This window comes from Lithobates pipiens, unplaced genomic scaffold (genome assembly GCF_037356315.1).
Source record: "Lithobates pipiens isolate NorthernLeopardFrog02 unplaced genomic scaffold, aLitPip1_a1.2 Scaffold_1, whole genome shotgun sequence".
NCBI classification, from domain to species: Eukaryota; Metazoa; Chordata; class Amphibia; order Anura; family Ranidae; genus Lithobates; species Lithobates pipiens.
The window spans coordinates 208,472,558-208,544,646 of NW_027507685.1; the positions used below are offsets into that span (position 1 = coordinate 208,472,558).

At 41.7% G+C, this 72,089-nt stretch overlaps 3 long non-coding RNA genes across 3 annotated transcripts; 1 reads left to right on the top strand and 2 right to left on the bottom strand.

Annotated features, from left to right (window-relative positions):
- Positions 1 to 10,968: 10,968 nt before the first annotated feature.
- Positions 10,969 to 12,021, bottom strand: LOC143982463 (uncharacterized). Its single transcript, XR_013274458.1, has 4 exons — positions 11,919 to 12,021; positions 11,687 to 11,831; positions 11,299 to 11,408; positions 10,969 to 11,140 (listed from the first exon to the last, which is right to left on the bottom strand). It is a non-coding gene; the product is annotated as an uncharacterized LOC143982463 (long non-coding RNA).
- A 4,677-nt stretch (positions 12,022 to 16,698) lies between these two features.
- LOC143988831 (uncharacterized) lies at positions 16,699 to 17,753 on the bottom strand. The gene is made up of 4 exons (XR_013276922.1): positions 17,651 to 17,753; positions 17,418 to 17,562; positions 17,029 to 17,138; positions 16,699 to 16,870 (listed from the first exon to the last, which is right to left on the bottom strand). It is a non-coding gene; the product is annotated as an uncharacterized LOC143988831 (long non-coding RNA).
- Positions 17,754 to 24,206: 6,453 nt separating this feature from the next.
- Positions 24,207 to 24,907, top strand: LOC143988833 (uncharacterized). Its single transcript, XR_013276923.1, has 3 exons — positions 24,207 to 24,309; positions 24,397 to 24,541; positions 24,819 to 24,907. It is a non-coding gene; the product is annotated as an uncharacterized LOC143988833 (long non-coding RNA).
- The last annotated feature ends 47,182 nt before the right edge of the window (positions 24,908 to 72,089 follow it).

Consider the following 72,089-nt stretch of genomic DNA (forward strand, 5'->3'; position numbering starts at 1 on the left):
AGTGTTGGGTGGAAAAAGTCGTAACAAAAGGGACAACAAGCTTCTCCCTTTCCTTACCAGAACTGGCCCTCAAAAGAGCAGCTCTGTCACCCTCAGCAATCTGTTCAATCATTGTATTCATGGATTCGGCATCGTACCCCTTTTCCTCCAGTCTCCCTTTCAAAATATTAGCCTGCGACCTAAAGTCGCTAACGTCAGAGCAATTCCTCCTCATCCTTATAAACTGACCTTTAGGGATTGATCTTAGCCATGAGTTATGGTGGCAGCTCTCTGTGGGGATAAAAGAGTTCCTATCGGTTTTCTTAAAATAGGATATCGTTTTAAAACCCCCTTCAGCCTTACTAATGGTCAAATCCAGAAAATGAACTCTCTCTGGACTGGCCTCCACTGAAAATCTGATGCCCCTATCGTTGTTATTAATATTAAGAAAAAAATCTTCCAATTGGGGTCTAGTCCCCTCCCACGAGACAATGGAACTGGACACATGTGCATGGAGTCGCAGGCATTCCGGAAGAACCTGGGACCATTGCAACCCCCGCAGCCCGAGCCAGTGGACCCTGGCGAGATCAGAGGCAAAACCCAAGTTCTTCCCGTAGGTCCGGACTTCCGCATGACGAGCAGCCCAATAGATGAAGGAGTTACCGAGCATCCGTATCAAGGCCGGACGGCAACCTGAAATATTAACACAGAAGATGTGGACGGACATACAACAAAAAACGGGATGATTGCCATCTACCCAGGCGCTGAAGTTCCATATCGGAAAAACCCATGCCAGAAGCAGCGGTCGCCACACTGATGCGAAACTAATGCGTCGAAAAATCACGTGAGAGAAGGCCCAAAATCTCGAGACAACGACGGAAAACTTTTAAAAATTGAAACCTACTCAAAGAAGAGGAGTCAGTGTGAATGAAAAAAGAGAGAGAAGGAGGGCGCTCAGACATGAAGAGGGAAGCCAAAGATACCGGGCAAAAGGGGGCCGCCGCAAGGGTACAAAACTACCATCCGGCCCATGCCAAGACTATCGGTCTTAGAAGTCCTCAACAGAACCGACACACAGTGCTCCGCAAAAGCAATATTTGCTGACAGGATGCCACCCGTTGACGACATGGATCTCAAAACTAGTTCGCTGATGTGAAAACCGCCGAAGAACGCCCAGGAGAATGCAACTCGAAACAGCAGGGTCTTAAACACCAAAAGAGCATACGGACGGCAACACTGAGAGAATACCCGAGAGAATCTGGAGGGAAACCGGGTGCCTCGAGTTGGGGGAATGGGTAAAGCCTTGGTGATATCCTCCCAACCAAGGAGCTGGAACCAAAAGGACAGCGCAGACAAGGAAGAGGAGACGGTGGAACCCGCAACGCCCTTCTGCAACAAGTGAACTAAATAAGCAAACAGTGCTATACGTCTGTCAGAAGATGAAGAAACGTAAAACTCACCACCCGAAACTTGAATCTACTCATGCCAAACCCTGCAGTATGATGCCCACGTCCGCGCAGACAACGACGACCGAAGGAGATTCAGCAAGCATCGGAAACGAGGTTCCATAAGTGGGCTGGACAAGGGAGGCCCTCCAGGGAAGCCGATGGAGCCAAGGAGCGAAAAACGATCGGGAGAGAGCATCAGCAATATCATTAGCTGCCCCAGGCACATGCTTAGCCTTAACACAAATGTTAAACTGTAAACACTTCAACACCATAAACCGCAGCCAAGAAACGACTGGGGGGGAACTAGCTGAACGCTTGTTCACAACCTGGACCACACTCATTTTATCAGACCAAAAAAAAAAACACTTGACGATCATGCAGCCGTTCACCCCAAAGCTCAATCGCAAGAATGATCGGAAAGAGCTTCAGGAGGGTGAGATTATGCAAAAGATCCATGCGGGCCCATGAGTCCGGCCAACGCTCAGCAGACCATGTCCCCTGAAAGAAAGCGCTGAAGCCAGAGGAGCCTGCTGCATCAGTGTATAGCTCCAGCTGTGAGTTCGGCACTTCCTCCCTTAGCCAATAAGAATGGCCATTGTAGGATTGAAAGAAGGATAACCAGATCTCCAAGTCGGCCCGCATGGGCCTGGTGATCCGAACATAGTGGTGGGGGGCTGTCACCCCTTTCATGGCCCACGCCAGGTGCCTGCAGAAGACTCTATGCATCCGTATAACTCTGTAGGCAAAAACTATATGACCTATCAGAGATTGCAGTTGTTTCAACTGCAATTTTTTGGCACTTTTGGCCAAGCGGACCAAGGAAAGGAGCCTGGCTAGCTTGTCTTTTGGTAACCGAAGAACCATCGCCACCATGTCGACTTCTATGCCCAGAAATGACAAAACAGTCACAGGACCTTCAGTTTTGTCAGCGGACAGTGGAACGGCAAAACGCCGGCAGGAGTCTTGAAAAACAGCAAGTAGCCGCTGACATCGATCACTGTCTGCTGGACCCATAAAGAGAAAATCATCCAAGTAGTGCAGCAAAGACTGGCAACCTGTCTCCTGGGCAATCACCCACTCAAGGAAGCTGCTGAAAAGCTCAAAGAAATAACAGGATATGGCGCAACCCATGGATAGTGTTAGAAGTTTTTGAGTTAATTAATATTTTACATGATAAAAGTTTCTGAAAATATATGTAAGTTATATGTACGGTAATAAGTTATGGTTTCTGAAGGTCACAGAACAACAGAGTATAGGGAGGAGTAGTTTTGCTGAATAGGTATATCTATTTTTGAGTTACTATGTCAGGACAATGGGTGGAGTTATGCTACTTATCTTTAGACTGAACCATATTAGGTATATATGCAAATATGGGAGTTATTAGGATATGCTGACATAACATCATGAAACAGTATAAGAATGGAGTAAGATTATGAGAGTGAGGGTAGATCGGTGGGACGAGAAGGAACTCTGTACTATACTTTGAAAATGTAACACCAGAAGTACCTACCACCTTAGAAGCCAAAACCATGCCATATGTTACCAGATGTCAATCTTGTCTTTGCTTATCTTTCTGAACAATAAACCAACTATTGAATGAACGAAGGATTCTTCAATTTCTACTCCTGAAAGTACATTGGAAATGCCTTGGATGAAGACATACAGGGATACTGATTCACATATTACACAAAGACTTTAGTATTCTACTATACTCACAGGGGAGTTTCATAATGAATAGCAGAATAATATTTATTTTACTGGGAAGTGTAGAGTATGTAGAGTTTCTACTACATTTACACTACATTTACTACTCTCTTCTACACTTTTTTACATTGGCGATAGCCAGCCAGAGTGTTTTTATTCCCTGTTCCTCGACAAAGGGGGGAGACTCAACGCATTTTCATGATTGATCAAGTCTCGGGAAAAAACGATCAAAGAACCTAGAAGGAGGCGTTTGCGTCAGATGTGGACAACGGTTCAGTAAAAAGGCGAGGGTGAGTTTTTTTTCTCTCATTGTTTTCTCACCTCTCTGTACACAGAAAAAAAAAAAAGATAGAGCCTACTAAGTTGATTGACAAGGCCAGTTGGATGGTATACTTCAAGTTTTGGAAAATCCAGGACTTTGTGAAGATGTAATTTAGTTACATACGTGAAGATATCTGCCAAGGTTAGTTCCTAAGAAGGTGAGAGAGTCTCACATAAGAAAATATTTGATTGTTACCCAAGAAGAAAGAGTGTTGAAACAGGAAAAAAGACTTCACGTTATTTGAAAAAGTCACCATTGTAGGTACAGAAGCAAATGTACACTTTGGGTGAGCTAATATAGAAGTCGGATTTTGATGTTTGAAGATGGAAGGTCCAAGCACAAAGGCAAAGAATAGATTAACAGGCAAGAAACTACAGCACACTACAGCACACAATTCAAGGAACAAGGCAAAAAGCTACAAGAAAAGGAGAAAAAGAAAGAAAAAGTAACAAACAACTAAGTTAAAAGGACACTATTCATCTCTTGTTTTATTTTAAGTACACACAGGACTATTATACTAACAAGGGGTGAGTGTGAGTGTGAGTGTAAATGAAAGAGTAACATGGGAATGGTTAACATCTCTAGGCTCAGAAGTAAGTCTCAGCATGATCGGTAAATTTATATATTTCATATGTATGGAATATAGGAATACATGCAGTAGTAAGGTAATTAATTATGCCAGAGTGTAAAGAAGTTATTTTAACCACTTGCCGACCGCCGCACCACGATGTACGTCCTATTTTTGAACAGGGATATCTCGGTAACGGCAGCAGCTACTGTCACAACCGAGATATCCATCTCTTCAGGCGGCGGTCGGCTGTAGGATAATGGTGGTCTCCGTGGCGGATTTTCCGTGAGATCACCGCTATCGGTGGCGGGAGAGGTACCACCCCCCTCCCGCCGCCCTCCCGCACCTTCCGCCGCTTACCGGAGCCGTCGGTAGCGGCTAAGATGGCCCCCACTCGTCTCTATACCATAGGAGGGCGGAAGCGACGTCAAAACGTCACTTCCGCCCATACCTCTTAAAGGTATATTTTTTTTAAATGTCATTTTTTTTTTTTTTTTTATTTGTTGCATTTTAGCCCAAATATGAGATCTGAGGACTTTTTGACCCCAGATCTCATATTTAAGAGGACCTGTCATGCTTTTTTCTATTACAAGGGATGTTTACATTCCTTGTAATAGGAATAAAAGTGATCCATTTTTTTTTAAAAACAGTGTAAAAATAAATAAAATCAATTAAAATAAATAAGAAAAAAAAAAGTTTTTTAAAAACACCCCATCACGACGAGCTTGCGCACAGAAGCGAGCGCATACGTGAGTAGCGCCTGCATATGAAAACGGTGGTCAAACCACACATGTGAGGTATCGCCGCGATCGGTAGAGCGAGAGCAATAATTCTAGCCCTAGACCTCTGTAACGCAAAAAATGCCACCTGTAGAATTTTTTAAATGTCGCTTATGGAGATTTTTGAGGCTAAAAGTTTGACGCCATTCCACGAGCGGGCGCAATTTTGAAGTGTGACATGTTGGGTATCAATTTACTCGGCGTACCATTATCTTTCACAATATAAAAATTGGGCTAATTTTACTGCTGTCTTATTTTTTTATTCAAAAAAGTGATTTTTTCCCAAAAAAGTGCACTTGTAAGACCGCTGCGCAAATACGGTGTGAAAAAAAGTATTTCAATGACCGCCATTTTATTCTCTAGGGTGTTAGAAAAAAAACTATATAAAATGTTTGGGGGTTCTAAGTAATTTTCTAGCAAAAAAAACAGTTTTAAACATGTAAACACCAAGTCTGAAAAAGAGGCCTGGTCCTTAAGTGGTTAAGGAAATTAAGTTTAATGCTGCATGTATATGTTTATGAATATTTAAGCCCTGAACAAAGTTTTCATAGAAAAATATTGATTAAGATTGTGGAAAAAACTGTATGAAATTGAGATAATGGAAAAAACACGTTGTTTAGTGTTTTGCAAAAATCCTACAGATTTGGTTGCAGGAAATAATAAGTTAAGAATTGAGCAATATTTACAAAAAATTCCAAACTTGGATTTGGTTATTAAATTAAAAGTAGTAAATTGTTCTAATTTATTTAACCACTTTCATACCGGACCATTTTGCTGGTCAATGACCAGAGGTCTTTTTACAATTTGGCACTGCGCTGCTTTAACTGGTAATTGCGCGGTCATGCAATCTTGTACCCAAACAAAATTTGCGTCCTTTTCTTCCCACAAATAGAGCTTTCTTTTGATGGTATTTGATTGCCTCTGCGATTTTTATTTTTTGCGATATAAACGTAAAAAGACCGCAAATTTTGAAAAAAAATGATATTTTCTACTTTTTATTATTAGAAAAATCCAATAAACTCAATTTTAGTCATACATTTAGGCCAAAATGTATTCAGCCACATGTCTTTGGTAAAAAAAAGTCAATAACTGTATATTTATTGGTTTGCGCAAAAGTTGTCACATATACAAACTAAGGTATGTTTTCTGGAATTTACGCAGCTTTTAGTTTACGACTGCCTATCTCATTTCTTGAGGTGCTAAAATGGCAGGGCAGTACAAACCCCCCCCCCAAATGACCCCATTTTGGAAAGTAGACCCCCTAAGGAAATTGATAAGTGGCATGTTGAGCCCATTGAATATTTTATTTTTTTGCCTCAAGCGATTGAATAATGACAAAAAAAAAAAAATTTTTTTTTTTTACACAAAGTTGTCACTAAATGATATATTGCTCACACATGCTATGGGCATATGTGAAATGACACCCCAAAATAAATTCTGCTGCTTCTCCTGAGTACGGGGATACCACATATGTGGGACTTTTTGGGAGCCTAGCCACGTACGGGGCCCCGAAAACCAAGCACCGCCTTCAGGCTTTCTAAGGGCGTAAATTTTTGATTTCACTTCTCACTACCTATTACAGTTTTGAAGGCCATAAAATGCCAAGATGGCACAAAACCCCCACAAATGACCCCATTTTAGAAAGTAGACACCCCAAGCTATTTGCTGAGAGGCATGTTGAGTCCATGGAATATTTTATATTTTGCCACAAGTTGCGGGAAAATTACAAACTTTAATTTTTTTTAATTTTTTTTTCACAAAGTTGTCACTAAATGATATATTGCTCACACATGCCATGGGCATATGTGAAATGACACCCCAAAATAAATTCTGCTGCTTCTCCTGAGTACGGGGATACCACATGTGTGGGATTTTTTGGGAGCCTAGCCGCGTACGGGGCCCCGAAAGCCAAGAACCGCCTTCAGGTTTTCTAAGGGCGTAAATATTTGACTTCACTCCTCACTACCTATTACAGTTTTGAAGGCCATAAAATGCCAAGATGGCACAAAACCCCCACAAATGACCCCATTTTAGAAAGTAGACACCCCAAGCTATTTGCTGAGAGGCATGTTGAGTCCATGGAATATTTTATATTTTGCCACAAGTTGCGGGAAAATTACAAACTTTTTTTTTTTATTTATTTTTTTCACAAAGGCTTTCTAAGGGCGTTACAGTTTTGAAGGCCATAAAATGCCAAGAGGGCACAAACCCCCCCCAAATGACCCCATTTTGGAAAGTAGACACCCCTAAATTTAGGGGTACACTAGTGAGACTAGGTAATAAATGGCGGGTGCCCTGAAACTATAAAAAAATAACTAACCAACCAGCGTCACCTGTAACAGTTATATGGTGATCACTGGTGAAAGAGTTAACTAGGGGGCAATCAGGGGGCTTTATGCGGAAGTATATGGGGGTCCCTGGCGCTATAAAAAGCTGCGGCGAACCTAAATACCTACCTGCCTAACTAGCGTCACCTGTGACACTAATACAGCGATCAGAAAAACGATCGCTTATTAGGCTGGGTTCACACTGGAGCGATGCAGGAACGCCACGAATCCGCGGCGGGTTCCCGCATCGCATGCCTCCCGCATCGCATGCCTCCCGGCGGCAGTTCACACTGCCCTATGCGAACTGCTGGGAGTGTCAGTGAAATGTTAATGACACCCCCAGATCAGTTCGCATATCGCAGTGGGATCTGCAAACTCGGATCGCATGGTGTGAACACCCATGCGATCCGATTCTGCTGCGGACCAAAAAAAGGGTCCCGTGCGAGTTTGCGGCGGGTGCGACACAAATTCAGTCATACTATCTGTATGGCTGAACTCGAATCGCACAGAGATCGGATGTAATTTGCACTGCAGTGCGGTGCGAATCACATCCGTTCTCATAAACCGCTGCAATGTGAACCCAGCCTTAGTGACACTGGCGACGGGGGGTGATCACGGGGTTAAACCTTTATTGGGGGGTTAGGGGGGTACATTAGAACTAAAGGGGGCTAACCCTAACTGCCCTAACAGTTATTACAGTCACAAATGACACCAATGCAAAAAAAAAAAAATGCAATTGGTGTCACTGTGACTGGGTGGGCAGGGGTAATTGGGGGGGTGATCGGGGGGTAAAGGGGGGGTGTGAGTGTGCCTGGCATGTTCTACTGTGTAGTGTCGTGTTGGTGCAACTCACCGATCCTCTCTCCTCGGTGCCGGAACGAAAAATACCGACACGGAGGAGAGAATACATCACTTCCTCTCCTGTGTTTACATTACAGGAGAGGAAGTGATGTCACGGAGCATTTCTATTCGTCAGGAGCGATCGCGAGGGGGTGGCCATGAATGAATGGCCGCCCCCTCATCCCGGATCGCTCCCGAACGAATACCGACCGCCGCAGGCACCGGGGGGGCCCGATCGGGCCCCCCACCCGTGGGAAGGCAGGGACGTATATATACGCCCATATGCCTGCCCGTGCCATTCTGTCGACATTATATATATTTTTTTAGCAGAGACTCTAGAGAATAAAACGGCGATTGTTGCAATGTTTTATGTCACACGGTATTTGCGCAGTGGTGTTTTAAACGCAACTTTTTTGGGAAAAGGGACAATTTCATAGATACCAAACATGTCACACTTTATAATTGCGCTCACTTGTAGATTGATTTACGGTACCTAAAAATCTCAATAGGCGACGCTTTAAAAATTTTTTATGGTTACCAGGTTAGCGTTGCAGAGGAAGTCTAGTGCTAGAATTATTGCTCTCGCTCTGACGATCGCGGCGATACCTCACATGTGTAATTTAAACACCGTTTACATACGCGGGCGCGACTTCCGTATGCGTTTTCTGTGCTTCGCGAGCTCGCGGGGACGGCGGGCGCTTTAAAATTTTTTTTTTTAATTTATTTTATTTATTTTAAAATGACTAAATTGTTTTAAAAAAAAAATTGATCACTTTTATTGCTGTCACAAGGAATGCAAACATCCCTTGTGACAGTAATAGGTGGTGACAGGTCCTCTTTATGGAGGGATCGGGGGTCTAAAAGACCCCCCACCCCTCCTTTACACTTCAATGTATTCAGATCGCCGAAAACGGCGATTCTGAATACCGGATATTTTTTTAAAACCGGCGCCATTGGCAGCCGAGTAAACGGGAAGTGACGTCATGACGTCGCTTCCGTGTTTACAATGAGGAGACTGGAACGAAGCCGATTACGGTTTCGTTCCAGTTCCTCCGCAGCAGCCGGAGGCGTCGGATCTCTGATCGGTGCTCCCGATCGAGTGGGAGCACCGGTAACAGCGGCGAGAGGCGGCGGGAGGGGGGGATGTCCCCTCCCGCTCCTCCGGCATAACAGCCGAGCGGCTTTTAGCCGCATCAGTTGTTATGCCTGGATAGCCAATCGCCTGCTGCAAAAAACGGTACCGGGATGATGCCTGCAGGTGCGGGCATCATACCGGTATAACCCCCGGAAGCCGAGTACGCATATCTGCGTACGCTCGGCAGGAAAGGGTTAAGATTGGCATACTTAGTTATTTATATAATCTGTTGTATAGAAAGTAGTGTGGTTGCAAATTTTGCAAACAGGTATAGGTATTTCAGAAGTTTGTTCACAAAACATGGCTAGGCCTTTGCTAAATTTAAAAAGAAATGATGTCTTGAATGAGATTTCTACTTCTAATGAGTATGTTTAGTAATTTATTCCAGTAGCTAAAGTTATGGTTAAGAATTATAGATCTGAAGGTACCAAGGAATGCCAACAGAGATGTCAACTGGGATATCAATTGGGAAGATTATTTTGTTATTTTTAAGGTACACTGGGATTATAGTTTTTTGTTTCAAAAGTATTGGTAAAAATAAAAATAATTGGTAAAAATAAGAATAAAATGGGTAAACACAGAAAGTATTATCATTCTAAAATGGTTTAACTTGATTAATGAAAATTATTTAGGAAATCATCATTTTTTAAAAGAATTTGATACTTGTTTTCATTTTCTTTCATAGATATGACTTTTGTTTCTAAATTTAAAGAAAACTATTTTTTTTTTTTTTTAATTCTTCCATGACAATGCAACAAGCACAACTACATTTCTATTTGTTATTATTTCTTGTTTTTTCAAAAAATTATTTTTTTTTGATTATGTTATCAAGGACTATCATTTTGTGGTGAACTTGCATCAAAAGTGACATATTGATCGGTCGATCATTATGTGAGGGGGAGTTAGGATGTGATTCTCATATAAGAATTTTTTTATGAATTATCTGAATAATGATGATAGTGATAATATAATAGGAAAGACAAAAAGGTATAATTAGAGTATAGGAAGAAGAGGATTTCAATGTGTCTAAACAAAGTTATTGTTAAATTAAATAATTCTGGAATGTTTAAAAAAAAAAATAGAAAAAGTTGCTTGCTGTTCATGGATAGATGGATCAATAAATTGAAAAATAAATAGAATGATAGAATATATAAAATATGACAATCAAATAATGGGAAAGTTTTTATGTATTTTGTTTCAAATCTGTATTATGGTTAGAATGAAACGATTTTATAAATTGATTAAGGAAGAAATGAAAAAAGGTGAAAAAATTATGACAAGCATTTTTAGTCGGAAAATTACTTCTGGTTTATCTGATCCAGTGATTAGCTGTGGTACATCTGGAGAAACTGATTCCAAATGTGTATGAAAGGGCTATAAATTGAGTGTGAGTGATTTAGGTAATATCTAAGTTGTGTGAATGTCATTTTGGTACCAGTTGTTCTCCATGTCCAGAGTTTATGATTAAAGGTCAGTAGGTCAGTGGTTTCACAGATAAGAATACACATAGAGAATGTGTCATATAATAGAACAATATACTTGAAAAGAAAATCATTTTAAAGTAAAATCCATAAAATAGTTATATGATATGGTTAAAGTTATAAGAGTTTCACAAGAAGTTAAATAAATTTATAAAGTTGAAAGAAGAAAATATTTAATATTACATGATTTAGATGGAGAATTAATTTTATACTTTCTCAATGGAATGAAATATTTAAATAAAGAACTGACTCAAACCTCCATCAACACCCCATTGGTTAGCACCTCATCCCGGTTAAAAAATCTGAGAATTTTTTGGAAAAAAACAAAACAGGGAAATGGGACATTAATGGTGCAATACTCAAAAAAGAAATATATATATATAAAAAGGTTTATAAATATTTTATTACAACAATCCCATAAAAACAAGAGTCATCTTTTATAGTCATACAAAATACTTTCTATATAACTTGCGATCCGAAAGGAGGTATGATTGAGGTAGTTGTGATTGGTTTATCCCGACATGTTTCGCTTATTGCTTCATCAGGGGATATGCCAACTACCAAGACAACAAAATCAAACAATAAAGAAAAACATAAGTTAATTTCGCCAGGTCCGATACTTTAGACAATTTTACATAACTTTGTATACACAATAAAACATAAACATAATTAATACAAGGCATGAGTAGGGCTGCAGATGGATAGACATGCTCACCCCTATTTCGCCAACCCATTCACCGCCAAAAAATCGTCAAGATGACATAGAAGATGCAGGGCTGCATACTCAATGGTCAAATGGTCTAGCAAGGAGGGCATAGACAACGGCTAATCGGGACAGAAGAGAATATATTTTGTAATTCTACATATTACTTTACAAAAAAAAAAAAAGTTTTAAATGTATTAATTATTTTGCAAGGTATTCATATACCCTACCCTAATTTTACTTTATTTATTAACCATGTAGGCATACAAAGTAAAGAGAAAAGAACAATATACATTTAATTAATATTAGATCAATTCATTTTGTCCAATCAATATTTTAGTTTAATGATTTTAATTCTTGTAAACTAGAAGGAAAGATTAATTATAGTTCATCCACTTACATAGTCAATGAAGAGTAAAGATTTCTTTATTCAAATCCAGCAATTTATCATTGGCCCACTAGGGGTGTCCAGAAGTCCCTTCAGGGTAGATTAGACTACAGAAGACAGCACACCCACCAGGCTTCACTGCCTGTTCACAGGGTGTCTAGAATATAAGAAAGGGTATTATAGATTAATTATTGCATAAGGATAGAAATCCCAAGGAATGTATCTTAGAAAAATTTCCTCTAACCGTTTGAAAGCATAACCTCCTCCTAGCACGGCTCCTCCGCAACTGAGCCGGGTACGTTCGTGTCCCGCTATAAAGCCGCCATCCATCGAGCCGGCGTCTGACGTCACCGGCTCGATGCGGACGTTCAGGGCAGCAATGCGCATGCGCGAGGGAAGGAGATAGAACGGGAAACTACATTTCCCAAAATGCAGCAGTGCGATCACCGGCATTTAATGTTACGCTGAGAGGAAGCAGCGAACGTAAGGGGAGTGTAGCATAAAACAAATAATGCTTGCACTACCCTATGATGGAAAGCTCCCCAGGCTAATACGCAGGCATTGCTGCCAACGATCGGACAGCTCGCTCGGAAAGACATTGTCGATCGGAGCTAAGGTGTCCTCGGGCGTCCGTATGTTCCTCCCTATTGCCACAGTGACACAGGCCACAGGTTAGCGTCGATGCATCTAAAATCAAAAAAATAAAAAAATACCAAAAACTCCATGTGATATTCCAGAAGGAAAATCACATAGTAATTGGGCGGTGAAGGGGGAAGTATAGAAAAGAGGGAAAATAAGGGGGAGAGAGAATACCCCCACAAATCAATGCATCCATTTGCGATCATAGATCAAACTGATCGTTAAAAGTGGGATACATAATTAGAGCCCGCCTCATGCTTGTGAATAAAGAAAACATTAATACATACAAAAATGTATAAAAATATATAGAATTCATTCTGACAATGTGTATTTATACATCAAACATCTCTTTAATTCTTTTTATACACATTATTTAATAGAAAAAAAAAAAAAAAAAAGGAGATATATACCCACACCCAAAACCCAAATCACCCAGCCCCCCCACACACCCCCACACCCCACCCCCCTCGAGTACTATAAATCATCCGAATCATCACATGATATCTAAAGTATGGGGGGTGTGTCATATAATAACATCCCCCAGACTAAAGGAATGACCGATAGCTTAAATTTTCGTTAAATCCAGGAAATATTGTTGCCTTTAAATTGAAAATCCACTTTGCCTCAATCTGTAATAATTTTTTGTCAACACTCCCCCCCCTCGAAGAGAGTGGAATGTGATCCAATGCCTGGAATTTAATGTAATTCGGGTCAAACGCATGGTGCATGCCTATATGTCGGCTAATCGCAGTAGTCATTTTTTTTATTTAAGATAGGTTTTATATGGTCGCGCATGCGTATCGAAAAAGCTCTTTTCGTCTTCCCTACATAGAATCCTCCACATTGGTATAGTGCCAAATATACTATGCCTAACGTTGAACACGTCACATACACTTTAGGCTGATGCCAATTTCCATTGGGCAATTTAAATCTTTTACAGTTAGCCATATATCTACACATGTCACAATGTCCACATGAATATGAACCATATTTTCTTATTTCAGTTCTATCAACAGGATCAACAAAATGACTATGCACCAAACGATCCCTTAGGGAGGGGGCGCGTTTATAAGTTATCTCAGGATATTCATTGACATATTTATTCACCACAGGGTCAGCTAATAATAAAGGCCAAAATGTTTGTATAATCTCTCTGAATTTTTTGTTTTGATCTGAGTATCTAGTAATTAGTCTTACTGTATTTGTTTCTTTTGCAGATTTTTTAGAGAAGATGAGGGTACTCCTATCTTTGTGCTTGACTAGATTATATGCTTTTTTCAAGCTATTATGACTATATCCCCGTTTTCTAAGTCTATCATAAAGGGCCTTTGCTGCTTCTTTGAAATCAGATTCCTGGCTACAGTTTCTCTTTAATCTGAGATATTGACTATATGGTATAGACCGTACCAATGACGGTGGGTGTGAGCTATTGGCATGTAGAATAGTGTTTCCGGCCGCTGGCTTCCTAAAAAGTGAGGAAGCCAACAGACCATCGGAATTAACACTAATCTTAAGATCCAAGAACTCAACTTCCTTACTAAAATATTTCAAAGTAAAATGAAGATTGTAATTATTAATCGAAATTAATTGAAAGAAATAGTTTAATTCAACTTCAGTTCCAGACCAAAAAATGAGAATATCATCCAAGTACCTATACCAGGCAACAACGTTCCCAATCATAGGTTCAACATCATCCCGTGAGAATAGGTCTTTTTCCCATCCCCCCAGGTACAGGTTGGCATACGATGGGGCACATTTAGTCCCCATCGCAACCCCCTGCACCTGGAGGTAATGGGTTTGACCAAACTGAAAAACATTATGCCTAAGCACGAAGTTCAACAATTCGAGCACAAAACTACTATACCCAGCACTCAAAGGGCCTCTCTCATTCAGGAATGTCTGTACAACCTCCACCCCTCTATCATGAGGGATGGCGTTGTAGAGACATTCCACATCAATGGTGACAAGCCAACAATTTGGTGGTAAGGAAATTCCTTCAATTGTCTTAAGTAAATCGATAGTGTCTTTGATATAGGAGAATAAAGATGTAACATGTGGGCGTAGATAGTTATCTATTAATGAACTAGTGTTTTCAGTAAGACATTGGCAACTAGATATTATAGGTCTACCTGGCGGTTCTGATAAGGATTTGTGTACTTTTGGGAGCGCGTAAAAAGTAGGTATCTTGGGATCTTTTGTATTTAAGAATTCCCAAGTATTTTTATCAATGATTCCTGTTCTATAAGCTTTGAATATTATTTGACGAAATTGCATCTCATAGTTGGAAATTATTGTAGTCGAAATAGGGCGGTACCATTCTTTATTTTTCAATGTATTATCACACATATGGACATATTGTTCTTTATTCATAATAACTAAATTGCCCCCTTTATCTGCTGGTTTAATTATCAAATCAGAGTTAGATTGCAGAGAATGTAGCGCTTGTAATTGTTGCTTATTAAGATTAGGATTCCCAGTGGTTGTAAAGGAACTTTTTTCAATTTTTTGGCAAACCTGTTGAGTAAAAGCCCAAATATTTGGATTTGAACTTAGCTGGGGAAAGGTATTTGATTTAAGCTTAAAAGACTGTGGGGGGGGAGGACATACCCTCAATGGATAGACTAACAGGTTCCAATGTTCCCGGTTCATCCACCGTGGTGTGTCCCTCCTCCCATAAATCCATCAAATTTTGAATCGCCTGATGCTCAATTATATTGTCTATTGACCTATCATCACATGTATTTTGAGAAGGTACAATCTCATTTCTATCAAAAATAGTTCTATAGAGAAGTCTACGAGAAAATAAATGAACATCTTTTATCAATTCAAATGTATCAATGTTATTGTTGGGACAAAAAGTAAGGCCAAATTTCAAGACCTCTTTTTCATATTTAGTTAATACATGAGAGGATAGGTTAATGATAGAAAATTCTGAACCACCTGTTTTCTCTAGCCTGTCAAAGGTATTATCTATTTCATTACAGTTGGGGGTGATTCCTTCCCCAAAAAAATCGGTGCCACCCGAAGATCAGCCGGAAGGGGTATACCAGAAGGAGAGATAATGATATTCTGATTAGGATTACTCACCGTGCAGGAATTCATAGTAGAGGTGTTATTGGTAGAAATAGAAGTGGCAGTGGGAATAGTGGAGACAGATGATCTACGAGAAGGGAGTGCCTGTAGTGATTGAAACATAGTGATTGGACATGCTGGTGCTTGCTTAGAAGAAGTTGAGTGTGCTGGAGGTGGTAGAGGAGTGCTCGGATGAGAGTGCATAGATTCCAAGGGGATTGTATCTGTGTTTCCCTTTCTCCTCTTTGGTAGTCGGTCTCTGGTTAGGTCTCTGTAGCTGGTTGACTGGCTAGATGAGGCAGAGGGAGATAAAGAAGAAGGAGATAAATTCGACATGTTGTTATCAGCTCTGTTGTCTCTAGTTCTATAGGATTGTGGGTTTCTATAACCCTTATTACGGTCATTATTAGGCCATTTATAGGCATACCCACTATTGTACGCATTATAATCCCGTAGGTATTTATTTTCTTTAGATCGAATGATGTCCAATGTATATGATTCAATATGTTTTTGAATCTCCTGTTCCCTTTTCTTAAATCTAGGTGTAGAAGTAACTGCAATATAGTCCTCACACCACTGGTCAATAGCTTTGTCCAGCTGTGTGAGGTCATGATCAAACTGTATATTTAACAATGTCATCATTTGAAATGAACAATTTTGCAGGTTTTCTTCCCATTTAGTTTTTATTAATTCATCTATTTTGTTTAGATTTGGAAAGATTTGAATCCTGAGACCCCAAGGTGCTATCTGGTTTTCAATGTATTTAAAAAAAAACTTTTTATTCCAAAAAATTCGTACTTTACGTTCTAGTAATCGTTGTAAAACATGAAAGGCATGTTCCAAGTCTTTATCAGTTATTTCACTAGTTTTTTGGGATTCATGAACTTTATTCATTAATCCTTCCCATGCTTCTCCACTAAAAGCCGCCATCGTTAATGGTATAGGAGGGTTGAGGGAGGGGGAAGAAAAGGGGGAAGAAAATGGAAAGGAAAAAAAAAAAGAAAACACACAATTTAACCTACAACTTTTAACAATAACACATATTTTTCAAACAATCTAAATATTTAATATAATATCACTGTAGTATCAATTGTTTGTTGTGTTGACTGAGGTTGAGTCAAAGGGAGAACAAGGATGCGTATTGAAACGCTGATTATCGACTCAAATAAAGAACTGACTCAAACCTCCATCAACACCCCATTGGTTAGCACCTCATCCCAGTTAAAAAATCAGAGAATTTTTTGGAAAAAACCAAAACAGGGAAATGGGACATTAATGGTGCAATACTCAAAAAAGAAATATATATATATAAAAAGGTTTATAAATATTTTATTACAACAATCCCATAAAAACAAGAGTCATCTTTTATAGTCATACAAAATACTTTCTATATAACTTGCGATCCGAAAGGAGGTATGATTGAGGTAGTTGTGATTGGTTTATCCCGACATGTTTCGCTTATTGCTTCATCAGGGGATATGCCAACTACCAAGACAACAAAATCAAACAATAAAGAAAAACATAAGTTAATTTCGCCAGGTCCGATACTTTAGACAATTTTACATAACTTTGTATACACAATAAAACATAAACATAATTAATACAAGGCATGAGTAGGGCTCCAGATGGATAGACATGCTCACCCCTATTTCGCCAACCCATTCACCGCCAAAAAATCGTCAAGATGACATAGAAGATGCAGGGCTGCATACTCAATGGTCAAATGGTCTAGCAAGGAGGGCATAGACAACGGCTAATCGGGACAGAAGAGAATATATTTTGTAATTCTACATATTACTTTACAAAAAAAAAAAAAAGTTTTAAATTTATTAATTATTTTGCAAGGTATTCATATACCCTACCCTAATTTTACTTTATTTATTAACCATGTAGGCATACAAAGTAAAGAGAAAAGAACAATATACATTTAATTAATATTAGATCAATTCATTTTGTCCAATCAATATTTTAGTTTAATGATTTTAATTCTTGTAAACTAGAATGAAAGATTAATTATAGTTCATCCACTTACATAGTCAATGAAGAGTAAAGATTTCTTTATTCAAATCCAGCAATTTATCATTGGCCCACTAGGGGTGTCCAGAAGTCCCTTCAGGGTAGATTAGACTACAGAAGACAGCACACCCACCAGGCTTCACTGCCTGTTCACAGGGTGTCTAGAATATAAGAAAGGGTATTATAGATTAATTATTGCATAAGGATAGAAATCCCAAGGAATGTATCTTAGAAAAATTTTCCACTAACCGTTTGAAAGCATAACCTCCTCCTAGCACGGCTCCTCCGCAACTGAGCCGGGTACGTTCGTGTCCCGCTATAAAGCCGCCATCCATCGAGCCGGCGTCTGACGTCACCGGCTCGATGCGGACGTTCAGGGCAGCAATGCGCATGCGCGAGGGAAGGAGATAGAACGGGAAACTACATTTCCCAAAATGCAGCAGTGCGATCACCGGCATTTAATGTTACGCTGAGAGGAAGCAACGAACGTAAGGGGAGTGTAGCATAAAACAAATAATGCTTGCACTACCCTATGATGGAAAGCTCCCCAGGCTAATACGCAGGCATTGCTGCCAACGATCGGACAACTCGCTCGGAAAGACATTGTCGATCGGAGCTAAGGTGTCCTCCGGCGTCCGTATATTCCTCCCTATTGCCACAGTGACACAGGCCACAGGTTAGCGTCGATGCATCTAAAATCAAAAAAATAAAAAAATACCAAAAACTCCATGTGATATTCCAGAAGGAAAATCACATAGTAATTGGGCGGTGAAGGGGGAAGTATTGAAAAGAGGGAAAATAAGGGGGAGAGAGAATACCCCCACAAATCAATGCATCCATTTGCGATCATAGATCAAACTGATCGTTAAAAGTGGGATACATAATTAGAGCCCGCCTCATGCTTGTGAATAAAGAAAATATTAATACATACAAAAATGTATAAAAATATATAGAATTCATTCTGACAATGTGTATTTATACATCAAACATCTCTTTAATTCTTTTTATACACATTATTTAATAGAAAACAAAAAAAAAAAAACAAAAAAAAAAAGGAGATATATACCCACACCCAAAACCCAAATCACCCAGCCCCCCCACACACCCCCACACCCCACCCCCCTCGAGTACTATAAATCATCCGAATCATCACATGATATCTAAAGTATGGGGGGTGTGTCATATAATAACATCCCCCAGACTAAAGGAATGACCGATAGCTTAAATTTTCGTTAAATCCAGGAAATATTGTTGCCTTTAAATTGAAAATCCACTTTGCCTCAATCTGTAATAATTTTTTGTCAACACTCCCCCCCCTCGAAGAGAGTGGAATGTGATCCAATGCCTGGAATTTAATGTAATTCGGGTCAAACGCATGGTGCATGCCTATATGTCGGCTAATCGCAGTAGTCATTATGGAGGTTATGGAGGTTATGCTTTCAAACGGTTAGTGGAAAATTTTTCTAAGATACATTCCTTGGGATTTCTATCCTTATGCAATAATTAATCTATAATACCCTTTCTTATATTCTAGACACCCTGTGAACAGGCAGTGAAGCCTGGTGGGTGTGCTGTCTTCTGTAGTCTAATCTACCCTGAAGGGACTTCTGGACACCCCTAGTGGGCCAATGATAAATTGCTGGATTTGAATAAAGAAATCTTTACTCTTCATTGACTATGTAAGTGGATGAACTATAATTAATCTTTCCTTCTAGTTTACAAGAATTAAAATCATTAAACTAAAATATTGATTGGACAAAATGAATTGATCTAGGGAAATAGGGGTGAGCATGTCTATCCATCTGGAGCCCTACTCATGCCTTGTATTAATTATGTTTATGTTTTATTGTGTATACAAAGTTATGTAAAATTGTCTAAAGTATCGGACCTGGCGAAATTAACTTATGTTTTTCTTTATTGTTTGATTTTGTTGTCTTGGTAGTTGGCATATCCCCTGATGAAGCAATAAGCGAAACATGTCGGGATAAACCAATCACAACTACCTCAATCATACCTCCTTTCGGATCGCAAGTTATATAGAAAGTATTTTGTATGACTATAAAAGATGACTCTTGTTTTTATGGGATTGTTGTAATAAAATATTTATAAACCTTTTTATATATATATATATTTCTTTTTTGAGTATTGCACCATTAATGTCCCATTTCCCTGTTTTGGTTTTTTCCAAAAAATTCTCTGATTTTTTAACCGGGATGAGGTGCTAACCAATGGGGTGTTGATGGAGGTTTGAGTCAGTTCTTTATTTGAGTCGATAATCAGCGTTTCAATACGCATCCTTGTTCTCCCTTTGACTCAACCTCAGTCAACACAACAAAAAATTGATACTACAGTGATATTATATTAAATATTTAGATTGTTTGAAAAATATGTGTTATTGTTAAAAGTTGTAGGTTAAATTGTGTGTTTTCTTTTTTTTTTTCCTTTCCATTTTCTTCCCCCTTTTCTTCCCCCTCCCTCAACCCTCCTGTACCATTAACGATGGCGGCTTTTAGTGGAGAAGCATGGGAAGGATTAATGAATAAAATTCATGAATCCCAAAAAACTAGTGAAATAACTGATAAAGACTTGGAACATGCCTTTCATCTTTTACAACGATTACTAGAACGTAAAGTACAAATTTTTTGGAATAAAAAGTTTTTTTTGAAATACATTGAAAACCAGATAGCACCTTGGGGTCTCAGGATTCAAATCTTTCCAAATCTAAACAAAATAGATGAATTAATAAAAACTAAATGGGAAGAAAACCTGCAAAATTGTTCATTTCAAATGATGACATTGTTAAATATACAGTTTGATCATGACCTCACACAGCTGGACAAAGCTATTGACCAGTGGTGTGAGGACTATATTGCAGTTACTTCTACACCTAGATTTAAGAAAAGGGAACAGGAGATTCAAAAACATATTGAATCATATACATTGGACATCATTCGATCTAAAGAAAATAAATACCTACGGGATTATAATGCGTACAATAGTGGGTATGCCTATAAATGGCCTAATAATGACCGTAATAAGGGTTATAGAAACCCACAATCCTATAGAACTAGAGACAACAGAGCTGATAACAACATGTCGAATTTATCTCCTTCTTCTTTATCTCCCTCTGCCTCATCTAGCCAGTCAACCAGCTACAGAGACCTAACCAGAGACCGACTACCAAAGAGGAGAAAGGGAAACACAGATACAATCCCCTTGGAATCTATGCACTCTCATCCGAGCACTCCTCTACCACCTCCAGCACACTCAACTTCTTCTAAGCAAGCACCAGCACGTCCAATCACTATGTTTCAATCACTACAGGCACTCCCTTCTCGTAGATCATCTGTCTCCACTATTCCCACTGCCACTTCTATTTCTACCAATAACACCTCTACTATGAATTCCTGCACGGTGAGTAATCCTAATCAGAATATCATTATCTCTCCTTCTGGTATACCCCTTCCGGCTGATCTTCGGGTGGCACCGATTTTTTTTGGGAAGGAATCACCCCCAACTGTAATGAAATAGATAATACCTTTGACAGGCTAGAGAAAACAGGTGGTTCAGAATTTTCTATCATTAACCTATCCTCTCATGTATTAACTAAATATGAAAAAGAGGTCTTGAAATTTGGCCTTACTTTTTGTCCCAACAATAACATTGATACATTTGAATTGATAAAAGATGTTCATTTATTTTCTCGTAGACTTCTCTATAGAACTATTTTTGATAGAAATGAGATTGTACCTTCTCAAAATACATGTGATGATAGGTCAATAGACAATATAATTGAGCATCAGGCGATTCAAAATTTGATGGATTTATGGGAGGAGGGACACACCACGGTGGATGAACCGGGAACATTGGAACCTGTTAGTCTATCCATTGAGGGTATGTCCTTCCCCCCCCCCCCACAGTCTTTTAAGCTTAAATCAAATACCTTTCCCCAGCTAAGTTCAAATCCAAATATTTGGGCTTTTACTCAACAGGTTTGCCAAAAAATTGAAAAAAGTTCCTTTACAACCACTGGGAATCCTAATCTTAATAAGCAACAATTACAAGCGCTACATTCTCTGCAATCTAACTCTGATTTGATAATTAAACCAGCAGATAAAGGGGGCAATTTAGTTATTATGAATAAAGAACAATATGTCCATATGTGTAATAATACATTGAAAAATAAAGAATGGTACCGCCCTATTTCGACTACAATAATTTCCAACTATGAGATGCAATTTCGTCAAATAATATTCAAAGCTTATAGAACAGGAATCATTGATAAAAATACTTGGGAATTCTTAAATACAAAAGATCCCAAGATACCTACTTTTTACGCGCTCCCAAAAGTACACAAATCCTTATCAGAACCGCCAGGTAGACCTATAATATCTAGTTGCCAATGTCTTACTGAAAACACTAGTTCATTAATAGATAACTATCTACGCCCACATGTTACATCTTTATTCTCCTATATCAAAGACACTATCGACTTACTTAAGACGATTGAAGGAATTTCCTTACCACCAAATTGTTGGCTTGTCACCATTGATGTGGAATGTCTCTACAACGCCATCCCTCATGATAGAGGGGTGGAGGTTGTACAGACATTCCTGAATGAGAGAGGCCCTTTGAGTGCTGGGTATAGTAGTTTTGTGCTCGAATTGTTGAACTTCGTGCTTAGGCATAATGTTTTTCAGTTTGGTCAAACCCATTACCTCCAGGTGCAGGGGGTTGCGATGGGGACTAAATGTGCCCCATCGTATGCCAACCTGTACCTGGGGGGATGGGAAAAAGACCTATTCTCACGGGATGATGTTGAACCTATGATTGGGAACGTTGTTGCCTGGTATAGGTACTTGGATGATATTCTCATTTTTTGGTCTGGAACTGAAGTTGAATTAAACTATTTCTTTCAATTAATTTCGATTAATAATTACAATCTTCATTTTACTTTGAAATATGACAGTAAGGAAGTTGAGTTCTTGGATCTTAAGATTAGTGTTAATTCCGATGGTCTGTTGGCTTCCTCACTTTTTAGGAAGCCAACGGCCGGAAACACTATTCTACATGCCAATAGCTCACACCCACCGTCATTGGTACGGTCTATACCATATAGTCAATATCTCAGATTAAAGAGAAACTGTAGCCAGGAATCTGATTTCAAAGAAGCAGCAAAGGCCCTTTATGATAGACTTAGAAAACGGGGATATAGTCATAATAGCTTGAAAAAAGCATATAATCTAGTCAAGCACAAAAATAGGAGTACCCTCATCTTCTCTAAAAAATCTGCAAAAGAAACAAATACAGTAAGACTAATTACTAGATACTCAGATCAAAACAAAAAATTCAGAGAGATTATACAAACATTTTGGCCTTTATTATTAGCTGACCCTGTGGTGAATAAATATGTCAATGAATATCCTGAGATAACTTATAAACGCGCCCCCTCCCTAAGGGATCGTTTGGTGCATAGTCATTTTGTTGATCCTGTTGATAGAACTGAAATAAGAAAATATGGTTCATATTCATGTGGACATTGTGACATGTGTAGATATATGGCTAACTGTAAAAGATTTAAATTGCCCAATGGAAATTGGCATCAGCCTAAAGTGTATGTGACGTGTTCAACGTTAGGCATAGTATATTTGGCACTATACCAATGTGGAGGATTCTATGTAGGGAAGACGAAAAGAGCTTTTTCGATACGCATGCGCGACCATATAAAACCTATCTTAAATAAAAAAAATGACTACTGCGATTAGCCGACATATAGGCATGCACCATGCGTTTGACCCGAATTACATTAAATTCCAGGCATTGGATCACATTCCACTCTCTTCGAGGGGGGGGGAGTGTTGACAAAAAATTATTACAGATTGAGGCAAAGTGGATTTTCAATTTAAAGGCAACAATATTTCCTGGATTTAACGAAAATTTAAGCTATCGGTCATTCCTTTAGTCTGGGGGATGTTATTATATGACACACCCCCCATACTTTAGATATAATGTGATGATTCGGATGATTTATAGTACTCGAGGGGGGTGGGGTGTGGGGGTGTGTGGGGGGGCTGGGTGATTTGGGTTTTGGGTGTGGGTATATATCTCCTTTTTTTGTTTTTTTTTTTGTTTTCTATTAAATAATGTGTATAAAAAGAATTAAAGAGATGTTTGATGTATAAATACACATTGTCAGAATGAATTCTATATATTTTTATACATTTTTGTATGTATTAATGTTTTCTTTATTCACAAGCATGAGGCGGGCTCTAATTATGTATCCCACTTTTAACGATCAGTTTGATCTATGATCGCAAATGGATGCATTGATTTGTGGGGGTATTCTCTCTCCCCCTTATTTTCCCACTTTTCTATACTTCCCCCTTCACCGCCCAATTACTATGTGATTTTCCTTCTGGAATATCACATGGAGTTTTTGGTATCTTTTTATTTTTTTGATTTTAGATGCATCGACGCTAACCTGTGGCCTGTGTCACTGTGGCAATAGGGAGGAACATACGGACGCCCGAGGACACCTTAGCTCCGATCGACAATGTCTTTCCGAGCGAGCTGTCCGATCGTTAGCAGCAATGCCTGCGTATTAGCCTGGGGAGCTTTCCATTATAGGGTAGTGCAAGCATTATTTGTTTTATGCTACACTCCCCTTGCGTTCGCTGCTTCCTCTCAGCGTAACATTAAATGCCGGTGATCGCACTGCTGCATTTTGGGAAATGTAGTTTCCCGTTCTATCTCCTTCCCTCGCGCATGCGCATTGCTGCCCTGAACGTCCGCATCGAGCCGGTGACGTCAGACGCCGGCTCGATGGATGGCGGCTTTATAGCGGGACACGAACGTACCCGGCTCAGTTGCGGAGGAGCCGTGCTAGGAGGAGGTTATGCTTTCAAACGGTTAGAGGAAATTTTTCTAAGATACATTCCTTGGGATTTCTATCCTTATGCAATAATTAATCTATAATACCCTTTCTTATATTCTAGACACCCTGTGAACAGGCAGTGAAGCCTGGTGGGTGTGCTGTCTTCTGTAGTCTAATCTACCCTGAAGGGACTTCTGGACACCCCTAGTGGGCCAATGATAAATTGCTGGATTTGAATAAAGAAATCTTTACTCTTCATTGACTATGTAAGTGGATGAACTATAATTAATCTTTCCTTCTAGTTTACAAGAATTAAAATCATTAAACTAAAATATTGATTGAACAAAATGAATTGATCTAATATTAATTAAATGTATATTGTTCTTTTCTCTTTACTTTGTATGCCTACATGGTTAATAAATAAAGTAAAATTAGGGTAGGGTATATGAATACCTTGCAAAATAATTAATAAATTTAAAACTTTTTTTTTTTTGTAAAGTAATATGTAGAATTACAAAATATATTCTCTTCTGTCCCGATTAGCCGTTGTCTATGCCCTCCTTGCTAGACCATTTGACCATTGAGTATGCAGCCCTGCATCTTCTATGTCATCTTGACGATTTTTTGGCGGTTAAACTAAAATATTGATTGGACAAAATGAATTGATCTAGGGAAATAGGGGTGAGCATGTCTATCCATCTGGAGCCCTACTCATGCCTTGTATTAATTATTTTTATGTTTTATTGTGTATACAAAGTTATGTAAAATTGTCTAAAGTATCGGACCTGGCGAAATTAACTTATGTTTTTCTTTATTGTTTGATTTTGTTGTCTTGGTAGTTGGCATATCCCCTGATGAAGCAATAAGCGAAACATGTCGGGATAAACCAATCACAACTACCTCAATCATACCTCCTTTCGGATCACAAGTTATATAGAAAGTATTTTGTATGACTATAAAAGATGACTCTTGTTTTTATGGGAGGCGGGGGCCTTGTGTAGTGTGTTGGTGTCTGCAGCAGTTAGTGGGTGTTCTGTGTACCTTCAACACAGTACACACCGATCGTTATCGGCCGATTTTCGATCTTGCTCTTCTGTAGTGGTTGTTGCCTGCGTGCCCTGACCGCAGTATACACTGCTATATTCACCTCACCTATATAGCTAGTGATCTATCTTTTATAATAGAGCTTGCAGTCAGTAGTGTTAGGAGCTTGTGCATGCTGTCTGCGTGCTCTGTACCCAGAACACACCGCTATATCCACCTACATAGCTCTTCTCTATTTGAGCCATCTGCCATCTGCAGGAGTTATTGGAAGTTGTGTGTGCCTCCAGCACAACACAGTATACATCTGTATATACCTCTTTATCTCTGGTGTTCTATAATAAAGGCATCTGCAGGAGTTAGTTGGTGTTTTGTGCCTCCAGCACAATATACACCTGTATCTACCCTTTATTGCTGTTCTCTAATAGAGCCATCTGCAGGGCTTAGTGGGTGTTGTGTGACTCCATTACAGTATACCTCTTTATCTCTGGTGTTCTATAATAAAGGCATCTGCAGGAGTTAGTGGGTGTTGTGTGCCTCCAGCACAATATACACCTGTATCTACCCTTTATTGCTGTTCTCTAATAGAGCCATCTGCAGGGCTTAGTGGGTGTTGTGTGACTCCATTACAGTATATCCCTTTATCTCTGGTGTTCTATAGTAAAGAAATCTGCAGAAGTTAGTGGGTGTTGTGTGCCTCCAGCACAATATACACCTGTATCTACCCTTTATTGCTGTTCTCTAATAGAGCCATCTGCAGGGCTTAGTGGGCGATTGTGTGCCTCCAGTACAGTATACCCCTTTATCTCTGGTGTTCTATAATAAAGGCATCTGCAGGAGTTAGTGGGTGTTGTGTGCCTCCAGCACAATATACACCTGTATCTACCCTTTATTGCTGTTCTCTAATAGAGCCATCTGCAGCGCTTAGTGGGTGTTGTGTGCCTCCAGTACAGTATACCCCTTTATCTCTGGTGTTCTATAATAAAGGCATCTGCAGGAGTTAGTGGGTGTTGTGTGCCTCCAGCACAATATACACTACCCAACTGCTGTTTTACCCAACTCCCTTCAGGCCATTACCATGTCTGGAAGGCTAGCAAGGAGAGGCAGACAGGCGTGAGCTGATAAAAGAGGGCAAGCAGGCTCTGTGTCTAGAGACAACAGTGCTGGTTGTGGACGCGGTGCATTGTCATCAGCACGTGGCCATGGGACACGCGTGTCCTTCTTTTCGGCAGCTGGACATGTTGAACCGCAACATGCCAAAGACTTGGTAGAGTGGATGACCAAGCCCTCTTCATCCTCCTCATCCTCTCTGACCCAGTCTCAGGGTAGTAGCAAAGCAGCTGCCAACGCATCGTCTTCCCTCGTCTCAATGTCATCATCAGTGACTCCTTTCCTAGACCCACCACGTCCTCCTGAGGAGTCTCCTGAACTCTTTGAGCACAGTGTTGGGTACATGCTCCAGAAGGATGCCCAGTGTTTTGTAGGCTCTGATGATGACACTCAGCTAGAGGAAGGCAGTAGCGTGAATGCAGAGAGAGGGGATGCTCAAGAAGGACAGCAATCTGGCAGTCATGTTCCACAAGCTGCAGCATATTGCCAGGTTTGCTACAGCGATGAAGAGGGAGGAGATGATGAGGGCACTGACTCCATGTGGGTGCCTGGTAGGAGAGAGGAGGAGGAGGAGGAGGAGGAGGAGGAGGAGGAGGCACATGTCCAACGAGGCAGGATTCCCTCCGGGGGCCAGCTTAGGGGCAGCACACCGACTGAATCACACCGCAGAGCTCCGCCTGGGCAGGGCGCTGCCTCTGCGCGTTATTCTAAAAGTTCTTTGGTGTGGGCCTTTTTTGAGACGAGTGCATCAGATCGCACCGCTGCTATTTGCAACATATGTCTCAAGCTTATCTCGCGTGGCCAAAACATCAGCCGCTTGGGCACCACATGTTTGACCAGACATATGTTGACCTGCCATGCAGCTCGTTGGCAAGCGTACCTCAAAGACCCACACCAAAGAACAAAGCGGACATCTCCTTGCTCCTCATCAGCTGGCATCTCCAACCCCACTAGACCTTCAGTCCTCTCTGAAACCTGCTCTGAGAGGAATGAAGGTGTAGAATTAGGTGTGTCACAGCCAAGTGCTTCCGGGCACTCTGCTAGCAGTACACCCACGTCCGATTATAGCAGGCAAATGTCCCTGCCCCAGCTGCTAGACCGGCGAAAGAAGTTCACTCCCAGCCATCCACATGCCCAGCGGTTGAATGCTAGCTTGGCTAAATTGCTAGCACTTTAACTGCTGCCTTTTCAGTTGGTAGACTCGGCCCCCTTCCGTGAGTTTGTACAATGTGCGGTTCCTCAGTGGCAGGTCCCCAAACGCCACTTTTTCTCACGGAAGGTGATTCCGGCTCTCTACCGGCATGTGGAAGGCAATGTCCTTGCCTCGCTGGACAGGGTGCATATTACCGCTGACTCATGGTCCAGCAGGCATGGACAGGGACGTTACCTGTCTTTCACAGCCCATTGGGTCACTCTTCTGGCAGCTGGGAAGGATGCAGGACAAGGTGCAGTAGTGTTGGAGGTTGTTCCGCCACCACGCCTCCAAAATGCTACTATTGGTTGTGACACACCTCTCTCCTCCACCCCCTCCTCTTCTTCTTCCTCCATGGCCTTTTCCAGTGCTCTGTCATCAGAACCAGCGGTGCTCCGTAGGCATTCCAGGGGCTACGCAAGTACGCAGGCAAAACGATGCCATGCCGTGCTTGCGCTGGTTTGTTTGGGGGACAGGAGCCACACTGGGGCGGATGTTTTGTCAGCTCTGCAGGGGCAGGCCGAGAGGTGGTTGACGCTATGCCAGCTTAAGCCAGGAATGGTTGTTTGCGACAATGGCACCAACCTCCTCTCCACCCTCCGACAGGGACAACTGACCCATGTGTCCTGTGTAGCTCACGTCCTTAACCTGGTGGTGCAGCGGTTCTTGGGCAGGTACCCGGGCTTACAGGATGTCCTGAAGCAGGCCAGGAAAGTCTGTGTGCATTTCCGCCGATCATTTAATGCCTGTGCTCGGCTGGCTGAGCTCCAAAAGCAGTTGAACCTGCCCAAGAACCGCCTTATATGTGACATGCCCACCAGGTGGAACTCAATGTTGGCCATGCTGCAGCGGCTGCACACGCAGCAGAGGGCCGTCAATGAGTACCTGTGCGACTACGGCACCAGGACAGGGTCAGGGGAGCTCGGTTTTTTCTCCCCACGCCAGTGGGGCATGATCAGGGATGCATGCACTGTCCTGTCACCATTTGAGGAGGCCACAAGGATGGTGAGCAGTGACAGTGCATGCATCAGTGACGCTGTACCTCTTGTCCACCTCTTGGAGCATACGCTGCGTGGAATAATGGACAGGGCACTTGAGGCAGAACAGAGGCAGGAAGAGGAGGACTTCCTTGCCTCTCAAGGCCCCCTTTATCCAGGCAGTGTTCCTGCTGTGCCACCCATCACACAGGAAGAGGATGAGGAGGAGGAAGAGGAGGAGGAGGATGATTGTGTCAGCATGGAGGTGGAGGCTGGCACTCAGCATCAGCAGCAGCAGTCTTGTAGGGATGATTTACAGTCCCAAGAAACACGTGGACTTGCAGGTGGCTGGGAGGAGGTAGCTGCAGATCATGTTGTCCTTAGTGACCCAGAGGACTCCGGACCGAATGCCTCAGCTAACCTATGCTGCATGGCCTCCCTGATCCTGCAAAGCCTGCGGAAGGATCCTCATATTCTTCAGATCAAGGAGAAGGACCATTACTGGCTGGCCACTCTCCTTGATCCACGGTACAAGGGTAAGGTTACCGACCTTATCTTTCCATCGCAGAGGAAGCACGGGATGAGACATCTCCGGGAGGCCTTGCAGAAAGGTCTGTGCAACGCGTTCCCAGAGACTGGGAGGTTACAAACTCCTGGTCCTGGACAACGTGTTGCTGAGGCATCGGTCAGAAGGAGCGGTGGAGAAGGTGGCCGTCTGACTGATGCTTTCAGACAATTTTTTAGTCCGCAGCCCCAAGGTATGATCGGTTCCAGCAACCATCGCCAGCATCTGATTTACATGGTGCAGGAATACCTAGGGGCAAGGTCAGACTTGGACACTTTTCCCACCGAAAATCCTCTGGCTTACTGGGTCTTGAGGATGGATCACTGGCCAGAGCTTGCACAGTATGCAATTGAGCTACTGGCCTGTCCTGCATTCAGCGTTCTTTCGGAACGCACCTTCAGTGCTGCTGGTGGCTTTGTTACCGATCACAGGGTGCGCCTGTCCACCGAATCAGTTGATCGACTGACCTTCATCAAGATGAATCAGTCTTGGATTACCCACAGCTACCAAGCACCTGAAGCTGATGGAACCGAATAATTTTTTTTGAAATATCACATCCCTTCAAGACTGCCTATGCTGATGCTGAGTGACTGTCCTGTTATGTTGATTGTCTATCCTCTTCCTCCCCCGCTGATATGTTGGAAGAACATTTCTGGTTCTGGGTGATGCCATCAGCCCAATTTTTCTGCCCCTGTTTAACAGGGGCGTTGAATTACAATTTTTGATGCAATGCTTTGCAGCAGGGCTAATTCCTGCAATAAAAATAGAGTATATGGGAGAGGTTGCAGTGTCGTGGCACCAGCACCAGTGCCTAAGGCCCAAGTTTTCTGCCCCTGTTTAACAGGGGCGTTTAATTACAATTTTTGATGCAATACTTTGCAGCAGGGCTAATTCCTGCAATAAAACAAGAGTATATGGGAGAGGTTGCAGTGTTGTGGCACCAGCACCAGTGCCTAAGGCCCAATTTTTCTGCCCCTGTTTAACAGGGGCGTTTAATTACAATTTTTGATGCAATGCTTTGCAGCAGGGCTAATTCCTACAATAAAACAAGAGTATATGGGAGAGGTTGCAGTGTCGTGGCACCAGCACCAGTGCCTAAGGCCCAATTTTTCTGCCCCTGTTTAACAGGGACATGTAATTACAATTCTTGATATAATATTTCACAGGAGGGCCTGTTCCTGTGCCCACCCAGAGTAACTGTGAGGACTTATAGTGTTGTAGCACCAGCACCACAACCACCAAAGGTCAATTTTTCTACCACTGTTCAACAATGGCATGTAATTACAATTCTTGATATAATCGTTCACAGCAGGGCGCTCCAGCACCCACCAAGAGTCACTTTGAGGGCTTACAATGTTGTGGCAAAACCAACACCTTGTTCCGCCATTTCTGCAGAGCATATAGGGCAGGCCCCTACTTTCAAACATCCAACTTACAAACATCTCCTACTTGCAAACGGAAGGAGACAACAGCAAGTGAGATGAAAAAGATGTACGACAAAACAAATTATACAGGGGTGATAACCCTTCCCTATGTTTTCCAAAAAGCTTAAAAATAGTTTTTTTTACTGGAGCTACACTTTAAAAATGTACCAGTTGAAAATGACAAACAGATTCAACTTAACACAACAAACCTACACAGTCCCTGTCTTGTTTGCACCACCTGTATACTGCTGTTCTGAGTATATAGGGCCTGGGGGCCACACGCATTTCCTTTTTTTTAATATGGGTACTGGGTTCCCCTTAATATACGTACAAGACCCAAAGGGGCTGGTAATGGGCAGGGAGGGCTACCCATGCCATTGTTCTCAATGATTTTCAACCATATTGCAGGAATCAGATATAACATTAAAACCGCAAGCAGTTTTAAATTATGTTATTTCCGTTTAATGTCATTTTGTGCAGGGACTGTTCTAAACACGGGAAACACGTGGCACTTCCCAGGCATACTACAGACACCCCCCAGGCACCATATTTAAAGGAATATTTCACTTTTTTTCACTTTAATCCTCATTAAAATCAATGCTCCCGCCAAAACGGCCATTTTTAAAAACATTTTAGGCATTGACCCATGTCCCCTGGGGCAGGAGCCAGGTCCCCAAACCCCTTTTAGGACAGTATCTTGCATATTAGCCGTTAAAATTAGCACTTTTAATTTTGAACGTTCGAGCCCCATAGACTTCAATGGGGTTCTAAAGTTCGTACGAATTTGGGGTCCGTTCGAAAGTTCTGGTGCAAACCGAACCGGGGGGTGTTCGGCTCATCCCTACCTGCAAGACTGAGCATAGCCTCTCTATATTCTTGCAGGTCCTCAAGGGTAGGTTCCCCTTCATCGCCAAACACAAAACGATCTGTAAGGCTCTCCCAGAGCAATCCAGGGCCTCCAAAGTCATATCCCTCCAACTCAGTCACCCATTGCTCCTGGGGCCGCTCTCCCAGGAATGCCATCCGCAATGCCCATTGGTCACTGGCCCGTTGCTCTTGGGTTGGAAAGCACTTGCCCTGTTTTATACCAGCGAGCTGGAGGGCTCCAATCCAGAGCTCCACCCGAATCCACTGCCTGAGCTCAGGGTATTCATCCTCAGACACAGTCCTGGTGTATGCTGAAAGGACGAAAATCAGCAGCCCCGGGAACTCTGATGCCAGGTCCATATCTCCGCTGGGGTGACTTAAGTCTGCTATCCTGATCTTGGATCCCAGTGGAGGTTTGGATGTCCCAGACTGCAGGAAGCAACCCACCGCTTGCCACCAATGTGATGGAACCGATCCCACACTCCGATTGAGTGCTTCTGTCAGTATACCGCTTCCTAAGTCTGAATATAGATATCAGATATGCCAACCGCTCACAAGCACAAAACAAGACGACACTTGCTTAGCTGCTCAACATGGACTGATTTATTAGAACCAAAAAGACAAGTATTTATCATACAGTAGAAGACTAAAACCTAACCTAATTAGCATGAGCTAATTATCTAATCATTGACCCAGACTAGCTGTCTGCGAGATAAGACTTTTCAGGGTAAGACTTTGTCTCCTAGCTCACTGACTCACTATTCAATACACATTACCATAAACATAAACACAGGGTTAATTAGCACAAACAACAACGTCTGGAATATCCTTACAAGCCAGACTAGACTCATTTACACAACAGACAGGTGGCTGGAGTTGATGACATTAGCATCTAACAGTTTGTGTCCCAACAGTGTGATTCAGTCTATTGCTTATATGGCAAATACATATCCAGAGTCTGTGTGTCTTGAGGGGGACGGACATGTCAAATACATATCCAGAGTCTGTGTGTCTTGAGGGGGACGGACATGGATCTGAATCCAAATAACACCACCTCAGGGGTCCCCAGGCATACAGCTCACAAAGAGCACCGTTCCCCCAAATGCCAGGGCCCATAATCGCAAGGCAAGAGGCTCGATTTCTGTCCCCTCCAACAGCCTCTGTCCCGGCTAGGTCTGTCACATGGCCTATGATCCAAACGAGGCTTACTGAACCTGCATCTGAAACGAGAAACCACAACAGATGAGAAAACATATACCGAAACAACTCACCTATAGCAATCCCCAGTTTTTTTTTTATATTATTGTGAATGCTCAATTGTCAGCTGTGGTCTGATATATGTACGAAACCTCTTTGACTCCCACCTACCGATTCTGCGTACCGATGCCTCATTCAACCAACATCTGCCAGCTTCCGTGGCCGCCCCGTTGCGGAAGGAGTGTGAGGCATATTCCGCCCCTACCAACCCAACCGCTTGTAAACATTTCCTAAACACAGACACAAACTGAAACCTAGACAGGAAGGACCCATCCTCATGCTTAAGGAATAACCCTGCCCCCCCAGGTTTAACCCTACGATACTCACACACTGCAACCACCGGGCAAACCCTGGACCCCGGCAAAGCAAAGACGTACACCTCCATTCCTCTTCCCTGTTGATTAGTTTTGGACCTCCGCAAACGCAGCCACACCCTGTCAAAACCTGCCTGCACATCTTGATCCAACAGTCCCCCAGGTACCTGTTTTGATGCAAGCACTTAAGCACTAACTGCTGCAAAACCCTTATGACCGGTGGTGAAGAGGCGGACATGTGATTAACTACCTGCATCACTCCCATGTTATCGCAATTGATCCCCAACTTCAAGTTTTTGCATTCCTCCCTCCAAAGTTCCATCGCCAGCACCACCAGAAAGAGTTCCAGCAACACCAAGTTGCTCAGGAAACCTGCCTCCTTCCAAGACCGTGGTCACGGTTCCATGCTCCACTTGCCCTGGAAAAAGGCGCCATATCCCATCAAACCCGCCGCATCAGTGACCAACTCCACATCAAAATTGCTCACTGGTCCGGACATCCATACCGCTCGGCCGTTGTACAAGGATAGGAAATCATGCCACACCCTTAAGTCCTCTCTGTGTTCCTTCGTCAGGCGAATTAAGTGAGTAGGGGCTTTCACCCCAGCAGTCACTGCTGACAGCCGTCGGCAGAACACCTGCCCCATTGGGATGATCCTGCAAGCGAAATTCAGTTTTCCCAGCAATGACTGCAAGGTCCTCAACTGCACCTTCCGTCGTCCCTGGATCGCCTGAATCTCCCGCTGCAAATCCTCCAGCTTGGCTACTGGTAACCGGCACTCCCTGACCCTAGAATCTATTACTATCCCTAGAAAACTCAGTTCCGACACCGGCTCTCCATTTTTTTGGCCACCAATGGCACCCCGAAAATGCTTGCGATGTGCGGCAATGTTGAAAGGAGAATCACACACACAGAGGAAGCTGGGGGGCCAATGCATAGAAAATCATCCAGTGTATGACCGATTCCAGCCCCGACGCATCCCTAACCACCCACTCCAGAAAAGAGCTAAAGCCTCAAACATGGAACAAGAAATGGAGCAACCCATGGGCAACACTTATCCACGTAAAATTGCTCCCACCAGTGACAACCCAACAGTCCTTTCCACCCTCACCGGCGTCTTCCCTCTTGTTCGTAGAGCTGCCAGCACGCTTTCCTCGCTTGAAGCACCGCGACAACATGTGGGCTCCCCCCACAACCCAAACATTCATGCTTGAATCTGCACACACCCCCAAACTTGCAGGCACCCTCATTGAACTGCCAGCATACTCCCCACTTCTTTCCGGCCGGCAGTCCTGAGGAAGGTGTACCCCCGGCCCCCCGGGGCCTGCGCCGAGGACATGAGCCTCATCCAGAGGCTGTTATCCTTGTGATCCCAGCGCAGCTCCTGGCGAACCCAAGTTGAATTTTTCCAACGGAGAGAATATTTTCACATACTCACCCTTGGCGATTTTTTCCTGGATCTCCAACTTCAGATGCGCTGCTAGCGGGCCCTCGAAGCACACGTAAACCTCACACTTCGCTGCATCCGCAATCCTGACCACATCTGACCAACCCGCTGACCCCTTTTCACCAGACGCCTCGGTAACCGCTGCCTGCACTATCGCCGAAGGGGCTGTTGGTGCTTCTGCCCCAGCCAGTCCCACCGCTGCAGACCTGCTGGCTGCAGCCGACCATGGTGCCACCTGGATTGATTGGCCAGACCCCCTCGAACCTATCCACCAACGCCTGAAGCCCCTCCAGCAAATCCTTCATTTGCATTGTGGGTCCAGACAAGACAAGACAGGTCCACACCCCGCCATAGGCTGGTCCCACCGCCTGCTTGCACCACTGGCGCTACTGACCCCACCGTGCCCACCTGAACCACCCCCAGCAGACCCTGCAGTGCATCAGACAATTAAACTTGATCAATAGACTTACCGGGCTGACCAACAGCCGCTCTCCAGACTTATTGGCCCTTCTGCTTGGCCCTACCCCCACGCATTCTGCCCAGGCCTCCTGCAACCACACTGTCCAGCCTTTTCTCCCCCCTGCTCTTGCTGGGCCTTCCGAAGCTGTCCCCTCATGATCTGCTGCCAGGTAGTCAGGCGGAGAACTGGCGCCTCCGCGGCCCATGGCCCCGCCCCCAGGGCGTGTCGACCGCCCAGGGCCCACTAACTCCTGTGGCCTCCATTTCACCGGGGGGGAGTCGGTCCTCCCCTGGGCTCCGCTGTCCACGAGGTGGCCGAGGTGCAGGCTCTGGAGATAAACGCGCCGGAGGCCGTGCCATCTCTGCGAGCGCTGAGATGCCTCACCTGCTCTTGGTTGGCCTGGCTCATCCTCCACTATGTCCTCCACTTGCCACTGCAGCCACTCTGGTCACCGCACTGCCGCCTTCTTCCTCAGCCACGCCAGGATCGCCTCGATAGCAGCTATTATGGAGGAGCAGTGACAAAAGCTGCCTCCTCCTGTTGAAGTCTCCCCGCACTGAGGCCCCTTTTATACCGCTCCTCCCCTCTCCATTCCTCTGCTCTTTTATGGCCCCACCCCTTAGAACTATCTTAACCCCCTCCTGTCTCCCTCGGACACACTGTCATGTCCTCCCCTTCATTACCCCTCCTTGTAAACCGTCCATTCCGGGCCTCTCTTTTACCAGGATTGTTTTTTTTTGTAAAAAAAAAAAAAGGAAAGAAGAACTTTTGCTCTCCTCTACTTTACTTGTGCGTGAGATCAGAGACTCTGGGAAGATAGCTAGACAGTAGGCTCTGGAAAGACTACAGGTCAAGCTGAACACAGCAAGAAAAAAAAAAGTTTTGTGATTGTTAGAATATTATTCCAAATTCATAATTCGGCACTTATAGGTGTTATAATATATTTATGGCAAGCTTGCAAAACATATTTGGTTTTATGATTAATCATAATAAATAGTATGTGTGAATGACCTTGATCAAGTGTTCAGTGAAACATATCCTCATCTAAAGCTGAGTTAGTAATAAGTTTCTGATGTAGCCAATTTGAGCATGACTTATATGGTATCTTGGTACAGAATGTCATGAGAAGACAAAAATAGACATGTGTCTATGTAGCCAAAGCAATGATACATTATGGATTATATCTTGTTAAAATAAGTTTAGAGTAGTCTCAGTCATGTTAATACATATTAGTATAAAGTTACTTAATGTAAAGTTGTTAATATGTGTTCATATTATGTAAATGTATGGTTATATGACATTACATGAACAGCACATGATGTCAAGTATGGAGTGTTACATGTGAGCTTGTCAATCAAGCTCCATATCACTCTCTGAGTTAGTATCTACTTTTGGATCGCACATTGCGGAAGTTAGCAGACATGAATGTGTGCCATAGAAGGTTCTAAGTTTGTGAGGTTATGACGTTCACATGTAGCATATAAGCCTATGTTTTCCGAGCACTAGCGAACACTCACACGGGCACTCACTCATACTCAGACACCCACACACACACACCCACTAAAGATGTGATACTGACATATTCACACAGAGACTGATGACTTGGGACAGCTGAATTCTGCCAGAAGTCTAAGAACGTCATTTCCTGTTGCTTCTTGAAGGACACACAAGACAGCGAGGCAGCAACCTTTGAAACACACATGCTTTCATAAGCTTATTACAGCTTTATAACTATTCTATTTCATATATTTTTACCTACACTGAACTGAACTATTATACTTTTTACATTGTATTTATGATGTCAATTGTGTGACAAATAAACTCACACTTTCTTTTAAGTCAGTTTGACTATCAATGCTATTGATTCGGAAACGCCTCTTAGATACAGAATATTAGACATAAATAATATTCTTCAGCGGCGAGCCAGACAGTGCTATCATTTCTCAGTTTTTACGGAAATCTCGATCCTTGCTGAGGGGGGAGAGATTAGCGCAGTCTTGCGAATATTCAAGTCTCGAGAAAAAAGACGGTTCAGAACCTATCAACCAAGAGGCATTTGTGTTGCATCAGATGTGGTCAACAGTCCAGTATCAGATGGTTGAAGACGAGAAATTATATGTACAATGAATGTTTACAAGCCAATTTGCAGATAGAGAAAAATAAATTTACTGTTAAAAAGGAGCGTAAAAAGATATCAAACATTTTGAACCTAGTGAGAATATTTAATAAGATGATTATTAATATTTTACCTGCCAAAAATGTGTGTACACTAAAGCAGACAGAAACTAGAACACAGGAATACATGAAAATGTTTCCCAAGATTCTCTTAGGCCACGTACACACGCGGGGACTGTTCGCCCAACTTTGTCCGTCAAACAGTTTCAGCGAACAGTCCGCTCAAACTTAGCATGAAGGAACTTGCCCACACACGACGAACGAACAGTCCGCTGAAACCGTGCGCGATGATGTGAACGGCACGTACGACGGGACGAAAAATTTGACGTCCTATACACTGCAATGCAACCTTCGGCGTGTAAATCCTTTCTGAGCATGCGCGCAACTTAGTTTGTCGAACAAGCCTACACACGCGGGGACTGTCCGCCGAAACAAGGTTTCAGCGGACAGTTTTTCGGAATTTCCGAAAAACCTTGTTCAGCAGACTGTTCGCTGAAACTGTCCGCTGAAAGCCCACACACGAGCGGACTGTCCGCCAAAACACTGTTCAGTGGACAAGGTTGGGCGAACAGTCCCCGCGTGTGTACACGGCCTAAGTTGTCCAAACTGTGAGATTTTTTGTAATTACATAGAGAATCTTGAAGAACAATTAGAAACTAAAAAAAAATGAATTTTCTAAAGTTACAAAATGACAGTAGACAGGTTGCTGTAATAACTACAGATGACAAAAAGACTGTATCCAAGTCTAAGCTACCTTCTTGTATTCCGGAAAATTCGGATATGGAGAGTGTTGATGCTACTAATGAAGTAGAAATGAAACATAAAAACTTATTATGTAGAACTGCAAAACTAAAGTTGCAAATACATGACCAACTTATGAAAGTTTTAAAAGATTTTCCTATTTATGACATTGAGGCAAATGTATTTTCCAATTGGGATTTATTTGAAATGTTTGCGGATCCTTTTAATCTGTCAAATGATCAGCGCAATTCCATATTTCAGTTGTGGATTCCTGTTAATTTTGCTAAACGAATTAATTCAACTGTTATTGATGACGAAGGTCAGGAAAAACAAAATGACGCGACAGATAGACGACGACAATTATTGCTATGTGCAACTGGTGAGCAAATACCGACCATAGAAATGTTAGATCTATTACAGACTACTGTAGAAGAAGATCCATTTTGGTTTAAAATAAAATTTTGCAAGGTTTATGAAATTATATTTGGAGTAGATAATGACAATGACCCAGGTTTAAAAATAGCTTTCATAAAAAAATTTAAATACCTTGACCCAACTTCAGTAGCCATAGCACAGGAACGCCAAAATTTAAATGATGTAGTAAGTTTCATTGATAAAGTTAGGAGGCAATTGAATCAAAGCAATCTCACACACGAGGTAGCTATAATTCAATGTGCCAAAAATAGTCAGGCTGCAGACATGTCAGAAACGACAGGTCATAGTAGGAATGACAAGGACAGGTGCAGACAAATGAGGCAAGGAGAGCCTATCACGTGTCTTTACTGTCATAGATCTGATCATATGAGAAAACATTGCTGTAAATTTAAGAGAGATTCACAAATAAAAACTAAAGATATGGAGAATGAAAAATCAGCTTTTGTACAACCTGTTTTTTCATGTCAAAATAAAATTTTGACTGAAGTGCCTTATGCCACAGAAGTCAAACAGATCAGTAATTTGACTGTTAACAGCAGTTCAGACAACACTGTCACTGAAAGAAAGGGTTTATTGCCATTGCCAAAAATAGAATCACATCGGCATTCAACTTCTCTGCCATTACAATATGTAGCACCAATTATATTGGACAAGAATGGTAGAACATATATACAATGTTTGCTGAATGGTAAAAATATAAATTGTCTCATTGACAGTAGATCTGAAATTAGCCTTACCACAGAAAACATACCTGTGAAACCTAATTCTCCTATGTGCAATATAATGGGTTTTAATAATACAGGTAATTCCACTGCTAGACAGGTATCTAATGTATCATTTGAGGTACCTGGATTAGTGAAAACTAAAATTAACATTTGGGTGTGTCACAAAGCAGAAAATATACTCGGCATTGATGTAATCAATGAACTAAAGTGGGTGATTGATTTGGCAAATAAAAGTATTTGGAAAGGTCCATCTAGGCCCAAATCAGTGCTCATTGATCCTTCTGTATACAGTAATGTTGATTCCATTACCAATATGTCTACAGAACAAAAGTGGCCTGATGTTGATGGTAATTGTGCTTTAAAGGAAGTGGTACAAAGTTTTCCAAGTTTGTGGTCAAAGTTTAAAAATGATATTGGAACTTTGAAAAATAAAGAATTGAATATTGAGGGAAAAGATCCAGAACTTCTAAAGCCCCATACACACTATCAGATTGTCTGCTGATTTTTTCCTTCAGGTTTACCAAAACCATGTAGTACAAGGGCCTGCCTGATTGCATACACATTGAAACCCCTAAGGTTTGACCTCATATTATATGGTTTTGGTAAATCTGATGGAAAAAATCAGCAGAAAATCTGATAGTGTGTATGGGGCTTTAGTCAGTATGAGTTACCACCAGAATCAATTGGTCCACTTTCTGCTATTATTCAAGAGTTTGTACAACTTGGAATTGTAAAGAAAGCTAAATCAGTAGTAAATAACTGTATTTGGCCTATCAAAAATACTGATAATTCATATTCTTTATCAGTTGACTTGAGGATATTGAACAAACGCATCACAAATAACCCTGATAAATCTAACATAAAGTTAAATTTGATTGCTGAGGACAAAGTATTCTCTGTACTAGAAATTGCTAATAGCCATTTTTCCATTCCTTTAATGAATAGTTGTTAGTACAAACTTGCATTCACATTCAGAAAAGAGACTTATACGTTCACTCGATTAACCACTTGCCGCCCGCCCTATTACAAATTGACGGCGGCAAAGTGGTTTCATAATCCTAACCGGACGTCATATGACGTGATTAGGATTATGAGCCGCTGCGCGCCCCCGGGGGCGCGCATCGCGGCGATCGTTGTTGCGGGGTGTCAGTCTGACACCCGGCAACTACGATCTCGGTAAAGAGTCTCAGACGGAGACTCTTTACCATGTGATCAGCCGTGTCCAATCACGGCTGATCACAGTGTAAATGGGAAGAGCCGGTGATCGGCTTTCCCTCACTCGCGTCTGTCAGACGCGAGTAGAGGAGAGCCGATCGGCTGCTCCTCTGACAGGGGGGCTCTGTGCTGATCGATTATCAGCACAGCCCCCCCGAGGATGCCCACACTGGACCACCAGGGACACCACTAGACCACCAGGGAAAAGGTAATAAAATCCATAATCCTCCCTAGACCACCAGGGTGCCAGTCAGCACAATGGGTGCCAATCAGTGCCCATAATGGATGCCAATCAGTGCCCACAATGGGCATCACTGATTGGCATGCATTATTGTTTGGCACTGATTGGCATCCATTACTATAACACCGATGCCGCCTATGAGTGCCCACCTGTGCCGCCTATGAGTGCCCACCTGTGCCGCCTGAGTGCCCACCTGTGCCGCCTATCCATGCCCACCTGTGCCGCCTATCTATGCCCACCTGTGCCGCCTATCCATGCCCACCTGTGCCGCCTATCCATGCCCATCTGTGCCGCCCATCCGTGCCGCCCATCCGTGCCAGCTATCAGTGCCAATTTGTGCCACCTATCAGTGTCCGTCCGTGTTACCCATCTGTGTCGCCCATCCGTGTCGCCCATCCGTGTCGCCCATCAGTGCCGCCTATCAGTGCCACTTCATTGGTGCCACATTGGCGCCCATCAGTGCCACCTTATCAGTGCCCATCAGTGTAGCCCCATCAGTGCCCATCAGTGAAGGAGAAAACGTACTTATTTACAAAGTTTTGAAACTGAAACAAAAAAAAACATTTTTTTTTTCAAAATTTTCGGTATTTTTTTATTTGTAGCGCAAAAAATAAAAACCGTAGAGGTAATCAAATACCACCAAAAGAAAGCTCTATTTGTGGGAAAAAAATGATAAAAATTTAATTTGGGTACAGTGTAGCATGACCGCGCAATTGTCATTCAAAATGCGACAGCGCTGAAAGCTCAAAATTGGTCTGGGCAGGAAGGTGTTTAAGTGCCCTGTATTGAAGTGGTTAATACCTGGTCTAGGTATTGGTGATGGTATAGTTTATGAAACTATAGCAAAAATACTTTCAAAATTTTCTAGGCCAGACTGCATTTGTCAGCATGTAGATACAATTTTGCTGAGTACTCAGAATATCGATGAACATATTGCTCTTTTGTCTGAGTTGTTTATGATGTTACAAGCTGAAGGTTTAAAATTAAACACGGTGAAAGTTCAGCTGATGAAAAGTCAAGTGAAATTCCTTCACATGCAAATTAGTCAAGGAAAGAGACAATTGTTGCAAGAAACAGTTAGAGATATCACTGCAATTTCAACTCCAACAACTCATAAGGCATTGCATCAATTTTTGCATAAAATGAATCTCTGCAAAGAGTTTGTACACTGTTTCGCAGAAAAAGTTAATCCACTCTATATTCTTTTGAGAAATAAAGGTAATATAGTTGACCAATGGGGTCCAGAGGAGAAAAATGCCTTTGAAATGTTGGAAAAAGATTTGCGGAATGCCCCTGCATTAAATACAGTAGAGGTTTGTTCTGAAATATCTTTTTTTTTTAAAACTCATGTATCTGAGAATACCATCTCAGTAACGTTGTCTCGATTACTAAAAGGTAAGGATAAAATAATTTCCTATTTCTCCAGAGTTTTATCAGTTTTGGAAAATACTTTTGAGTCAGGTGTAAAGTAACTGCTAAGTGTTTACTATGCAATTAAAGCTACAGAGAGCATAGTAAAATCAAACAAAATCATTGTACAGACACCTGACTGCTCACTAAAAGATATTTTTGAGGAAGATAGTTTTAAAGAATGTCGTAAAAGATATCCTCTATGGTTCAAAGCTTTATCAGGCAAACACATTCAGATAGATGTAAAAGGAAGACATCTTCAGAAATGTACACCAGCACATGTTTATACAGCTGTATCTGAGAAGTCTTCATCTCAGGTTTCCAGCATAAGAACAGAGAAGGACATAGAATCAGTACTTGTTACTGAAGAACATTCTAACACTAGAATAAAAGCTTCAACACAGAATACAGTTACAAATATTTTTAATCTTTTCGAAATGAGAACAAAGGCATAGTCTATTGTTGTCTCTGGGTGATATAAAACCTTTGTGAAAATATGGATTTATATCATGATTAAAAAAGAAATGTTGCGTCCTGTCATACCTAAACTTCACAGTCATATGTTTTATAGTTGAGGTCATTTTAGACAGGATAAGGACAGTACATTGTCATACAAAAGTTCTCTTTTGAAGAAAATACAAGATAGTATTATTTTACATATAGTTTAAGGAATTCATAAAGTTATTTCCTACAATGTTTTAACATTTGTTGGAAAAAATAAAGAAAAAGTTACAAGAATTGAATGTAAATATTTTATGCCTAATTAATGATACTGCATTTCTTTTACAGATATGGCATCTAAAATCAAATAAATATGGAGGATAGCAAGCTCCTATGAAGAGCAAAGAGAATATAAGGAAATTTAAAGTTAAAGAAGAGATCCTCTCGGAAAGAATATTGGACAAAAGATTTATACTTCAAATTTATGACTGTTTTATCTTATTCAACAAGGTTTTTCTAACCTATTAGAACTTGAAGAAGAAATTTTAAAGACATTGCATGAAGAAAAATGAATCAGAAGAAACTCTATCTACTATAGATAAACAATTTAGGACTGAAACATTTATCCACATATATATTTTTTTGATAATCCAATTATTCTGATAGTAATGTTCATATTAAGTTAGGATTATCATTATTATTTTTATTTATTTTTTCTTTATTCATATATTGAATATTTTTAGGTTACAACTGTACAATCATTCTAGTTAGTAGAACATCTTTTGTTCATAATTTAGGAAACATACCACTCTTAATAGAACTATGGAAAGTTATCACAAGTTTTAGAGTGTAAAGTATATTTCCAAAGAGCTAAAATATTATTTGAGCACAAATATGGAAATATATTATTGCATCATTTATTTATTTTAATAATAATTATAATAATAATAATAATAATTATTATTATTAATAATTATTGATATGAGTCATGATTATGTTATACTTTAAACAAAAAAAAAAAGAAACTATACAATTATTTTAAGATTTTGAATAGATAGATCTAAGAGGAGTTAAAAGTAAAGAGAATAGCATTTAGAATGAGAGTTATTTCTAGCTGCTTCATTTCTGAGGAATATTGTGTCCAATCATTTGATACAAGGATGACTGAATGTGACATAAATGATGTTATGAAAGTATCAAATAAATTTGATATGATTAATCATAATTTAGGGGTGATTGTTAGAATATTATTCCAAATTCATAATTCGGCACTTATAGGTGTTATAATATATTTATGGCAAGCTTGCAAAACATATTTGGTTTTATGATTAATCATAATAAATAGTATGTGTGAATGACCTTGATCAAGTGTTCAGTGAAACATATCCTCATCTAAAGCTGAGTTAGTAATAAGTTTCTGATGTAGCCAATTTGAGCATGACTTATATGGTATCTTGGTACAGAATGTCATGAGAAGACAAAAATAGACATGTGTCTATGTAGCCAAAGCAATGATACATTATGGATTATATCTTGTTAAAATAAGTTTAGAGTAGTCTCAGTCATGTTAATACATATTAGTATAAAGTTACTTAATGTAAAGTTGTTAATATGTGTTCATATTATGTAAATGTATGGTTATATTACATTACATGAACAGCACATGATGTCAAGTATGAAGTGTTACATGTGAGCTTGTCAATCAAGCTCCATATGACTGAGTTAGTATCTACTTTTGGATCGCACATTGCGGAAGTTAGCAGACATGAATGTGTGCCATACAAGGTTCTAAGTTTGTGAGGTTATGACGTTCACATGTAGCATATAAGCCTATGTTTTCAGAGCACCCGCGAACACTCACACGGGCACTCACTCATACTCAGACACCCACACACACACACCCACTAAAGATGTGATACTGACATATTCACACAGAGACTGATGACTTGGGACAGCTGAATTCTGCCAGAAGTCTAAGAACGTCATTTCCTGTTGCTTCTTGAAGGACACCCAAGACAGCGAGGCAGCAACCTTTGAAACACACATGCTTTCATAAGCTTATTACAGCTTTATAACTATTCTATTTCATATATTTTTTACCTACACTGAACTGAACTATTATACTTTTTACATTGTATTTATGATGTCAATTGTGTGACAAATAAACTCACACTTTCTTTTAAGTCAGTTTAACTATCAATGCTATTGATTCAGAAACGCCTCTTAGATACAGAATATTAGACATAAATAATATTCTTCAGTGATGGACTGGCATATATGTCTTTCACCACTAAGTGGTGTAAGTCGGCAACGGTATGCTCCAATACTTCAAGTTGCAGTGTTTAGTAACAGTTGAGTTGGAAGAGAGGGATTCATCAGTTCCTGATGGAGACCTGCCTTCCTGGAATAGTGGTTTATTGTGTTGCATGTTTTTTTTTTTTTACAGGGAGAACATCTATCAAGCTGCCGGAGAGTGGGTGGTTTAGGTTCTGGGCTGCATTGTATGTGTATGATAATGCTGTGTCGCTAAACAAAGTTTTAAAAGAAAAAAATGATTAACGTTTTATTGTTCCTTCCGTTTCCCCATTCCTACCCCAAAGTTTGGGTACTCTATTTTTTTATAGAGCTAGAATTTGTTTTTCGGGTTTTTTTCCTGTCCTTCCCAGATGATGAAGACATCGTCTAAATTGGCAGGGGAAGTGTGTAGCGCAGGTTCCTGAAGAGCTTGCGCTATATGTTTTGAAATTTAAGTTACACCTAAACTGCAGTTTGGTTTGGGTACAATTGTTCTAAATTTTGACCTCAACATCAGTCTGACTGGAGTATAGGGTGTTCAGGCTGGCCATAGGGGGCACTGTCTCTTCTGGCAAGCATAGAACCACAGTCTGGTTGGGTGCTTTAAGGGTATTTTCTCTCGGAGCCCTCCCAGTGGGAGTGTCACTCTTGCTGTGCTTTCTGGTAGAGGGTACTTAAAATGCGGATGTCACGTGGTTCAGGGTTCCGGTCCAGATGTATGTTCTGACTAGACATGTGCAGAGTAAAATATTTCGTTTCGGAATTTAGTTTTCGTCCGAAAACTTAATTTATTTAGTTACTCCCGAAATTCGTTTTTATTTATTTCGTTTTTCATTCAAAAATTGCATTCGTCCGAAAATCCACATGAATTACGGTCGAATCTGTCTTTGAAGGCTTATGGTGTCTGTCGAATGTATAAAGAAGATTAGACGGAGCTAGTATATACAGCATACTTTAGAATCCCTGTTAAAGTCTATGGGACTCCAACGTTCAAAATCTAAAGTGCTAATTTTAAAGACTAATTTGCAAGTTACAGACCCCCAAAGCATCCTCCCAATGTTGAGGGCATGTGGCCTGGTACGGTTCAGGAGGGAGGGGGGGGCCGCACTCTCGTCCCCCCTCTTTTCCTGCAGCCTGCCAGGTTGCGTGCTCGGATAAAGGGTCTGGTATGGATTTTTAGGGGGACCCCCACGTCAATTTTTTTTTAAATTTGACGTGGGGTTCCCCTTAATATCCATACCAGACCTGAAGGGTCTGGTTATGGATATTTAGGGGGAACCCCACGTCAATTTTTTTCTTAAATTTGAGTCAGGGTTCCCCTTAATATCCATACCAGACCTGAAGGGCCTGGTAATTGAATTTGGGGGACCCCCACGCTTTTTTATTTATTTTTTTATTTTTTTAACAATGACTTTCAATGAGTGTTCTCTGTATTACGGAGCCGACAATTCATAATAGCTGCGAGTGATTTTAAAGGACTTTTTTTCCTGCATAAATGACACTTTGTGCAGGGACAGTTCTAAGCACCAGAAACATGAGCCCCTTCACAGGCATACTATAGACACCCCCCCCCCCCCCTACGAAATTTAAAGGAATATTACACTTTTATTGTTTCACTTTAATTATTATTAAATTCACTGCTCCCGAAAAAACGGCCGTTTTTAAAACTTTTTTTTGCATTGATACATGTCCCCTGGGGCAGGACCCGGGTCCCCAAACACTTTTTAGGACAGTAACTTGCAGAATCTTTTCTCTCTGTCAAATCTTTTTTCTCTGTCGAATATTTTCTCTATATAATCTTGGACTAATAGAGGTAAGGTTAGGCACATTCGACCACAGGTTCTACAGACAGATTGTTATTGTCAGAGTCACATCGAATCTCCTATGCTATACCGAACTGTTGTAACAATGAAAACGAAAATAAAGCATTTATTTATGTCGGATCTTTCGTTTTTCGGATTCTGTGCTTTCGTTATCGTTTGTCAAAACGAAAACGAAAATAGCTGAAATTCGGACGAAAATGCATTCGGACGAAAACGAATGCACATGTCTATTGAGTACCAGCTGGTGGATACCTGGAGAACGCATAACATGGGGATTAGGGAATTTACCTTCTACTCCCATCCCCATAACAGCTACACCAGATTGGACTATATGTACACCTTCCTGATAATTTTAGCCAATTCCACGAAAGCAACGATCCATCCCTGTGTATGGTCAGACCACCATGCTGCCTCCTTTATGACAGAATTTATTAAACTTGCCCCCACACCCTGAAGGCTTAATGAAGCAATCCTCTCAGATTTAGCTGTAGAATCAGAGCTAGCAAAGGCCTTAGAGGAATATTTTCATCTAAACGATCTCCCAGAAACCCTCCACAGTCTGGACTGCTAAAAAAGGCTGTTCTAAGGGCACACTTATTGGCATTGCCTCGGCTTGCAACAAACTTAACAGATAAAAAATATTAGACCTCACGCAGAACTAGACCGCCTATATAAAAATATAGACTCATTGTTATCGGAGTCCACCAGAAATTCTATTAAGCAAAAACGCTTAGAATTAGACACCCTGTTATCCACTAAAGTAGAAAAAGCCCTCAGATGGTCTAAGGCCAAATTCTTACTGCACAGCAATACTTCCCCTCATGTTTACAAATTAACCACCAAGACGGGCCTCACCACCTCACACCCAAAAGAGGTTCTAAAGATTTTTGAACACTTTTACTCAACATTATTAGGCCCAGGGCAGTCACTACCTACTTCAGATGATGAATCTTGGTTCCAGGATATTCCCTTACCCGCCCTCTCTCCCCTACAGCTTGAGAAACGTAATGCCCTCATCACAATTTTGGAAGTTTTGAACGTAATTAAATCCCTAAAAGCAGGTTCAGCCCCAGGACCAGACGGCTTCTCGGCTATATATTATGAGAAATTTTCTGCTTCCTTATCCCCTAGATTGGTTCAAATTTTCAACTGGGTGTTGCAGGGTGGTAGCTTTCCTGAGGAGATGCTTCTAGCCAATATGTCCCTAATACCAAAACCCAACAAAAACCATACACTTCCTCAGAATTATAGGCCAATTTCTGTTATAAATAATAATTTGAATATATTTAGTAGAATCCTAGCAGACAGACTAGCAGGAATAATTCCTTCCCTGATAGCTCCCTTTCAATCTGGCTTTATTCCCCATAGATTTATCACGGATAACATACGCTTAGCGGTAGTCGTTATCCAAGACACCAACTTATCCGCTAAGAAACTGCTCCTGCTCAGCCTAGATATACAAAAGACCTTCGACAGCGTCTCCTGGAGTTATATTTCCTCTCTCCTGCGACGTATGGGATTCCAAGGGTAATTTTTGCAAGCTTTCCAGGCCCTTTATCAAAACCCGAGAACACGAATTAGGATCCCAGGTTGTAATTCTGATTTCTTTAGGCTAGGAAGGGGTACTAGACAGGGCTGTCCACTCTCCCCTTTGATTTTCGCCTTCGCATTAGAACCCCTAGCCATCGCTATACTAAATAATCCAAATATATCCGGCTACTCCAAAGGTTGCTCAACCTACAAATTCTGCATGTATCCTGATGATGTCCTAATCTTCCTTTCTAATCCCTTAATCTCCCTACCAAATTTATTGTAGACCCTGTCAAACTTCGTTAGAATCTCTGGACTCTCGATTAACGTTTCAAAATCTACAGCCCTTCCAATTGGTTTTCTACCTGCTGAACTTAATCATCTTAGAGGTAATTATCCCTTCACATGGGCTGAATCCCATCTTCCATATCTGGGCATCAATCTTACTTGCCTCTTTGCTAAACTTTTTAGAACCAATTATCCCCTGATGATAACAAAACTGAAGAAAACCCTTAAACTCTTGTCCCCACTCCACATTCCTTTCATAGGCAGGATCACCGCTCTCAAAATGACAATCCTTCCCAGGTTATTGTACCTGTTCCATTCCCTTCCAATCAGACTCGCTAAATCCTACCTACTTAACATACAAGCCCACTTTAACAGATATATCTGGCAGGACAAGTCCTCGAGATTTGGAAAAGAGGTTTTATACCGCTCATCAAAGAGAGGGGGTTTAGGAGTCCCACAGATATGGCTCTACTATTTAGCCAGTAGATATACACAACAAGCCCAGTGGAACATTAGGAACTCCGGAGTCCCCGGGTCGCATTTGAGAGTGATTCTGTCGCTCCCCTGTACCTCTCTGGGCTTATGTGGTCCTCTAACTCATCTAACTCAGAACTCTCCCTCAAAAATCAGGTTGTCGCAGTGAAACTGTGGAATCAATATAAGAATAAATACAACCTTATTTCCCAAACTCCTTTTGGTGACCCCAGATTCCCCCCAGCATATAATCACCCAGAAACCTTCAGTGTCTGGACTGACTGTAACCTGACCGCACTGGAGGATTTTCTGGTGGGATTGAAATTTTCCACATTCCCAGACTTGCAGCCTCGACACCGTATATCGGATAGGGAATACTATCAATTTATACAGATCTGACACTTTTTCCAACAACATTATCCCGGCCCTCTATCAGAGTCCAGATCATTTTTTGAAGACCTATGTCACAGCTCCCCTCGTCAAAAAGGCCTCATCTCAGCAGTCTATAAGATCTTAGAATCAATTGATGAGAAATCCTCACTGAACTACAGATTGCAATGGGAACGAGAACTTGGTCTGGGGGAGGAGGACTTGGACTGGGAGAGGGGCTGGCAGGACATGTGCAAATGCATAAAATCTTTAACCATTAGAGAGACTGCTATTAAATTGACGCCACGTTGGTATTACACCCCCGTAAGCCTCAACAAAATTTTTCCACAAACTTCCCCTAGGTGCACTAGGCACATATCTGCACATATTTTGGGACTGTGAAAATCTGCAACCCATTGGAAGGAGGTGCTTGAAATGATTCACAAGATAGCAGGTAGACCCATGATCTTAACTTATCAGCATTGCCTCCTATTTCAGGTTCTTCCTGACACCCCCAGACCCATGATGAGATTAATACAATCAATCTGTATCGCCATGCATTGGAATATTGTGCTACATTGGAAGTCATCCTTGATCCCTTTCACACAGGTTGTGCCATGCATTGACCATATGATGATCGCAGAAAATGTTTTCCATACATGATTCCAGCCCTGCATTTGATGCAAAATGGAACCCTTGGTTCTTGTTCAGACCCCAAGACTGACCGTATTTGTTTTGTTCTTTTGATGTTTCATCTTTTTCTGGTTCCCTTTTATTTTATATTGCTTCCCTTTTTGATTAACAGAGCTATCCTTCAAAAATACCTCATACCATCTATATATGTCCACTTGTCATTGTCAATCTAGACATTACCTTTTGCAGATGGGGATTTAGACCTCTGACAAGTTTATATATCATTTATATGCTACTTAATGTTATATGGAAGGATGTTGTTTCCTTATTTGTATGTTAATTTCATTAACCTCAATAAAGCTCTTTGAAAACAAAAATAAGAGGATTTAATTTAGTTTAACTTTGTAAAGACATATTCCTAAGTACAACTGTGATGCATGTTAATGGCCCATTTAGACCTTGTTTAATAGAAAACACCAATTGCCTTTCACTAGAAACATTTGTTAGTCCAGTCCTGGAAATCTGCATTTGCTTTACTATTAATTTCCATAAAATTTGGGTTTCTGCAGGTAGATGTGCCACTCCTATGTGTGCACAGGTATGCACATATGTGGTTCTCGGAAAGCGGTGGCTAGAATGACATCATGCTGCTACAGGAAGTGGCTTGTACTGCTGCTAAGTTCTATGAGGAAGAGATGATTCTTATGTGAAAATTAGGAAAAAATAAAAAATTTGACATGGGATGGTGTCTGTGTGGGTGCCAAACACGCATTCATGCATATTAGAGCCAATTTGGACAGGATCTGATTTACAGCATGTTTTTAGATTGTGGGAGGAAACTGGAGTACCCGGTGGAAACCCACACAGGCAGAAAATGCAAATTCCAGACAGATGGTATCACGGGCAGGATTTGAACCAGTGACCCTTTTTCCTGCTAGGTGAAAGTGCTAACCACTACACCATGGTGCTACACAAATATGTAATTATAGCTGTAGGTTCTTGTGTCCACTTGTGAAAATACAAATGGGTCATGGCACATCTACATTTCATATTTGGCACTTAAGTTAGTCATGCACTATGCAATCTGATTGTCCAATCTCTGTACAACTCAATATTTTTGCAAAATAGGTAATAGGAATACGCACTTGAACAATTAATTCACATTTTTGGAACTCAAAAAAAAATAGAAAAATTCGATTAGGCAAGAGCCTGTTTAAGATTGCAGTGTATGGTCACCTTTAAAGATCAATATACATTTTCTGGGTTTAGAAACACTTCTTTGTAATGCATTGAAATATTTGTGTAAAAATAGAAAAAAAAAATTTCAAAGATATATTAGAAGTAACAGGAATGAAATTAGCATCAAAAGTGAGAACACCTACTAATTGCCTAACAAGACACATCCAATGAGATGGGCGTGAGCTGTTATCAATGAGAAAACAGCAGTAACCCTGGCACCAGTTGCTATTTTCATATTTATTATCACGTCCGCATCTGCAATGCGCCATTTCGCACGCTCAATCGATGATTTGTCCGGTGCAACAATTAAGGTATGAACCGGCGCAATGCACCATTCTTAGTAAATCAGCCCCACATCTCCCAACTGTCTCTGATGTTGGAGGGACTTCCCACTTTTGGAACCACGCCCCCCTGTCCCTTTTTCATTCTCATGTGTCCATCCTTTTGGTCTGATGTATAGACTTTTATAAATAAATGTGCTGTAAGTGTTATATTGTAGCAAACCTTACTTATATCCAAACACTAAATTACTGCAAATGTTTATTTTAAATGCTGGCATTAAGAAAAAACTGTGGGGAAAATAATCATTTGTGGGTTAACCAATAATTTTTTGCATGTGAATTCTTCATGGCATGGTGCATTGTAGGGGTGTATCGTTTCTCATCTCAGAAAGTTATGAGGTATGTTAACCAGTGGCTCTTGTTCTGGGTGGATGTCATATGATGGCCTCCCAGAGCAACTGCTCTTGCACACCCCTGGGGGCATGCAGCATGGCGATCGTGGCCGCACAGTGGTGATAGAGCACGGCGCAACCCCGATCTGTGTAAAGAGCTGCAGCTCTTTAACCATGCCATTGTCTGTGTCCAATAACAGCCGGTCACATGTAAACACTGAGATGTTGTTAATCGGCGCTCCTCACCTCACACTGACAGGAGCCGATCAGCAGCATCTCCTCACAGGGGACAGCTAGGAATGTAATCAGGGCACTGATCATCAGTGGCCTGATTACAATTAAGTGCCCGCCAGTGCCAGAACTGTGTGCCCACCACTGCCAGCAATCTGTGCCAACCAGTGCTAGCAATCAGTGGCCATTAGTGATGCCAGTCAGTGCTGGCTATCAGTGCTGCCCATCAATGCCACCCATCAATGCTCATCACTGCTGCTCATCAATGCCACCCATTAATGCCTATCAGTGCCCATCAGTGCCACTCATCTATGCTGCCAGTGCCACCTATCTGTGCGCACCAGTGCCACCTATCTGTGCCCAGTGCCCACCAATGCCACCCATCAGTGCCACCTATCAGTGCTCACCAGTGCCACAAATCAGTGCCACCTATCAGTGCCCATAAGTGCGGCATATTCATGCCTCATCATCAGTGCCACCTAATCAGTGCCCATAACTGCCGCCTCGTCAGTGCCCATAAGTGCCACCTTATCAGTGCACATCAGTGTAGCTTATCAGTGGCCATCAGTGCTGCTTCATCAGTGAAGGAGAAACTTGTTTTTTCAAAATTTTTGGTCTTTTTTTTTTTTAGGAAAAAATAAAAAACCCAGGAGTGATTAAATACCACCAAAAGAAAGCTCTATTTGTGAGAAGAAGAAAATGATAACAATTTTACATGATTACAGTGTAGCATGACCGAACAATTGTCATTCAAAGTGTGAGCGCTGAAAGCTGATAAATGGCCTGGGCGGGAAGGGGGTGAAAGTGTCCTACATTGAGGTGGTTAATCTATAGTCTCTCCTTATATACAGAAGATATGGTATTCATACCTTAGTAATTTCCTTCTCCACAGTGATTGTCAGGTTGCGGTTTGATATCTCCAGCTTCTCAAAGCGGTCAGCCGGGAAGGTGGTATCTGGGAGATTGACGGTGCAGTAACAGACTCCATTCTCATCCAGGAATCTAGATCCAGATTCAGAGATCAAACTCTACGTCTTGTAAAAGACAAATATACACATTACTAATCCATACATTTCTCTGACAGATAAACACAAAAAGTAATAAAATAGAATCATAGAATCATTAGAAGGGGTTCTAATATTTCTATCTCAACTAACTACAACAATATGTTAAATACACTGGTATTGCCTTTTAGTTGACACCAGATGCTTTGTCATGTATTTCTAGTGCAGGCAAAATGCATAGAGGTGAGAGAATAAATGGTTTGCAGTAGAACATGTTCCAACTAAATGTAAAGGTGAAATCCAGGGAAATTACAAAATTTGCTCTTCCAGTGGGGCTCCCCTCACGCAAGGGTCACATACTAATTTTTAAAATTAAACCCATATAATACAGCGCTTATTCCTAAATACAAATACTAAAAAAAAAAATATTTGAAAGTGAAAAAAAAAATTATATGCGACAAAAATTAGTGAATAAATATGATAAATACAGTAGAAACAGCTGCAACTTAAAGTGAGATACCCACAATTACAAATATAAATTTTTCCAAAAATGCTGCGCTATAATGAATCAAAACAATGTGTGAAACAAATAAAAAGAAAAAATGTTTAAAACGTGAAGTCCAAAATACAGACAAAAAAATCTATAAAAAAATATCCAAATATTAGTCCATTTCCCAGTCAACAGAAATTCTGCTTATCATCTCCACCGTGTTTTATCACATCGCACCAATGGAAAGAAGTGTCATCAAAGTTGCAGAGAAAGGCTTTCCACCACCAACAATACTGACGCTTACCAGCTATACTGATCCCATCTCAGAGATCAGATATCGCCATAAATAAATCGCTCCCTCTGAACATGAACTGCATGGAGGATGTATCTCTTTAAACGCTTTGTTCAAGTGGATGGTATGTTCCTACGGCCACACCACTCATTGCCCAGCACATGCATAAACAAGAGGAATCGCCATAGTGTGATACAGTCAAAAATTTTAATGAGATAAAAAAATCTGCACTTACATCAAAATGTAAAAAAGGAATCGTTTTTCAATTAAAGGTTTTGCCGGCCGGCTTCATACAACGCTGCCCGTCGCTTCCGGGTTCAGCATAGATCGCGGTGACGTCAGCATGCCGCTCCTCCCTACGCCGTTTTGTTAGAGATACCGTCTTCCAGGGGCACTGGAACATACTACTAAACAACTAAACCCTAAACATACTAATTTTTGCCTAGAGTACCAGTAAAAAGCACATTTACCTTACTAATCCTCGATCCTACGGCTTTTCCTTCCATGCAACCGATCCCCCACAGCTTCTGCTCTTCAGCACTTTAGCTGGCGGTCACAGCTGAGCCATCATCACATACAATGCAGGACCATCAGTCTGGCATTGTTAGTGATGCCGTGTACACACGAGCGGAATGTCTGAGGCCGCGTACACACGGGCGGACTGTTCGCCCAACCTTGTCCGCTGAACAGTGTTTGGGCGGACAGTCCGCTCGTGTGTGGGCTTTCAGCGGACAGTTTCAGCGGACAGTTGGACGAACAAGGTTTTTCGGAAATTCCGAAAAACTGTCCGCTGAAACCTTGTTTCAGCGAACAGTCCGCCCGTGTGTAGGCTTGTTCGACAAACTAAGTTCCGCGCATGCTCAGAAAGGATTTACACGCCGAAAGTTATAATGCAGTGTATAGGACGTCGTATTTTTCGTCCCGTCGTACGTGCCGTTCACGTCATCGCGCACGGTTTCAGCAAACTGTTCGTTCGTCGTGTGTGGCCATGTCCGTCCATGCTAATTTTGAGCGGACTGTTTGCCGAAACTGTTGGACGGACAAAGTTGGGCGAACAGTCCGCCCGTGTGTACGCGGCCTGACAGAAAAAGTCAGAAGGAAGCTTTTCATCGTATATTCCGATCGTTTGTATGCCCCATCAGACTTTTTACCTAGAAAATTCTGATGGACCTAGAAAGTGAATATGTTCTAAATTTTTCTGACGGAACTAATTCCTATTGGGAAAACCACTCCTCTGTATGCTATTCCGACAGACCAAAAACAACGCATCTGAAGCAAGTACGAGATGGAGGCTATTGGCTACTGGCTATTGCACTTATTGACTTTCATTATTCGTTATTGACTGTCGGACTTTGGTGTGATCGTGTGTACACAAGACAGTTTCAGCGGAATTCCATCGGAAAAACCTTCAGAGTTTATTCCGATGGGAAAACCAGACTTGTGTACATGACATGAAGACGTCGGGGGATCCTTCCACAAGCCATAGCGAAGAGGTGGGTGGTGGCTGTCGAGGAATCAAGAATAAGGAGGCACTTTTCTCTGTTACCCTAGGCAGAAAAAGAGCACTTATGCCTTTTAGTGTGTGTGTAAGGAGACCCATTTCAGGGGCATTTTTTTTGTGTCCCTGGTGTTCAGCCTTAAAAAAAAAGAGTTCTTTACCCTGCATTGTGGGTTTTTAAAACCCACTTAAAGAGGAAGTAAACCCTAATGGGTTTACTTCCTCTTTGTCTCCCTGCAAATGTAAAGCATACTGGGGTACTATGTATTGCATAGTAACCCATTATGTGTCACTTACCTGACACATGAGCCAGCGATGTCACGGCTGTCCCCTGTAGTGCGGAGTGTTCATCTTCTTCCGGGTATCGCTGCTCCAGCCACTCTCAGCGCCGGAACAGTGATGACGCATGCGCCATAGACAGAGGTGACTGTCTTTTTGTGAATATCTTCTAAACCGTGTATTTCTTGGACCTACAGGTAAGCCTTAATCTAGGCTTACCTGTAGGTCAAAGTGGTTTATAAGGGTTTACAACCACTTTAAATTCTCGGAAATGGATAAACAGCCATAACCTTTGCACTGAGGCAATTCCAAGTGAAAATCTGTTGAAATCCTAATTATCATGGCACAGGATTAGAAAGAAAAAATACCTGAAAACGTTACATAAGCTCTGATACAGAATGTATCCAACCAGCTGAACACTATAGCCAGAGAATTATTTCATTCATCTTGAAATACTTTCTAATCCTGTCAATATACAGGGATTTTTAATTGCAATAATTAGTGGATGTACATGATAGTGTAAATGAGCTTTAGGATTAGAAGTAAATCAAGCACAGAGGAATGGTAACATTTCAGATAAATTAAAGGTACATTTGCCTTCAAATTTTAATGTGCCTCTGAGAAACCTTTGTATTGAATTGTAGGAAGGCAAAAACCAAAAGCAATATATTGCATACATACTTCAATGAAAAACTCTGATATTGCCTTCCATAGCTGTGATAAAGATTCACAAATTGATGTAAGAGAAAAGCACAAATGCCCGTGTATGCCAACTCCTAAAATATATCTAAAGGCTTTTCTGTGACAGCCCCATAAATTGAAAACAGATCTCTTGAGGCAATCAAATCTTCCTTCATTTTTGTCTCACATGCTTCCCCTCACAGGCACTGCAGTCCAAGTGGATTCCGCAGCATAGTCATAGTCAGTTCTGCCAATGCAGTAGTGCTTGGTGTGGCCAGCTGCTGATTGACAAGCTATAGGCTTGACCTCTGCCCAATTGTGGTGGAAGCAGCCACAGCCTACATAAAGGACAAGACCTGTAAATGCTAATAATCTTTAGGAGAGAAAAAAGCAGGTCTTTTACCTTGCCAGATAGAGCAGTGCTGTGTTTCAGAGCTGTTTAAATCACAGGGCTGAGTGTACAGAAATACAAATCATTTGACAGATAGAATTGCTCCCTTCTAAATATTTTATTTTTCCATTTAGCTGTTTGCCTGGAATTCAGATTTAAGTGTTGCAGCACATAGTTTTATTAAATGCAAGGCTACAGTCCTTCCTTAAATATATTTACTGAGAAAAAACTTAAGATGAAAATCAATGACATTGGCTGCACATTTTGCATATGAACTGCGGCTTGTGTTTCATAAAGAATAAAGAAAATAATAGAATGCTTTTGCAAAAAAACTTTCCCTAAAATTATGGCAATGGTTAATATAGTTTAATCTCTGTTAGGACTTACCAAAGTGACAGCTTGAGCCCGCCAGATGGTGAGCAGAAGAATGAAGAAGGTGTACATGGTGCCTCTCTGGTCTTCTGTACTGATGAGCTTCTGCTGTCCCACTATATATACCTAAAAGGACATGTTTTCCGCCTACTTCCCACTGGTATTCATTAACAAAAGTAGGATGTGAAAAACTGTAAATGATAACGAAGTTATAAAAAAAATATCGATTTCGATGAGAAAATGGACAAATTGCAGGTTTATTGTCATCTACATATGACATTCGGACAACTGTGTAAAATACTGTCAAACCTTCAGAGATAAAGGAACATAATTATCTCTTTGTTAGATTTGCAAATTTACCTCCAGCAGAATCTTCTAGGACTCTCCTTGTTTTGGTGGAATAGCAATTACTGAGTCCAGCTCCACCAGTCCGTTCCCCCCTAGCATATTAAGTTGCAGGTCTGAAGGCATCCCAATGGTCACCTAATGCCTACAGGCAATTTTAGTGGCTCTTTGGTTACCTTTAAAACATGAAATAAAGGTCTCCATTCTAAGCAAACCTTTATTGTTTACTTGCCCTACTGCCCATACCACCAAAATTGTCTCGGGTGAAGCTTGTTCTAAGGCTTTCTGTATATGACACTGTTGGCAGTGTAGAATGTTGGTGTTCCCTGCTGTACTATGTGGTTTCTTCTACCAGCCAATAAATTACTACAGGAAACATGGGCCAGCAGAAGGAACCAAACCACACAGCAGGGGACCATGCATCTGACATACCTTAAGTGTGCAGAATGCTGAAAGATATTTCAACAAAATCTTCAGATTTCAGCAATGCAGGCAATTGGACAAGTAACCAAAGGGCCCCTGTGCAAGGTCAGTTTTGTGGTCCCTTATTCAACTACTGCCCCAATACAAGTACTTATTTAATGTATACACATATGTATGACATTTTCCACATTTCATCATGTTACAATCAAAAATGTAAATGTATTAAATTGGCATTTTATGTGATAGAACAACACAAAGTGGAATATAATTCTGAAGTGGAAGAAAAACGATAAATGGTATTCAACATTTTTTACAAATAAATATCTGAAAAGTGTGGCGTGCATTTGTATTCTGCCCTCTTTACTTTGATACCCCTAACTAAAATCTAGTGGAACCAGTTGCCATCAGAAGTCACCTAATTAGTGAATAGAATCCACCTGTGTGTAATTTAATCTCAGTATCAATACAGCCATTCTGTGAAGCCCTGAGAGGTTTGTAAGAGAACAAACAAACAAATTGGTCCTGCACGCCACAAATCTGGCCTTTATGGAAGAGCGGCAAGAAGAAAGTCTTTGTTGAAAGAAAGCCATAAGAAGTCCCATTGGCAGTTTGCAAGAAGCCATGTGGGGGACACAGCAAAACATGTGGAAGAATGTGTTCTGGTCAGATGAGATCAAAATTTAACTTTTTGGCTTAAAAGCAAAATGCTATATGTGTCAGAAAACTAACAGTGCACATCGTCCTAAACTCACCATCCCCACTGTGAAACATGGTGGTGGCAGCATCATGTTGTGGGGATGCTTTTCTTCAGCAATGACAGGGAAGCTGGTCAGAGTTGATGGGAAGATGGATGGAGCTAGATGCAGGGCAATCTTAGAAGAAAACCTGTAAGCCCTTGTATACGTGGTTGGAAATTCAGACGGAAAAGGTCAGATTGGACCATGTTGTCGGATAATCCGACTGTGTGTGGGCTACATCGGACTTTTTCAGTTGGAATGTCCGACCAACAAAATTTGAGGGCCGGATATAAAATTTTACGACAACATGATCCGATCGGATTTTGTCCGATCATTTGTAGAGAATTCCGATCGGACAAAGTGCCACACATGCTCAGATCAAATTACGAGACCAAAGCTATTGGCTACTAACCGCAACGTAGTCCCGTCACAACGAACGAACGTCATCACGTTCTGAACGATCGGATTTTCCGACAACTTTGTCTGACCGCGTGTATGCAACACCAGTTTCGGACAAAATCCGTCTGAAAAAATCCGACAGATTTTGTTGACGGAATGTCCGACCGTGTGTACAAGGGCTTAGAGTCTGCAAAAGACTTGAGACTGGGTTGGAGGTTCACCTTTCAACAGGACAACTACCCTAAACATACAGCCAGAGCTACAATGGAATTATTTATATCAAAGCGTATTCATGTCTTAGAATGGCCCAGTCAAAGTCCAGACCTAAATCCAATTGAGAATCTGTAGCAAGACTTGAAAATTGCTGTTCACAGACGCTCTCCATCCAATCTTACAGAGCTTGAGTTATTTTGCAAAAAAGAATGGGCAAAAATGTTACTCTCTAGATGTGCAAAGCTGGGAGAGACATACCCGAAAAGAACTTGCAGCTGTAATTGCAGCTAAAGGTGGTTCTACAAAGTATTGACTCAGAGGGGCTGAATACAAATGCATGCCACACTTTTCAGATATTTATTTGTAAAAAATGTTGAACCATTTATCATTTTCCTTCCACTTCACAATTATGTGCCACTTTGTGTTGGTCTATCACATAAAATCTCTATAAAATACGTTTACTTTTTTGGTTGTAACATAAAATATGTGGAAAATTTCAAGGGTTATGAATACTTTTTCAAGGCACCGTATACTACATGTCTTATCAAATTTTCTTGTTATAAGCCATCTGCTTGGGTGATTGGAGCCAGTATCCCAGATAGCAAGTAATTGTGCTGCAAGTTTGAAAATGACTTGCTAAGTTCTTGCTAGACTTGCCAACCTTCACAAGTTTTTTACACAATTGCAGCAAGTGTGCATTGCATGACTCCAGATAAACTTTCTTTGCAAACATTCTGCAAGTCTACTGCAAGTTCTGGTTCAGTTAAATATTAAAGCCTTGTCAGACCAGTTGTGGATTTCAATGCAGGCAAGGAGAGGAGAGTGGAACGTGAACTGCCATTAAGGATTTGTAAACCAAAGCGCTCTAGTAGACCTGTTGTGGTCTTTGTTTACGGTGAGCTGCTAGGCACACTCCTGGTGGATGCCTGGATGGTGGGAACAATTGTGTTCACAACTTTCAAGAACTGTTTTTTGAGCACGTGGTCTTCACATCTCATCACTTTTTGATGCCCATGTATGTTATTATTTGGGACTTATTTTAAATTATATATTTGATTCAAGCACTTTTATCACTGTTTCACATATTATCACATATTATTGTATTTTTTTTAATTAGGGATATTCATTTATGCATATTTGTATTTTTGCTGTTTAGCTTCTTGAATTAGTGCACTTTATCACTGTTTCACATAGTATCGCATATTATCACTTATTACTGCAATTTTTTTTTTTTATTATTGTATCATTTTTATTGTTTTTAGAATGTTCTTTTTCCAGGGACGTAGATTATTATTATTATTATACAGGATTTATATAGCGCCAACAATTTACACAGCGCTTTACAATATAAATTATGGAAGAGCCCTGGGACCATCAAAAAAAAAAATCAGAGTCAGAATTCTGACTTTGAATCTCAGAATTCTGACTTTAAAACTCAGAATTCTGACTTTGAATCTCAGAATTCTGACTTTCAAACTCAGAATTCTGACTTTTAATCTCAGAATTCTGACTTTCAAACTCAGAATTGTAAATTTAAATTTTTTTTCTTTTTTTTTTTTACAGAATTCTGAGATTAAAAGTCATAATTCTGGGATTCAAAGTCATAATTCTGAGTTTAAAAGTCAGAATTCTGAGATTGAAAGTCAGAATTCTGAGTTTCAAAGTCAGAATTCTGAGTTTCAAAGTCAGAATTCTGAGTTTAAAGCCGAGGTCCACCCTAAAGTGGACCTTCTGCTCATTGGAATCCTCCCCCCCTCCGGCGCCACAATTGGCACCTTTCAGGGGGGAGGGAGGTGCAGGTACCTGTACCCACTTCCAGCATAGCTATCTGCGGAAAGGGGCGTAGATTCTGCAGAATCTACGCCCCTTTCTGAAAGTCCCCCACTGCCTGCTGGGAAATACACAGATCCCAGAGACAGCGACTCGTGCATGTGCAGTAGGGAACCAGGAAATAAAACCGAAAGGCTCCACTTCCTGACTCCCATACTCAAGATGGCGGCGGCAGCATCCGAGAGCCGATTGAGAGATCGGCTTCGGGTGCCGACATCGCGGGCGCGCTGGGCGGGTAAGTGTCCTTATTTTAAAAGTCAGCAGCTGCAGTATTTGTAGCTGCTGGCTTTTTAAAAAAAACGGCGGACTCCCGCTTTAAAAGTCAGAATTCTGAGTTTCAAAGTCAGAATTCTGAGATTCAAAGTCAGAATTCTGAGATTCAAAGTCAGAATTCTGAGTTTATAAATATAGTAGTCTCTATTATGAAGATTTTAGGACCAATGAGCAATAATGTAGTAACACCGACAGACCATCATTCTGCAGACATACATGTAAACCTATCATGGATGGATGTAAACCTATCTTAGTTTAGCACACAGTATAGGGAAGCAGGCAGTGCTGGGTTCTCTGGTTCCTCTACTGTATTAATAGTTTCTCGGTTTGCTGTCTTATCATTCCTCTCTGTCATCTGCTCCAACAAGAAGAGCCATGCTGAAAACGTGTGTATTGTGTGTGTTGGGGGGGGACATTGCACTATTGTCCCTAAATTGAGGGAATTGTGAATGGCTAGAAGGCAGCAGGACAATGTGTTTTATGGCCCTAACGGATTGATCATGGCAATTACTTATCTGAACTAACAGTTATTTCACAAACAATTAACCTCCTATTAAACAAAAAAGACAACACAAATAAGTAATGAGAGTAAGGCCGCGTACACACGGGCGGATTGTCTGTCCAACTTAGTCCGCTGAACAGTGTTTCAGCGGACAATCCGCTCGTGTGTGGGCTTCAGCGGACTTTTTCAGCGGACAGTCTGATGAACAAAGTCTTACGGAATTTCCGTAAGACAGTCCGTTCAAACTTGGTTTCAGCGGACAGTCCGCTCGTGTGTAGGCAAGTTCGACGTACTAAGTTGGGCGCATGCTCAGAAAGGATTTACACGGCGAAGGTTGCATTGCAGTGTATTGGACGTCGAATTTCTCGTCCCGTCGTACGTGCTGTATACGTCATCGCGCAAGTTTTCAGCGGACTGTTCGCTCGTCGTGTGTGGTCAAGTCCGTTCATGCAAATTTTGAACGGACTGTCTGTCAGACTGTCTGACGAACTTAGTTGGGCGGACAATCCGCCCGTGTGTACGCGGCCTTAGTATAGTGGTTAGAGCAGCAGCAGGCTTAAAGAGGGATTCCACCCAAAAAAAAATATTAAAAGCCAGCAGCTATAAATACTACAGCTGCTGACTTTTAATAAATGGACACTCACCTGTCCCGGGTTCCAGCGATGCCGGCAGCTGAGGCCGATCGATCGCTCGGCTCTCGGCTGCTGCCGTCACCATTCTAGGTGAGGGAATCAGGAAGTGAAGCAAATCGGCTTCACTTCCCGGTTCCCTACTGCGCATGCGCGAGTCACGCAGCGCAATAGGAATTCTCCGCGCTGTCTCTGAGACCCGTGTGTGTCCCAGCAGACAGTGCGGCAGGACAGGAAATGGCGTAGACTCCCACGGGAGTCTATGCCCGGAAGTGGGTGTAAATACCTGTCTTTGACAGGTATCTCCACCCCCTCCCCCTTGAAAGGTGCCAATTGTGACACCGGAGGGGGGGAGGGTTCCGATCAGCGGAGGTTCCACTTTAGGGTGGAACCCCGCTTTAAGTAAGTGAAGTCAAGGGTTCTAATCCAGGTGACAATATTTTTATATATATATATATATATATATATATATATATATATATATATATTTTTTTTTTTTTTTTTTTTTTTTAAATATGACATAGTGAGGGCTTAAATTGTATTTTATCAATATATCCAAATTGATTTCAAGGTATATTAACAAAGACACACTGATATATTGAGCACAGAAAGTTGTAGTATATGCTGGCTACTATAAATTAGAGAGTAGAGATTTAGAAGAAAAAAATGTGTATATATTAGGTTGATCAGATGGGAGCATTAAGGTGTCATCTTCAGTTTCCCCGGGGGCGGTTCACAATTTCAGGAGACTGGTCATAACAGATCGATCATAGCAATTACTTGTCTGGACTAGTACAGTGGTTTCACTAAGAATTAATCTCATATTAAACTTAAAAAGCACTAATTAAAAGTCTTTAAGTGATAGCATAATGGTTAGAGTGACAGGCTTATGTTGTTGGTTCTAGTCCAGTTCAGAACTTGTTATACCGGTATATATATTTTCAATATATTAAACTTATTTTAAAGTATGAGTTAGTGAAGGCTTAATTTGTATTTTATTGATATATCTTAATTGATTTCAAGGTATATTAACAAAGACATATTGATAAAATTGTTCTATATGCTGACTACTATAAGACCCCTTTCACACTGGGGCGCTTTGCAGGCGATACAGCGCTAAAAATAGTGCCTGCAAAGCGCCCTGAAAGAGCCGCTGCTGTGTCTCCAATGTGAAAGCCCCGAGGGCTTTCACACTGGAGTGGTGCGCTGGCAGGCCACTACAAAAAGTCCTGCTAGCAGCATCTTTGGAACGGTGAAGGAGCGGTGAAGCTTTGTGGTGGTTTAACCCTTTCTCAGCCTCTAGTGGGGCAAAAGCTCCACGCTAGTGACCGAATAGCACCACAAAATTGGCAGTAAAGCACCGCTAAAAATAGCAATGTTTTACGATCAACACACCCACCGCGTCAGTGTGAAAGGGGCTTAAATTAGAGTAGGGATTTTTTTTACAAATCTGTGTATATATTAGGATGATTTTGGTAACATGGGGCCAGTTCTCAATTTCAGAAGACTTTCCCTGGAAGCTGCATGATAACCACCATGTCTCACGACTCAGCCCTGGGCTCTGCACTATAAGGTAATCTGTGTGTGTGTACTACAATGTATATGCACCCGCCGATATCTCCCCTTCACTGATTGGCTGTAGTTTATCCCCACTGACACTGAGGCAGCGCCATTTTCCTCTTAGCTACACCGTTGACACAGGGAAATTTTTTTCCAGCTAATGACACCACCGATGCAGGGTCATTTTTTCCATCCAGTGGCAACACCGATGCAGGGTCATTTTTTCCATCCAGTGGCACCACCGATGCAGGGTCATTTTTCTTCTTTACTACTGTTAGCCCCTTATGTGTGAACCAGTTTTAAACTCTTACATATTGCAAATATACAGTATATGCATATACAAGTACAGTATTTTGCTCTGTATGCCACTATTTTCTCAAAATCCCTACCTGAGAGGGGGGAGCAGGCACAGTTGGGTACTAGATGACCTTGTCCTATCTCAGCTGGGGAGACTGAGGTGACAGTAGGCTACATTTTTGCCATTATAATGATCACTGCTAGAGTCACTGAGAACTATAGTCATTGCTAGAGACAGGACCCTATGATTTTGAAAGACAGCTCTAACAACCCCCCTTCTCCGCTCAGTGTTATTGTTGGTGCTAATGTGTGTGCTATGCAGCCATGATATGTAGTCTCCATGCAGAATAGTATGCAGAGATTGTGCAACTGGGGAGGCAATTAGTGACATCCAGTAAGTTTTAGTAGTAAAGATGTACAGGGCCATGCACAGTAACTAGTGTATGTAGTGGCCAGGGCCGTCTTTAGCGCAGGGCAAACAGGGCAGCTGCCCTGAGCCCATTTTCTGCAGGGGGGCCCAAAGTAGCTGCACTGAAACCCACGCTCATGCCCGCTAGGTCTTTTTTTAAGCCGGAGTTCAACAACCTGCGCTGGTCATTTGCTGGCTGCTCTGCTTTGTTAGCTGCCGCTCAGAATCCTCTCTGCTCTCTACATCTCTACATGAGAGCAGACGAGGGAGAGGGGCGAAGAATCTACACGATCCTCGTGAAGCCAGCAACCTGCATGGACATTCTGTGTAAGTTATGCTTTTTGTCACAACAGAATCGTGTGACTTCCCTTCCAGTCAGATCCCGCTGCTTTCCAGGAGCAGACCGCGACTGCGTGTGGGTGGGATCGGCATCGGGGGGGGGGGCAATGATGCCATTCTAACTGCACCTGCAAGAGCCCGGGAGAAAAGAAATTCCACATGCTGCTTAAGTACTGTGTGTAAATATGGATGGAGGAGTGATTGTGCACACTGTGACAGCCTGATCTGGGTGGGGGGGTTAGATTGTTTTTGTGCACACTGTGATCGTCCAGTATGTCCTCTAATATAACCCCCCCAAGTCAGTCTGTCCTCTAGTACAGTCCTCCCATTTCCCAGGTCAGTCTGTCCCCATTGTAATCCCCCCACGTCGGTATATACCCCAGTATGATCCATCTGACATGGGGGGATTATAATGGGGACAGACTGACCTGGGGGACAGTGGCGGAACTACCAGGGTTACAAAGATCACACTTGCGACCGTCCCTGGTGTTCCGACACTGTAGGGGGCACCCAGCGGGGTTGCTGACTGGAGGGCTTTGAACAGAGAGCGTCTCTCTCATAGAGCCCAGAGCCTGCACTGACAGTTCCCCCTCCCTCCTGACATGCACGGATGGGAGAGGAGAGAGCTGATATGCTCCATTCCCTCTTGCCCCGCTCCACCTTTGTGCACCGTGGGAATTTTGAAGCCCAGCAGCTGAATTTGATCATTCCCACTTCCCAGGGTGCACACAGAGGAAGAGGGGCAGATCCGCTTAGTTCTCTCCAATCCGTGCATGTGAGGAGGCAGGGGGAACTGTCATTGCAGACTCTGGGCTCTATGAGAGAGATGCTCTCAGCTCAGAGTTGGCACTGATAGGTGGCATCCATAAGCACTGATAGGCAGCATTGAGAAGCACTGATAGGTGGCACTAATAGATGGTATTGATGAGCACTGAAAGGCAGCACAGATGGGCACTTATAGGCAGAATTGATAAGCACTGATAGGCTGCACTGGGCATTGATAAGCCCTGACAGGTGGCACTGATAGGCGGCATTGAGGAACACTGATAGGTGGCATTGATGAGCACTGATAAGTGGCACTGATGGGCACTGATAAGGGGCGTTGATGAGCACTGATAGGCAGCATTGATGAGTACCGATAGGTGGTACTGATAGGCAGCATTGAGGAGCACTGATAGGTGGCATTGATGAGCAGTGAAAGGTGGCACTGATAGGCTGCACTGATGGACACTCACGTGCGGCATTGATGGGCACTGATAGGCAGCATTGATGGGCACTGATAGGCGGAATTGAGGAGCACTGATAGGCAGTACTGATGGGCACTAATGGTGATGCACTGATCATCAGGGCATTGATGATCAGTGCCCTGATTTTTTTGTGTAAATAAGGTACTGACATTCTTGCCACTTAACGGCTCTCCTTTCCTCACACAGACACAGCATGGAAGGAAAGTATTGCCGATAACCAGCAAGTAGGGATGAGCTTGGAGTTCGAGTCGAACTCATGTTCGACTCGAACATTGCCTGTTCGCCTGTTCTTTTTTTTAATTTCATAATCTTTATTCATTTTCAACATACTTTTACATAATAAAAGCAAAAAAAGCATTCTCTATAGCATGTGTAGCACTTATTTCACCTTTACAAATACAGTAATACTTTAGTGAGTAATAGAAAAACCTTTAGAAAACATTCCTATCCATGATGTGTCAATATTTCTTCTATCTAACCCCTCTTTTCGCTCATTACTCATATAATCCTCCTTCCCCTCCTACTTCCTCTCTCTCTACCCAGCTTTCACCTCTCCCATACCTCATTCTGGGTATCTCATTCTATCCAGCCAGGGTTTCCACATCTTTTTAAATTCTTTAAAATTTCCTCTTCTCAAATATATCACCCTCTCTTTCCATATTGTCTCCATAGTTGCTGTCTGCCAGTCCACTACTGAAGGAGCATTTTTTGCTTGCCACCTTTGAGCTAACAATCTTCTCGCCTGATACAAACATCTCAGTATTGCTTTATTGGTATGTCGCGATCTCCCTATTGCTTCACCCAGGCCCAGCACACATATCCTTGGATCCCCTCTGATCGTTACACCAAATGTTTCATTCAAGGTGATAACAATCTCTGACCAGTAACGAAACAATTTTGGGCATCGCCAGAACATGTGAGCTAGGTCTCCAGACTCTTGACATCTAGGGCACCTATCATCTGCTCTACGTCCAAAACTGAACAGTCTTTTTGGCGTATAATAGGCCCTATGCAGCAGCATTAAGTGTGACATCTTCTGGGCGGGCGAAACTGAGATTGAGTAACCATCCTCCAATATTTTCCTCCACTGTTCATCCGTGAATGTTCCCAACTCCTCCTCCCATTTCCTTCTGCATTTAAACCCTTCTGGGCTTCCTATACTTCCTTCACATATGACTGGATATACATCCGCTATAAATCCTTTTGTCCTCACTGGGGCCTTTAATCTGGTAAAAATAGGGGAGCTATTCCACACAGGACCTTGCCTATTAAATTGTTTCCCTAGGGCGTGTCTGATTTGAAGGTATTTATAAAATGATTGTTTGGGTATATCAAACTCTGATCTTAAAGCACTAAATGTTTTTAATATTTTCCCTGTATATAACTGGGCCAACCTATCTATCCCTTTAACTTCCCAATCTTTATATACCCCTATTTCTTCCATTTCCTGCAGGTTTCGGTTGTCCCACAATGGGGTGTACTGAGTTAAGCCTCCCAGGCCTTTAATCGCCTTAACTGCCTTCCACACCTTTACTACTAGTTTTATTGTGGGTATTTTTTTTTTGGGAAATGAATTTGCCTCCAGAGCTTCTACAATCTTCTTATGGGGTGTCTCCGTTAATATTAAGGCCTTATTAATTCCTCCACCCATCTCCTCGCTCATGTCCAGGTGTTGTAATTGCGCAGCTAAAAAATAGCTCCTTGGATGTGGAACTGCCATTCCACCTTTTCTTGTAGGTAATTGCAAGGTTTGTAGAGCTATCCTGGATACTCCCCCTTTCCATATAAGTTCTCGGAATAGTACCTCTATTTTCCTAAACCACATTATGTCTACCCAAATCGGGGAGTTATGTAACACATACAACAACTGAGGCATCCATACCATTTTAATCAAGTTACATCTCCCTGCATTCGATAATGGGAGTCTTTTCCAGATTTCGATTTTCTTCTTGAATTTAGCTATTAATGGAACCAAATTATCATTTATATATTTATTAGGATCTTTTTGTATGTGTATCCCCAGGTATTTCATGCGCTCCACAACTTCCAGCTGCGCGCCTGTCCCTGGGCTTTGGGCCCTACTTTTATCCAATGGCATAAGAACTGATTTTTCCCAGTTTATCTCCAGGCCAGAGAACCTCCCGAAATCTGAAATAAGTTTCATCCCTTGTCTGAGGGACTGCTCTGTGTCCCCCAGAAAGAGGAGAATATCGTCCGCATATAGCGCTATCCTCTCTTCCCTCGTCCTCCTTTGAAAACCGACCATATTCCTACTGGATCTAATTGCAATAGCTAATGGTTCTATTGCTAGGGCGAAGATCAGGGGTGACAGAGGGCACCCCTGTCTTGTCCCCCTCTCTAGAAAAATCCTATCTGAATATTCATTATTGACCCTAATTCTAGCACTAGGGCCGTTATACAGAGTTTTTACCCATGCAATAAGATTAGGGCCAAACCCAAATTCCCTCAGTACCCGCCAGATATAGGGCCATTCTAAACTATCGAAGGCTTTGATTACATCTAAAGCCATTATTGCCTTATTGCCATCATTCTCTATAGGTACCTGCATATTAAGATATAGTCTTCTTATGTTTGTGCTAGTAGTTCTGCCCGGGATGAAACCTGTTTGGTCGGGATGTATCAGCCTGGAAATAATTTTATTCAATCTAATGGCTAATACTTTGGCTAATATTTTAGCATCCGCACAGAGAAGGGAAATGGGTCGATAGGACTGTGTTTCCAATGGGTCCTTCCCCTCCTTGTGTAAGACTATTATTGTTGCCTCAGTCATTGAAGTTGGCAATCTCCCCTCTTTTTTTGCCCAGTTAAATACTTTCAGGAGCTCTGGAAGCAATATTTTACTGTAATATTTATAGGTTTCCAAAGGAAGACCATCTGGCCCTGAGGATTTCTTATTGGCCATTGCTGCTACTGCGCACTGGATTTCCTCAATTGTTAATGGGGCTTCCATTATCTCATTCTCCTCCTTTGTTAGGGAAGGCATTTTGATATTCGAAAAGAACCTATCCATATCCTCGCCAACCTCTGTCCCCCGTGAAGAATACAGTTTGGCATAGAATACCCTAAAGGTATCAGTAATCACTGAGCTCTGTGCTGATATTTCTCCTTTCTCAGTCCTTATTACTGGGACAGTGGATGGCGAGGAGTTACTTCTTACAATCTGTGCCAACATCTTTCCTACTTTTTCCCCTTCGCCATATTCCACTTGTTTCTGGAACAGTTTTTTATTCTCTATTTTCCTAATAACCACTGCCTTGTGTTCCCGTTGTTTCTCTAACCATGTTTTTTTTTTCTCTGGGGTGGGGTTTTCTATATAGGCTCTCTCTGCTATTACTAGATCCCTTTCAACCCTATCCTCCCATTCATTAGATGATTTCTTAACATTCGCTACCTGTTGGATAAGAATACCCCTAAGATAGGCCTTCAATGCATCCCATATTACTCCAATCTCTGCAGACCCGCTGTTAAACTCCACAAACTCTGCCACACTAAACAGCACCCTCTCGGGGTCCCCAATTAACTCAAACCACACTGGATTCATATTCCATACTCTTGGGGGCTTTATCCCTCCTAGATTTACCGAAACTGTCACTAGCGAGTGATCTGACACCCCTCTAGGTTGATAAACTATTTCCTTTACTACACGGCTTGCCTCCTCATTCCCAAGGACTAAATCTATCCTTGAGAGTGAGGAGTATGAGCTTGAGAAACATGAATATTGTAACTGGTCCGGGTTACGCTTTCTCCATATATCAGACAGGCCCCCCTCCAGCAAAAATCGAGACAGCCGAGTCTCAGCCTCCGTTTGCATATATATTCCTGGTGGAAACCTATCCTGGCTTTTATTTATAACCTCATTAAAGTCTCCCATTACTATAACAGGAATCCCCGATTTGTCCGCTATAAATTCCATCAAATAATATAAAACTTCCATTTTAAATGGGGGAGGAATGTAAACATTTGCAAAAACATACTCCTGATTTTCAATTACACAGTGTAAAAAGACAAACCGCCCTTCTTTATCTATATTGATCTGCCGACAGGAGAACGCCACCTCTCTCCTTACCAACACGGCCACTCCCCTCGAGTAAGAGGTGTGGACTGAATGGTACTGGACTTGAAATTTCCTACTCTGAGTTTTTAATATAGTTTCTTTACTTAGGTGTGTCTCCTGTAGGCAGATCAATCCTACTCCACACTTTTCCAATGTGTCGAACACTACTGCTCTTTTTACAGAGGCTCCCAGCCCTCGGACATTCCAAGAGCCAATATTCAAAACTCTGGACTGCATAACTCTAGGAAGTGTGGAAAAAGAAAAAAGAAGAGCGAGAAAAGAGTAAAACCTGAAGGCTCAAAATTAACATTTAAATTGCTTGAATTCCCTGACGTTGAGCAGAAATAATCCCTGCTTCTCCCTCTATAGTTCATGCCGAAGAGGCGAATGCAATGGGGGGATGTAAAAAGAAAAGTGCAATCCCACTTAGTGAGTACTTTAATAAAGCTATACCATCTTTTATACTTCCTAGTGTCAACCCTTCTCAGTCTCCTCTTGTGAGCGTGAGATCCAAACCTTCTATCTACACACACCATTACCCCGTATTTACTCATTACTTTTAAATTAACATCTATGACTGTGCTAATATTACCTATTTCCTTTTCCTGAATTTTGTATGCTTCCATCTTCCCTGTTCCCTCCCCCCTACCCTCTCCATACCTATCTAGGTTACCCCTAGGGGTTTTTACCGTGACCACTACACTCCCACACATACCCACATGCTCCCCCCTCCCCACTCCTTCTCTCATGCTTCCATCCCCACCCACCTCCCACTCCCCCCCAATACTCAACAACCCCCCCTTTTGACCCTCCCCTTCCTCAAGCATAAATTCTTACTATATTGTGTGCCATTCTCTGCACCCTGACTTTAGTGTGTCATCTACCCTTACTTCATTTACAGTGCACCCATTGCATCCCCCCTTCGCTAATCTTCCCCTCTCCCGATAAAAGAGGGAGGGGGAAGGAGAAAAAAAAAAAAAAAAAAAAAGAAAAGAAAGGATAAATGAAGTGAAAAGGGGGTCATACACATGCATATATAAAAAAGAAAAACACATCATTTCTTCAATAACTGATCTCCCTTCTCCTGCATCCATGCTTCTACCCTTGCAGGCGTATCAAAAAATAAAGTCTCTCCCAATGCTACTACCCGTAACCTTGACGGATAGAGCAGAGCATATGTAATGTCCAATTTCTGGAGTCTACGCTCGACTTCTATAAACTCCGCTCTGCGCTTCTGCAAATCAGGGGAAAAGTCAGAGTAAAACGAGATTTTAGCGCCCTTGTAGCTGACACTCCCCATCTCCCTGGCCCTCCGAAGCAAATCAACCTTATCCCGGAAGTTCAAAAATTTGATTAGTACAGATCTAGGCTGACCCCCCCGATGCATAATTCTAGGCGGAACTCTATGTGCCCTTTCAATAGCAAATTGTTGGGAGAAAGACTCTCTGCCAAACACTTCAACAAGCCATTTTTCCAGAAACTCAGCTGTGTCAGAGCCTTCACACTTCTCGGGGAGGCCTACCAGTCTTATATTGTCCCTGCGGAGTCTGTTTTCCAATTCATCCAGTTTCCCTTCATATTTGCCCATCTGTATTTTTAAATCTTTGACCTCTTGATTTAATGGATACACCTCATCTTCAATCTGAGAAATTCTACCTTCTGCTGCTGTTAATCTGTCAACCGTTAACTGAAGTTCCTGCCGTATAAAGGCCAGCTCTTCTTTAATACTTCTTGTTTGATCGCATAACTCCAATAATGATTGTTTGCAAACGTTAACAGCCCCAAGGACCTCCTTCAGCGTCGGCTCTTCTTCACCATTTATTGGGTGTACCAGCATGGGATCTGACTCTGATCTTCCAATTGCACCCGCGTTTTTGTTATTTATTTGTTTTACGCCTGTTTGTGACAGTTGCCCTTGACTCTTTCTGTCCGTTGGA